This window comes from Amphiura filiformis, chromosome 9, assembly GCF_039555335.1.
Source record: "Amphiura filiformis chromosome 9, Afil_fr2py, whole genome shotgun sequence".
Lineage (NCBI taxonomy): Eukaryota > Metazoa > Echinodermata > Ophiuroidea > Amphilepidida > Amphiuridae > Amphiura > Amphiura filiformis.
The window spans coordinates 69,838,167-69,904,966 of NC_092636.1; the positions used below are offsets into that span (position 1 = coordinate 69,838,167).

At 37.3% G+C, this 66,800-nt stretch overlaps 3 protein-coding genes across 4 annotated transcripts in view; 2 read left to right on the forward strand and 1 right to left on the reverse strand.

Moving 5' to 3' along the window:
* Positions 1-6,103: 6,103 nt before the first annotated feature.
* On the reverse strand, positions 6,104-12,867 carry LOC140161398 (uncharacterized protein C1orf50 homolog). Its single transcript, XM_072184913.1, has 4 exons — positions 12,730-12,867; positions 8,625-8,740; positions 7,312-7,530; positions 6,104-6,629 (listed from the first exon to the last, which is right to left on the reverse strand). Exons 1-4 carry the CDS (start codon positions 12,758-12,760, stop codon positions 6,426-6,428), a joined length of 570 nt encoding a protein of 189 aa, XP_072041014.1. The 5' UTR covers positions 12,761-12,867; the 3' UTR covers positions 6,104-6,425.
* A 3,683-nt stretch (positions 12,868-16,550) lies between these two features.
* On the forward strand, positions 16,551-32,758 carry LOC140161399 (uncharacterized). The gene is made up of 12 exons (XM_072184914.1): positions 16,551-16,640; positions 16,894-17,066; positions 18,474-18,579; positions 19,174-19,274; positions 19,769-19,930; positions 21,975-22,071; positions 22,832-23,031; positions 23,746-24,186; positions 25,277-25,334; positions 26,461-26,678; positions 30,657-30,868; positions 31,963-32,758. Exons 1-12 carry the CDS (start codon positions 16,628-16,630, stop codon positions 32,156-32,158), a joined length of 1,977 nt encoding a protein of 658 aa, XP_072041015.1. The 5' UTR covers positions 16,551-16,627; the 3' UTR covers positions 32,159-32,758.
* Positions 32,759-51,107: 18,349 nt separating this feature from the next.
* The window catches only part of LOC140161400 (calmodulin-binding transcription activator 2-like), a 108,345-nt gene continuing 92,652 nt past the window's right edge, over positions 51,108-66,800 (forward strand). For both annotated transcript variants that reach the window (XM_072184916.1, XM_072184915.1), the window contains exon 1: positions 51,108-51,251. In XM_072184916.1, coding sequence (XP_072041017.1) covers positions 51,245-51,251 — 7 coding nt within the window. In that variant the 5' untranslated portion in view covers positions 51,108-51,244. The remainder of the gene's footprint in view (positions 51,252-66,800) is intronic.

Genomic DNA, 66,800 nt, shown 5'->3' on the forward strand with positions numbered 1-66,800 from the left:
ATTTGAAATTGATCAAAAAAGCCCCAAAATCATTTTAGTTTCAAACAGAAAATAGACAGCTTCTGAAAGCTATGATAATATTGCATCAAACGGAAGCAAACCCAGTATATGTACAAAAAAACGAAATACATACAAAAACAAGATTCAAAACGTTGCTATCTTAACACTTGGTTGGTAGCTGTCATCTGAATGTCTGTGCAGGCACTGTGCAGAACCAGGCAGAAGTTATTTATAGCTCGATGGTGTAGGCCAATCAGAAAATATGTATTTGGAGGTTGTCTCCAGACTGTTAAGTAATGAAGGAGTACAGGCTGACTGAGACTAAGGGGCTGTGCAATAATTATGAGCCGGGGTGGGGGGGTAAAATGTCCGAACGGCTTGCCGAAAATTGCTTACCCCCTCTCAGCCTGCCAAAAATTGCTTGCCCCCGTCTCTGCCTGCCAAAATATCTTTGCCCCCAGCCTTAAAACATGCCAAATTTCGTCAAATAGTCGCCCCCCTCAAATAAACGCCCCCACCACTTTTTTCAACCAAGATGTTTCAAGAATTCCGATATTTCCATGCTATCTTGTGTAGTAAGCTTACCAAGTTGCTCACATGGTTCATAATAGCATCAATAAATGGTGAAAATCTGCATCCGAAACCCGGAAGTGAACCAAAAGTCAGTGTCAAAAGGTAATTGTTCGTCATTTTAGCGTGTCTTTTAAGCTTACCTAATGATTTTAACGGGAATTGTCGTGCTAAAAATTACCTCTAATAAACGCCCCCCCCTCCCTTGGGGAAAATGTAACGCCCCCGGGGGCGTTTATTTGACGAAATACGGTATATATATGTTGCGTGCACAGCGAGCAGGAAAATTTGCATAGTTAAGCGTTTGTGTGCTGTTTTCCTAAGCCTTTTTAGAGCGTTTATTTAAAAGGCGCCCCAGAATTGGTGCCAAAAATCTCTTACACCCCCCTCGACTTGCCAAAAATTGCTTCCCCTCCTTTGGCTCGCCAAAAATTTCTTGCCTCCCTCCCCCCCAATTTTACCCTCCCGTCAGGGCTCATAATTATTGCACAGCCCTTAATACAAAGTTTTAAACAATCTTTTTTTTATATATTATTATTGCCAAATTGATATTTTTTCAATGTATGTTTGTTGATTGTTTGGTGAAGCAGCTATTTTGTACTGAAAATCTCAGTGTCCCTTTAAGCAATGGAAAGTGACACATTAGAGGTCCAGCCTAATATGTGCCCATCCACCACAAACTGGTCGTAAAGTCGGCATTTTCCATTTTGAGATCAAAAACAGTATATGGATTTCTATGTAAAATATATAAGAAATTTGACCTTTGATGAATCATAACTTCACTTCTAGATGTCCGATGAAGCTGGTTGATGTGTCATTTTAAAGCTGAAGGGGCATTCTTTCAAAATCTGCAATAAACAGAAAATGATCTAGATCCGACTTTACTACAACTTCGTGGTGGATGGTCACATATTTACCTGAAATAGACATTTGGCATGGGATTTTAACTGGATCTCAAACTGAACATGAAACTTGTGACAAAAAAGTGTCCTTTTCAGAAGTAACATTCATCACTGTACACTGTGAGATGGGACATTCACAGATTTTTAAAAGTTTGTATTTTTTCAGTATCGTTTTGGCATCATATGGAATTATAGGTAATATTGTCATTTCTAAGAGGTTAATAACTGTGCATTGGTTATTTGGAGGGCATTGTGAAAAATCTAAACATTTTGCCTTTAGAACCAATGAATATCCCCAAGGGCGTGGCTCGGAGGGATATTACAAAGTCCAGAGCAAAATATTGAGATTTTTCAGTATGCCAGACAAATTACCGATGCTAAGTTAATAAATCTCATTCTTAACCATCACTTTCATCCCTTCACTTTACAAAATAACACAAAATTTTCCTCAAAAGTTTGTAAAAAATACCCATGAATACACACTCACAGATTGCAGACTGATATCTAATTCTATTGCAATATACTATTGCTCCACATCACTTCCCACATATCAGCAACTCACATTCTGTTAAGCATATTCTTACATTTCAAATCTTTGTATTTGAGTATGATCAGGCAGGATTTAGGCCAACCAAATTTGTTATCAACGGAAAGCCTCCAAAGTTTAGGTGACAATTCGCTGTCGTAGTGCACGTTAGTAACCATTGGTTACTGCTCCAAGCCTGGGCTCATACACCTGTTCCAAATTTTGATATGCCATAGGCTTTGTGTTGTGATCATTTCGATCAGTGGTTCGTAACAAAGAAAGCGTGATCCAGTTGACATAGCAACGGTCATATTATAACGTGCACTACGACACCGAATATGTTGGCAAAGAATTTTTTTCAGTTTAAAAAAATGCTAAACCATACATTACACTTATGGGTTTAGGCATTAGTCTTTTGCCTAATTGGCCAGTTTGAAATATTTGGCCTTGGCAATACTTTATCAGGGCTGCCAACTCACACATTCATCAGCCAGTCTCACTGAGGCACTTCCTCACGCGAGTTGCCAAGGTAGCAAAATCTCACACAGGGCTGCCAACTCGCACATTTGCATGCAAAGATAGCAAAATCTCATATTTTTGTCTGTACCTACTCCCTCCCACCCCAACACACATTTTAAGATTCTCGAGTGCTGTGGCAAAAAAAATTATCCAAAATTTGACTAGGCAAACAATATTCCGGTAGGCCATCATCAATATCTCACGCCATGCAAATCCAAAAAGTTAGAAGCCCTGCCATTGCATAATCTTTACTTTGGATCTCAACTTTCCACCATGCATGTAAACACCAAGAAAGTGACAACAGCACAAGATATGTGATTCATTAAATATTTACATATTTTATTAGTTTTTTATTTACACAATTTTGTATTTATCAAAATATCAAAAAGGATGCACACATTCTACTTTCCAACTTCTTATAAAACAAGAAGCTGAAAACAATGAAGCATTAACCCTTTTATGAAGTAAATCAACTAAACTGCACTGAAAGTTTGTTCAGCTTAAAATTGCATGGCAAAACATGTATGACATCATTTATTGATACAGAATGGCATGCAGAACTTATGCGCTGCATGACTAGCACACACTATGTGATTAAATTTACACAAGCCAATTATAATCCGAACTAACTAAAGAATTCTGAACTTATTCTTATTTCCTATCAAACTAAACACAGTTGGCATGAAATGTATGATATGATCTATTACAAGAGTTTTGAGTTAATAAATGATTTGCTTAACATTCAGTACTTTATTTTACTAGTTTTTAAATTAAACACTTCTTGGTAGTTGTATCAAAACCAAATGAGAACAAAATTACAATATATGTATGTATTGTGTAATTTCACTTTGCTTTTTGATGTATTTTGGCTGAATTTGTAAAATAAAAAATAAATAAATAAAAATATGAGATGTCTTGTCAAACAAATGAGTCTGAATGGTATATCCACTTTTTTTTTTTAAACCAAAGCATTTTGAATAAATTAATTATGAATTTACATTGCCACGGTTTGCAAATAATCCCTCAATATAGAACATTTGGTTCCTGTGATAAGAGCAGTTTAGTTCCTTAAAGCCATACTGTATGACCTTTCACAATGAATTTGGTTATTTTTTAACCTGATTTTTGGCATACATTATGTCCCACCTTGCACCTGATTGAACTCAGCAGTCAGCATTGTTGGACAACAACGCAATTTTGAACAATGTCTTATTAAGACATTAAATCCCCATTCAACAACTCCTCCTATACCTTTGTACAGGAGCCAACCGTTATTAATCCGTGATGAATCCACACTTTTACTGTATAGCGTATATGCGAACGCGAGCGAGACTACGCGTTACGCGAGAGCGTGTAAAATTCGTCATGCCTGGAACTTTTGCGCGTATGCAAGCTTAGAAGTTGAAGTCAGTGTCTTTCAGGTAGCGGCTAAACTTTGCCATTTTATTCTGTAGCTTTATTGCTGGTATTAACAGAGAAATCATCGAAATTTTTGTAAGGCTTAGTAACAATGATTGGCTGACATTCCTCGTAAAATAATCGTGAATTATACGATCTTTAGCTTCTTTTTGTTGTTGAAAGGGATTCAATCTGAACCCAATAGTTCAGACAGGGACTGGAAACGACATATTGATGACTATATATAGGCCTAGAGTGTATTCAATAAACCCAAGCGGAACTTGAATCCCTAATAGAACACCACAATATAGCCAAATATTTTTGTTTACAATGTCCAGAAAACATTGCTGACAGTTATTACTAATATTATTTCATAGTTGGTAAAGAATAACAAAATTTAAATTCGATCAAAATTGTACATTATGGTTTTGATAAACTATAGAAAAAATGAATATTCCTGACATCTGACTTACATCACATTATATTAGCCAAACTTTGATACCTAATCAAAATAGCAAGTAGTGAAAGCAAAAATATCCTTTAATAACTTGACCCTGTGACCATGCACACCAACATTATACCAACTGCAGTAAATAAATTGAACGTTTACAAAGGCAGTGGAAATACCAGTCCATGTTTGGCATATCATCCTGTTTCTTTTCTTACGCAGAATAAATTGTATACCTAAACCAGTGAAATGCAGTGACATCAGGTTTTTCCGCTGCCTTTGGTTTCAAACATATTAATGAATTACACAGTGAAATCTACTGTTCATAGCTGACCCTGTCCCACCGTATCTGTAACAAAACCAGAATTTGGTGAAAATAATGTTGATGTTTTAAGGGCATATGAGAATCTTTAAAGCCCCTCCTCAAACATACATAGTACACCATCAATCTTTTGGGTTATTCCTATAGTGATATGCTGTAATAGATATATTGCACATACATCTACACTGATTCCTATTAATTACAAAATCTTTCTGGGCCTGGCAAATATACATTCGGTTGCTTCAAATTTTCAGAAAGTCAGCCTCAATAATTCCATTGTCTTGCTTGAACATATCAACTGTATTGGTACTTTGAATTAGAACTCAAAATACTTTGTTGATTATGGGGCCATTGGCATTGACTAATGACTATGGAGGCCATATTGAAAATATTCTATGAATTTGCGAAATCATGGGGCAAATTGCCCTTGGCCACCAGGTATTTTGAGCCCTGCTTCATAATTATTGCTTTTAAAAACTTAAATTACCACAACAGCTGACTATTTTTGTTTCTCAACTCCACACAAGGGATTCAATAGGGATGTCAACCAAATGTGGGAATAAAATAACCAAAAGTAAAGAAAGAGAAGTGTTATGCAATACAGACATTTTGAAAACAACCCACTGCAAAACATGGGATCAGTACAACAAAATGTGTACATCCATATCAAAAGGCAGTCCGAATAATCAGTCCCAGAACAAAATATTAATTTCTGACATGATCGTGTTCTGGGTCTGAACTGTTTCCATATGAAATCTTGATAGCAAATTGGACAAAAGAAGCACATGTATATAGTTCTACTTGACAGCTTTTTAATCCCTATTCATGTTACGTGGACCATCCTTCTGATACTTGAGTGTTTGGACAAGCGGAACGGTCTTTTGTCTACCTCTCTGTTTGTAAACAGACGAGGAGGTCAAAATTGTCATCCTCACCGAATAGAGAGTTCCCGTGTTTTCAAGCGGAACGGACTACAAGTGTTTATAACGTGATTCGCACCGCCGTATTCCTCATTCCTTTGATTTGGTCAATGACCCTATTGGTGCTACATTCTACAAAATAACATTTGCTAATTATTGCGCCGAGTGTTGGTATTCTGAAAATTGTAAACGGAGTTTAAGTTTCCCTCCAAGATGGCGGGTAACCCAAAACACGGGAACTCTCTATAGGCAAGTCAGCGTAATAGTATACAAATATTACATGCCTATGAGTGTGATATAGTACAAAATATATCATGAGGTCAAATTTTGACCTCATGAGTCAAAATATATCATGAGTCAAAATTTGACCAAATGATATATTTTTACTATTACACAAATATTGGCATGTAATATTTGTTTTATATCATGATATCACATGGTTTATTTTCATGCCATGTGATAGTTTTGCCATGTGATAGTAAAACTATCACACGGCTTAAGTCACTGTAATCATGATATAATACGGTACTAATCAAAAGGATGTAGTTGTTGACTGCTACATGTCTCTCTTATTGTGCAATGGCTAGGAATAAATACTAGACTCATCTGAAGGAGGTCACTTCAAATCATCTGAAGTCACATAGTTTAGGATTTTTTTCTGTATTCTTAAAACATGTGAATTGGAGATGATTTGAAGTGACCTCGAATTCAGATGAGTCTATGTAGCAGCTGACAATTGCATCCTTTTGATATGGATGTACACAAAATGTCACTTGTGCATAATGACCAATTACAATTATAATTACAATAAAATAAATTCTCATGATTCTTTTATACTCTCTCTGGTAAGTCCATCAAAATTAGGCCTGGTGTCATAGGTCAATGCAGTCTGTGCATTTAATAATTTATCAATAGCAGCAAAGTCATTTCTTCTTTTCTCTACTTCTTTGGCTGGTGTCCATGACATATCATGCTCTAGATGATATGCTCCTAGGAATTCATGTGGACATGATTTACCCCATTCCTGAAACAAAACAGGGAATAAAACATTAATTACTATCAGATAATTCTAAAACATTCCATGATGAAGCAAGATGAGACAAAACATCATTCATTCTTTTAACAGTCAACAAAATCGCATTACATGTACATTGCAGTGTTTCGCTTTTAAACAAATCCACTACTCGTACAAATTAACAAGTATACTATATAGTACAGAACTGTGCTGAAGTTACAGCAAATGTAATAATTTGGTTTCAGTATTAATCTGATCAATATTCCTCTTCTAAAATGTTTTGCCAAGTCCTAGTGTTAGTCCTTGTGTATACACATGCAATGCCAAGCGTGTGCATATGACCTAGTGCAAAATAACATGCACTGGACGGCTAGTAGTTCAGTTAATTTGTGAGGAATGTAGCAAAACATTTTAAGAAGCACCTCCCGATGGAATATTAAAAGTGACAACTGTCTAGGCAACCCACTGATGTACATTGCACCTGTATAGCTAAGGTTTGTTACATTTAAATAAATTAACCATCTAAATCTTCTGGTTAAGGATTGTGAATATTTTTTACTTTCATTTCTATGTTTTAATACCCTTCCCCCCTCCTAAAATTGACTGACTCAAGCACCCAGGGTGTTAATTAGTTGAATACAGTGCTTCAAATCTATGAAAGAGCACTGTTTCCATACTGAAGTATACTTACCAGTGGTGATAGTAGAGAGAAGTAGCGTTGACCCGAGGGTCTCAAATACAGATAGTACATTGTGCCTGGTTTCTTGACAACATTACAAGCAGCATGATGGAGGTCAGCATCACGTTTGGCATCTTCTAGTACTTTCTGGGCTTGCTGTTGGAGATAACGAATCTGGTCTGCTATAACCATTAGTTTGTTTCCTGCATTGGCTCTCACAAATTGGTCACCCTGAAGAAGAAGGTAGGAAAAATAGATTTTGATTTGAAGGTGGCTGCCTGGCTGGCCCAATCAATGTACTACTATATGGGCATTGTTATGTACACAGTTTTGCTTCTAATATGTAACCGCCCACATAAACCTCTCATCAAGTCAGCAAATTTTACTTTGAAAGTTTGAGTTTCAGTGCAAAATGTGGAAGGAAGTTGTATTGGTATGTGCATGAAGTGCAAAGTTCAACCAACCATAACCCCTCTTCTGGATATCATATGAAGTCAAATGATATACATTGTTGTACCTTATATCATATGAAGTCAAATGATATACATTGTTGTACCTTATTTACAGAAAAGGCACACACACTCCACAAAAACTTTCTAGAGTTTGAGCAACTACATTGTTACAGGCGACTGCACAAACATGTATTACCAATCATTTATAATGTTTTTGTGGAGAGTGTCGAACTGTCCGCCCACTGTGGCAGCACCAGGACTGGTTTTTTTGTGAGCTGGGGGCAAAATCAACAAATTGTGTACAAAATTGCCGCAAAAAGTGGGCATCTTTGTCATTTTTGCCTTCAAAGTGGGATTGGGCAAGAAAAATATTGGGGGGGGGGTTGCCCTTGCCGCTGCAGTGCCGCCACTGTGTCCACCTTTCATCTCTTTTAGAGATGCTTGTAGATGTAATTCTGTGGGTATGATTTTAAAGCTTTTGACACATAGATTTTAAATAAAATATAATAAAACTGACTGGGGCTGACGTAAAGAGAGGTTTGTGGTGGAATGTCACATCCAAAACACAAGAGCAATACATTATAACTCAAAATTTAGAAACACACAAATCTGACCACCCACTTGTCCATGCCCAGATGTTAGTTAAGAAAAGTTAAGTAATATAGTGCAGTTGGACCAAGCTAAACATTTGTATACTAGAGCGCAATAAGTGATTGAACAATGATGAAGGGATCTTGGGGAATTTATAGCCTTTGATGGGATAAGCCTGGACAAAAATATTTTTGAGTGCTTTATTTCCAACTTTGGCCTTATTGTCATTGTTCACAGAATTCTTCTGTATTAGACACACATTAACCATTGAATAATGTTTACCTTTTGTACCACCTTAGCAAGCTCCACCAGGTCTGTAGGATCTGCTGCAACATTTGTCCTATCTGAGTGAACCAAGGCAACCCCTGATGGATTTTTGTTGGTCTCTACAAGAGACACTGCAACAAACAACAATAAAAAAGAAAGAGAACATTAAGTAATAAGTATTAAAGGGGGGTAACCCTATTGGTTTTGGATATGGATTGTCTTTAAAATTACATAATAATATCAAATATCGCCTCCTTTATGCTGCTTTGTGAAAAAACGAGAGCATTTTCAGCGTAAATGTGAATAAATAGCCAAATTTGCAATCCAATACCTTGGTATACGTGAATTGCATTCTGGGCAGGCAATGACGAATGCTGACATGCTGTACAATGCCCGGCCCGTATTGAACGGAAAATGGTTTTTTTTCGTACCGTTTCAGAAAAAAGGAAACAAAATATATTTCCCCTTGCAATATGTACATTTCAAATGAATATTAAAAAGTTTGGGTAAAATGGAGAGGAAAAAAAATCCTTCCGTGACCGGGTTTTGAACCGGGTACCTCTCGGGTAAAAAACAAACGCGCTAGTCAATTGAGCTATTTAGCACACCACGCTTACTATTGCCGCTTTCATAACTATATACGGCGCACCGTCTCCTCAGCAGTTCGTGTGGTTCGCTTATTTCCCAGAATGTGTATGACACGAAACCAAAGTAGCTGTTGCGGTGACTGATAGTTCGCTCATAATTCCCTCCCAGAAATCCAAAGTATTTACCATTGTTTACAAACTGGTATACCTGTAAAAACCGCTGTGATTCATGATTTCTCCGGAAATACATCGACTTGGAGCGTCAAATTTCAGGATAGTAATGAGAAAAATAGTATCTATTATATGTGATACCAAAACCTCATCAACAATGAAAAAAATCGGGGGGATGATGCTGTCGATCGGGTTACGGACCTTTAAGTCATCCCAAAGATGATGAATTGGTGATCTTTTTTTTACATAAATTGCAATATAATGTACACCCATGTCTTCAAGCAATTAAAAAAAACCAACAGATTCTTAAGAAAAGGGACATATTTTCTTGATCAACTTATTTTCCAAAACTATTCTAAATTGTGTCAAAAAAGGGTGCTTTTTGGCCACAAACTTGTTTCAAATGGGATCACAGGTTTTCTACCTAGCTGAAATTGTCTGATGTTGCTCAGACTAATATTCTCCAATATATTGGGACGTCGATTAGGATCAGGGATTCAGGGTCTTAGCTAGCCACCCGTCTGGCCGTCATTTTACACGGGGAGTTTGCTCCTGGGACGGGCAAAATTAATGCCTTTGACAGATACTATATTTTAAATTGTATGTTTTGAGAAGCTTATTGACCTTTTAGTAGACCCACTTTGTAGAACAAGGTCATATCAGCACATTATTTGAACTCTTTGAACCCCTAATGGGCTATAGATGTCTGGTAAATGTTTTAAGGGGTACTACACCCCTGGCCAATTTTGTGCCTATTTTTGCATTTTTATCAAAAATTAGAGCGCATTGGTGACAAGTAAGATATGTATGTTATAGGGGCAAGGACTACAAGTACTGCACTGAAAATTCAACGACTCAAGGCAAGTAGTTATTGATTTATTGATCAAATACTGGTTTCCCTCAGTTTTGACTGTAACTCCACAACTGTTGTCTGTGCTGAAATAAAATTTCCAGTGCAGTAGTTGTAGCCCTTGCCCCTATAATATACATATTTTACTTGTCACCAATGCACTATGATTTTTGAGAAAAATGCAAAGATAGGCACAAAATTGGACAGGGGTGTAGTATTCCCTTAAAGGTCAAATTAGGACAGGCAATTTTATTCAAATGACGGGCAACCCTCAATTTCTAGCTAAGACCCTGAGTAGGATATATATCAGGTCTAAGAAGATATACACATGAAAATCCAGGTTTTTGGAAACCACACTACTGCACTTTTTAATCAGTGTTTCCTATGACTTCATCTTTCAAATATAAATCTAGAATGGTAACACCCTATACATTGTAAAGTACACAGTCTATACTGCAATCTTAATATGATTTAGCACATTTTCAGTCTAAGTCATTTATCGCAAAATAACAAGAAACACATTCCCAACACGTAACGCAGAAGTGAATACAAGATGGTGCCTTTTGGCGAAATTTGACCTCGCTGTACCATACCATAGAAAATCATCCAAACGACATGGAATGTGAATTTTTTTTAAATCAATCATGTGATGGCGTAGTGTCATGGGCATGTTCCACCCCCATCAATTGCAAAATGTAGAAAATCCCATAGGGAAATAATTTTCAAAAAACAGCTTGTGCCCCCCCAAATTAGCCCTGATGCCCCCCCATCATGGTCGGTGACCCCAATATGATGACCCATCCTTCGCCACTGCATAAAATATTTTAATCTCGATATTTTAAGGAATTGATGCATATCAAAAACAGTTGAGTAGATATAGTTAGTAAGTTCAGCAAGTTATTTTAAAAGAAGCTTTCTTCTCGGGTATTATTGCCGACCATCCTGACGCCCTGCATTTTTCTATACATTGATGTTATAGCCTTCGTGCGGAGTGGAGAAGGCTAGAGGAATTCAGCTATACCTTTACATTATAGACCCTAGAAAAGAGTCTGTGTTTACATGCTTTAATAGATAGCATGATAAGATATCTTGAGTCTTGAGCATGCGAGAGTCAGCTATAAGTATTTATTTATTTATTTAATCTTTCTTTAACCAGGGTAGCCCCTTCAGTAACTGGTACTGATTTCCAAGGGGGCCCTGAGTGACAATTCACAAAATGTATGAAAGGCAAACCTGAAACCTCAGTTAATACATTTGCTTGTCAGCCAAATTGGCCCAAACCGAGGGCAGGCCCATACACAATACATTTTACATAGTTAGAAAATTAAAAGAACAGATTTTTCAAGGTTACCTGCATAAATATGTTGTCTATACTTCACTTGACCCAAATATATTTTTGTGATTTATTTTTGTGATGAAATAATTGCACATGGAATTTTAGAGGGATTTTGATAGCAGTTCCACAAGCTGCCCAATCATGAGACTATGCTGTATTGTTTTTTATTGATGCATAAAAAACTTACATGAAAAGTTAGCTGAATATTTTTGATGATCAAGTCAACATTGTCAAGATATAACTTTGCTATGTAAAGGGCTATTTTCAGTTTTGGCTTTCTTACTCAAGGGCTTTAATTTGATATATAAAATGATGTGGTTTGATGGAAAATTGGAATTAACCTTTCATACCTATCAGCTAGCTGTGCAGAATCATATTAAAGGCCCATTCAGTGATTTGCTCATCCGGACGATCGTAAAAATCATCAAAATTCAGATTTTGGTACCTTTGTAATTGGCATAGATGTGCTAACATAGCCTGCTAGTGGTTCGGTCGAAAGCCGTGTATTTTAGACAAAATAAAGCATTTACATGAATCTGAACTTTTGATACTGACAGTACAAAAAGTCCGACTCGAGATCGAAAGAAGCTCACTCTCCACTGCACCAACACGCTGCTATGTATTGTTTCTACTACTTATTACATCAGTAGCTACTATTTTAAACAAAATACACAATTTTAACTGTTTTTCATATTTGAATTGACCGTTAGTTTGCCTCGGTGACCTTTAATTGCTTATTTTGTTTTCTACTACAAAAATTAAGCGCCTGTTTTAAATCAATTTAGACTCTACTTCCCCGTGTTAGAAACACTGGACTAGGAAGTTTTTCCAGTCGATTGGTGGCGCACTGTACTAAAATCTCGATTTTCTCGAGTCGATCTGAGTTGAAGTAGAAAACCTTTCTAAAGCTTCTGTATTTTGACTGATTTGTCATTGCCTTCAGGGAAAAGTGGTTTAATGAAATTCTGTAGACTTATTCTTTATTTCTAAGCAACTCTGACAAATTTCCATTTTTTTTAATGTTCCTGTGAAATCACTGAAAGGGCCTTTAAATCATTGTCATTCATGGGGAATCATGAGCTGTCATGTCATGCATGGCTGTACTGCTGATCATTTTTGCAAGCAAGAAATGTGCTATATATTTAAAATTGGGACCAATACATAAAGAATACAAACCTGTAGTGACGGGGCTCAAATTCATACTCATTTTGACGACACAGGATTCTAAATCACGAGCACGATAAATGTAGGTCCACACCGCAGCTTGAGTTGATTGGGAAAGACCGATGATCGCAATTTGTGATGTTTACGTAAATGTCAAGGTTAAAGGTTAAGCCGGTATTATGGACTGTTCTATTAAAAATAGGAATGACTTGAAGTTATACCAAGAACAATACTTGAAAGGTTTGCAGCAAGAAATCAAATGGACCATATGAGGATTAGAAATATTAATAAAATAACGATTTTCATTGCTTTTGAAGACACAACTTAATTTATATCACCATCCATAAGTCAATAAACTACAGAAAAAAAACTCAATTACATATTTACCCCTATAGCTATAATGTGTCAGTCCGGTTCTGTTCAGCAGGTGCCCAGTATCATGCGTTTGATTGCAAAGAATTGTTATTTTCCTTGTCGTGAAATCAATTTATACATCGTTTTATTTACTTTTTAAAGGGTTTTATGTAAACAAATAAAATCCATTTACATTTTGGTACCACTAGATTTCGACAGTTTTGACTGTAATGGATATCTGAGCTAATTTTACAAGTTTTGGTACCTCACGTGCAATAAAATGTGATCCACAGTGGACCCTGTAACTCACCCTGGCTGATATGAAAAAGTTGCACAACAAGTTGAAAATTGATTGTACGACGGGCTGCTCAAAAATGTCATAAAACAAACATTGGTTCACCATAGGAGAAGAAGAACAGAAGTCTTACTAATACTAGGTCCAAACAGGTCCAAATTAGCATCTGTTTAAGAAGTTGGCTGCTCCATTCCGTCCTTTGACGTCCTGTGACACATTTGCCAATTGATGAGGTTAGTAATTTTAATTTTAATGAGTTGAATATTGCATGATCATGATGAATGAATTTCATGAATGAGATTGCATTTTTTTTAGCCAAGTAGCATTACCATGCAATTGGTTGCCATGATGATCATTGATGATATGAGGACAATAGTTTTCAGACTTATTTGTTGCCCAGGCGATCTTTTCATTTAGACCACCCGAGCTGGACAAATGATCAGTTTTGCATCAAAGAGTTAAATGAATGACAATGTTTACTTTTGCATTGAAGTCAAGTTTTGTATTCAAAGTCAAGGTCAAAGCTAGGCATGTTCACAAAATTTTCAAGTAGATATTTCACATGGAAATAATTTTGTTTAAAAAGGTGATTATTTAACTTAAAAAATGAGGGGTCAACCATGTCTGTAGGTCAAAAACCAGCGAAGTTATGGGCAAATGTCTGTTTTTAAAAAACTGCACTTTTCTGCAGCCATCATTGACAATTTGCCTTACAATGACTTACTGTACAAAAAAAGCATGTAATGCATCATTTTTTACCACGATGATCCATTTTAAATAAAGGCGATTTTATTTTATGAAATCTAACTTTCACTGCATGCTGACTTCTGTATCAAGGATAAAGTACCAGCACTTTTTAGACTGCGTCGTCAAGTTTCTGGTGTCCAAATTTCAAATTTTGTATTTCCCTATGGGGATTACACAGTTAAGCCATTGACTGTGAGCTACTGTGGTCCAAACTTTTTGGATAGAATGTCGCCCTCTATAATAAGCAATGTGGACATGTCTATCAAAGCCAATTATTTTGTAATATTTGCTGCCTGAGGTGGACACCCTCAATATTTTTAAATCATGATTGTAATGTACTTTAGTAAACTAAGATACCCTGCAAAAATCAAGACTTTACTCTTGGGTGCTATACTACAAGCTGTATCAAAATGATTGGTATCCATCAGTTTTCATTGATATTAAATGGAATGGATGAGCCTGACACATCAAAATTCAACACAAGATCCATATAATTTGCAGATTAATTTTAAAACAAGTCATAAATTATACATTCTGGACATTCTGGACAAGGGCATCCAGTGTTGTATTTGGAAGAGTCAGGCCTTTCAATAAACATCAAAATTGATGGGTACCCAATCATTTTGATACACCCTGTATAGTGTAGTTTCGTCAAAATTGATGGTTTATTTGTACCCCAGGCAGGATATGGTGCATCGAAAAAAAAACTTGAAAAAAGGCAGGACTACTGACTGAACTTGCGTTAGTGACTATGTTGAGTGGGTGGTTTTCCCTATCAACGTGCATGGGTTCACATATTACAGGCAATGATCAAAGTCAAAGACACAAGATATATAATTTGTTATTGTCTTTTAATGAAGTAACCATTCTTGTTCTAGTAGAGAGGCTCATTGGTAAGAGTGTGTCAGTCCTGAGATCAGAGATCGACTGCCCACTAGATCTTCTAGACAGCCCCAACTCCCTGGGTGTTTCCAAACTAAGTTACTAAAGAATAATTATTATTCTCTCATTAATATGATATTGTTGGTAAACACATTATCATGATGTTTTGGGAAGTCTGACTACCTCTTTGCTCATATCATGAGGATCGAATCACGACTGGTTATTTAGACTGATCTTAAGTAATCATTCCTATGATAATGAAGTGGTTAGCACTACTGGCCTTCTTAGTTTGTTCACTTAGAATGTTGCTGCTACCTAGTGAGCTTATCAATTTTTCATGACTTATAATCTGTTAATGATTTGAGTCTTAATTTGGTAATTAGTACCGTATCATGATTCCTAAAACAATGGAATCATGATACCAATTAATAGCCAGCCCATTTCTGGTCTCTTACAACTACACTCTCTATATTGAGTACATTCAGTACAAAACAAATTAAAATGTTAAAGTTTGCTTGACTTTTTTTTGCTCGGATAGAGATGTTTCCACATATTTTTTGTGAGACCTGAGAGCACATCAGACATATCGAATTGCATTTTGAAAATGAGGAATGGCCTTTGAAATTCACGATTTTTAAATCATTTGTCATAAAATGTGTATTAAAATACACATTTTATGACAAATGATTAAAAATTGATATCGATTTTTCCCCCAAATATAAAAAATTGAGGTTTTGTTTTGCAGTAGAACATATTGAAAAAGCTGGGCCAGTAAATTTATTGCAGGGCCATTAGATTTGCCATTTCACTGGCAGTAGAAAACTCAAACATAAGTCTGTCCCTGGTATAGTAGGTATGATACGAGATATATCATGTCAATAAATGGGAGGGGGGGCTTAGCCAATGAAAACACAGGACAACGTACTACTTGATCATGGTATGATAAATACATGTATACATCGTAAACTCCAGCCCCTTTAATATCTGTGATTTTTTTGTTTCAGGAAACCTGACACATGCGGATCAAAACCATGCCATTACCTGGTGTAAAAGTAGTTTTTCAGGATGTCAATGTGAGGGTGAAGGACACTGTCATTTTGAAGAATGTAAGCGGTGAATCATTGCAAGGGGAGCTACTAGCCATCATGGGGCCGAGTGGTGAGTGAAATATTTATGAGATGATGTCATTCATTATGAATATTCATGAGATGACATCATTAGCTATCATTCATTATGATTTCAATGCGAGGGTGAAGACTGAAGAACACTGTTATTTTGAAGAATGTAAGCGGTGAATCATTGCAAGGGGAGCTACTAGCCATCATGGGGCCGAGTGGTGAGTGAAATATTCATGAGATGATGTCATTCATTATGAATATTCATGAGATGACATCATTAGCTATCATTCATTATGATTTCAATGCGAGGGTGAAGACTGAAGAACACTGTTATTTTGAAGAATACAAGTGGTGAATCATTGCAAGGGGAGCTACTAGCCATCATGGGGCCGAGTGGTGAGTGAAATATTCATGAGATGATGTCATTCATTATGATGTCAATGTGAGGGTGAAGGACACTGTTATTTTGAAGAATGTAAGCGGTGAATCATTGCAAGGGGAGCTACTAGCCATCATGGGGCCGAGTGGTGAGTGAATGTTAAACAATGAAAATATTATATGCCTCTATCATACTTAGTAGTCACAAGGAGCATAGTGTTATTTTTATGAAGAGGCACACCATTGAAAAAAATGTTATGATACATGCAGAATTATTATTTTGTTCAATATGTTGAAATGGTGGTAAAGCATGTGATTATTTCTGGAAAGACCACAAGGGGAGTAGGAACATTGACAGGAAGCATTCTCATGAATAATTGACTATTAACTGTTACTTTGTAGGTTCTGGAAAGACCACACTGCTTAATGTGTTGGCAGGCAGGGGAGTAGGAACATTGACTGGAAGCATTCTCATGAATAATGTTCCATTGACAAAGAAACTGAAGAGGAAGATTGCATTTGTGCTACAGGAAGATATCTTCTTTGAAAACCTAACTCTGAGAGAAACATTGGTGGTGAGTATTTATGAAAACCTAACTCTGAGAGAAACATTGGTGGTGAGTATTTATGAAAACCTAACTCTGAGAGAAACATTAGTGGTGAGTATTTATGAAAACCTAACTCTGAGAGAAACATTAGTGGTGAGTATTTATGAAAACCTAACTCTGAGAGAAACATTGGTGGTGAGTATTTATGAAAACCTAACTCTGAGAGAAACATTGGTGGTGAGTATTTATGAAAACCTAACTCTGAGAGAAACATTGGTGGTGAGTATTTATGAATGAAAACCTAACTCTGAGAGAAACATTGGTGGTGAGTATTTATGAAAACCTAACTCTGAGAGAAACATTGGTGGTGAGTATTTATGAAAACCTAACTCTGAGAGAAACATTAGTGGTGAGTATGAAAACCTAACTCTGAGAGAAACATTAGTGGTGAGTATTTATGAAAACCTAACTCTGAGAGAAACATTGGTGGTGAGTATTTGTGAAAACCGAACTCTGAGAGAAACATTAGTGGTGAGTATTTATGAAAACCTAACTCTGAGAGAAACATTGGTGGTGAGTATTTATGAAAACCTAACTCTGAGAGAAACATTAGTGGTGAGTATTTATGAAAACCTAACTCTGAGAGAAACATTGGTGGTGAGTATTTATGAATGAAAACCTAACTCTGAGAGAAACATTGGTGGTGAGTATTTATGAAAACCTAACTCTGAGAGAAACATTGGTGGTGAGTATTTATGAAAACCTAACTCTGAGAGAAACATTGGTGGTGAGTATTTATGAATGAAAACCTAACTCTGAGAGAAACATTGGTGGTGAGTATTTATGAAAACCTAACTCTGAGAGAAACATTGGTGGTGAGTATTTATGAAAACCTAACTCTGAGAGAAACATTGGTGGTGAGTATTATGAAAACCTAACTCTGAGAGAAACATTAGTGGTGAGTATTTATGAAAACCTAACTCTGAGAGAAACATTGGTGGTGAGTATTTATGAAAACCTAACTCTGAGAGAAACATTGGTGGTGAGTATTTATGAAAACCTAACTCTGAGAGAAACATTGGTGGTGAGTATTTATGAAAACCTAACTCTGAGAGAAACATTAGTGGTGAGTATTTATGAAAACCTAACTCTGAGAGAAACATTGGTGGTGAGTATTTATGAAAACCTAACTCTGAGAGAAACATTAGTGGTGAATATTTATGAAAACCTAACTCTGAGAGAAACATTAGTGGCGAGTATTTGAGTATCCCTGACCCAAGTGATAGGTGTATAAATTGTATGCAGATTTAAAGTTCTAGCAAAATCTGAAATAGTTTTAAAGCTGAAAAGTTGTGGATACCTTACAAAATGCCAAACTTGTGACAACAGTGGATATTGTGTTAATAAATAAAGATCTGTCTTTCACCTCTCTAGTTCACAGCTTGTCTCAGGCTTCCTTCAACGATGCCATATGCTGACAAACTTAAGAAAGTTGACGATATTGTTGAAACACTGGATTTAAGGAAGTGTCTTGATACAAGTAAGTCATATAATGGCAAATGCTTTCATCAATAAAAAGAGGTTATTTTTGAATGAATTCTGTGTCCAAATCTAATCTATAAAATGGCATTGTCAGCCTGTATCCCCTCCCTTCTCAAGGAAACTCATAAATTTCAATACTTCTGTTTTTAAGAAGTAATACATTTGGGAATTGCTGACCACTGCAGCCCAAGACACACCTTATAAACCATCTTGTAATATTCATGGATGCAGCTCAATATATATTCTACCTACATGTCATATTATAACCATCGCAACCAGGATCAGCTCTCCGAGTAACATTCAGGTCAACCAAGACAATCGGGCAACTAGTACTTTATTTGCGAGAATTTTAAGCTAGCGCAATGATTGTCGTAATAACATTTTTTGTAAATCTCAAAGACCACTCACACTTGAGTCAGCCTTATCAACTGGGCTAATCATCTAATTGTAATATGTATAAAATACAAAGATTTAGATACAAGTGTGCAATGTTAGAAATTAAAGCTTGTGGTGTATCCACATTGTCAGTAAAAATATTTGCAATGTTATCTGAAAAACCATTGCTAATACCATCTCTTGTGATTTCATTTAGAAATTGGCAGTGCCATGGACAGAGGTTTATCTGGAGGAGAAAAGAAAAGAACCAATATAGGCAGTGAACTGTTGAATGACCCTGCTATTCTTGTTCTTGATGCAAGTACATGACATGTATATAAAATTGCTTTGCTGTCTGCATAATGTTTTATTTAAGATTTATAGTTATGAAGTAAAACTTTGGAAAATAGATAGGCCTCACTGTCACACTTATCGGAAAAGTTTTTGATGTTGATCACCTAGTGACCCTTCTCCAGTAGCGTAGGGGTCAAGGCACATTGCTTGTCTCTCATTTGCTGCGTTGCTGTCATGATACAACCAATAGAAACATACAGGTTGGGAAGAAATGTGGAGTCCAGGCAAATTGTGGGATTAATATGAAAGTTGTTTTGGAATTTGGTAGGAAACTTTGCTTCCTCATGTAAGAAATTATTGGAAATTTGCTCTCTTGTAGCGAAAGTTGCCTTCCTGGGAAAATACACATTCATTCCAGTCTTGCACATATATAACTTGCAAAGGAGGACTGTATTAGGTGCATCCATTGGCAATTATTGTGTATTGTATTCTCACTGAATTTAAATTTCCATTTGCAGGAGCCAACTACAGGCTTAGACTCTACCACAGCTTGCAATCTGATAGATATGTTACAAAAGTATGCTGTCACCCACAACAAGACTGTGATAACATCTATTCACCAGCCTTCAAGTCAAATTTTTTACAAGTTTCATAAGTTGATGTTGCTTTCAGAGGGAGAGGTTAGTGTAGTGTTCTATAGTATAATTATATCAATTTTATGCTATGAAGTTCAAAAATAGTCATGAGAAACGAAGTATTTTTTTTAAATTAGGTCTTAAAGGAGTATCTTGTGGATCTAATCTAACATGTTCTTTTATAGTATATTTCAATCCGCGAAAAAAGCTTATTCCCAAAATTTCAGTTGATTCCAATTTTGCATTTGCGAGTTGTGCATGATTATTTGTTTCACATTCTCTTTGTTGTAATGTTGTTCTTTTGGCAGAACATAGATGCAAATTTGATGGTATTGTTACCAACATTTGAATATGAATCTGGAAAAAATGTGTGCACACAAACATTATGTAGCCAGAGGTTTCCGATGGTAAAAAAGTAAATTTCTCAACTTTCTTTAGAAAGTGAGGGGATGAGCTCTGGATCACGAAATGCAGATTTAAAAGTTTTCTGTGTTGGTCTCTCGTTGGAGTTTTAGGAAATAAGCATCACAAGTTTTTGTTTGTGCTCATATGGCCAATCTAATTTTGCATGACAACACTGTCACTTGCTGAAAGACTTGATTTTAAGTATTATGCTCCTGTCATACTTTCATGCCGCTGCGTCAAGCGGCATGACGTATCAGCCACAGTGGTGTACCGTGGCCGCCCCAACCCCGGGGGACTGAAGAAAATTCAATTGTGCCGCCCCTTCCTCCACAGCCCGAAAAGGTTGACCCATTTTTTATTTTTTTCTCGGTCGTTTGCAAAAGTGAAGAGCAAAAAGAAAAAAAAGGGTTTCAGGTGCTAGCGCCCTAAAAGCAGCACATTTTGATGTATAGTACCATTTTTTTACAATTTTTATATGCTTTATCAAATTTTTCCGCCGTTTTTTTTCTTACTACTTCTTTTTGCCGCCCCTTCGTTTTTGCCGCCCCTGTCTTCTTCTTCTGCCGCCCCTTCATTTTGGCCGCCCCCTGCTTTTACCCTGGGGGCTGGCGCCCCCAAAAGCCCCCCCCCCCCCAAAAAATACGCGCATGAGCCAATCACAAGTCTTGATTGTGTCTGTTTGTCTACAATGTGTGTGCGTCACACCACTCAGCGGCAAACGGCATGATAGTATGAAACCAGCATAAGGAATAGGGAGAAAAAAAATCATCCATAACCAGACTTTGGACCTGTGGGTTGCTTGTTCAGTGCTCTTATCAACTTGGTTATCAAGAAAGCCTATGTCATCAAAGTGTAAATTAGGTATACTTTACTTGCCCAAGATTCCAAATCATATTTCTCCTCTTTCTCTAGTAACAAGCAGAGAAATTATATTCTATTAATTCTAGTGAATTACTTTAACTGTAAATGCCAAAAATTGCACAATTAATTGAGGGGCCCAACTCCATCTAAACTGTTTTTGAGACATTAAGAAAAAACTTAATGTTTGGAAAAGTTTTACAGACAGAATGTTTTCATACTGTATTACATTAAAAAAATTGGAGTTGGGCCCTTCTTTCACTTAAGTATTCAATTTCATTTGCAGTGGCATGTTTACTGTTTTACACAGAAAATACAATTGTGCAAAATAAGCTTATTTCCATCTAAAATATTGGCTATTTACATTCAGCAAGACAGCCAAGCCAACTTCATCTTTTACTGATATTTTCTTCAATTGCTTTATTTACTTGCCTTTAAGCCTATAGTACTCTTAGGATCCAATGAAATTAGCTACTTATTGGCTTTCAGAATCTCAGAAACATTTCTTGAGGCACCATTTTGTTTGTTTACAAACTTTAATGCTTGGCACAGCATTGGTGAATTTTAGGAATTTTTTTATAATAAAGAAATTTGACCTTTTAAAATGTAAAACTTGCCACTCTAATTTATAGGCATCAGATTTAAATTTAACACCCATTCTTAATTATGAACATTTCACCAACAGGTTATAATGAATCATATCTATGTAAAGAAATTGCGACTAAATCAATTCAATTCAATTCAAAATCTGAACAATTGGTCAGCTTTTTGCCTACATTTCTGTAGATGTATTGCGATTGATTTGTTGCATTCTTTCCTTGTTTAGGTTGTTTACTTTGGTAGCTCTCATGATGTCATGGATTTTTTTTCAAGTATTAATCTACACTGCTACATACCACACTACAATGCAGCAGATTTCATATGTAAGTAACCTATATTGACGATGTACCTGGTGCGTAAATATTGTTCCTTGGCATAGATCCTACCAAAACAAGGTTCTCTGTGCAAACGTATGCACAAAAATGTAGTTTTCATATTAAGCTTTTCCATGAATAAATTAGAGGAGGGATGTGTCCCCTCAATCCCACTGCTTCCGCCACTGATGGTAAGAAACAATTTGATACATAGCGTTAATGTGTGCAAGAAAATGGCTAAGAGATGAAAATTAAAACTAAAATGTCCATCTACTAGGATGGAATCTACTAGAATTGCCCTGTACATCTTCCTTTTTCTCTCTCTAAGGTCACATTGCATACACGTATGCAGGTGTGGTTCGTATGAGAGTATGCCATCGAATGCGGTCAGCGGCAGCCCTGGTAGCCTCAGTGATGCTCAGGCCAGTGATAATTTTGATGTCGTCAAGCCAGCTCGCTGCAGGTCTGCCTCTCTTGCGTTTTCCCTCAACCATTCCTTGGACAATTGTTTTACCAAAGTTTGGGCTAAAGTAGGGTTTAAAATCGATAATTTTGTGTACTGGTGTTACGTTGGTGAGAAAGATGGGTAAAGGTTGAAAAAACTGCTGGAATAGTTTCATGCCAATTAAATGATAATAAAATGATAATCCCATATAGACTTTATCTTTTATTTTGTTTATTTTGCCATCATTTACCTTACATGTAGACCACTAACATTATACTGCAATAACTCCAATAATTCTATGAATCTGACCATTTTCTTTTCCAGTGGACAAAGCCAAAGGTACCAAAGAGGAGCTTGATATCCTGCACAAAGCAGCCAAGGAACAGAGGTGGACAACATTCAACAGACCTGTGCCGAGCATTGCTGGATCTGTGCCTCAAACATCTAGTGGTCAAATGAATGGCCATGCTTTGATGCCAGCAGATGACAAGACAATGAAAGAAAATCAAGCTGTTACATCTGAGGTTAGTGGAATATATTGTCTCTTTGTTTAATTTATATGTGTAACATCCAAATTTTATGAACATGCATGTGCGTACACCCCACTAAATCGAGGACCGAAACTGGGGATTTACAAATTAGCCTACCAACCAAGGTCCCTATTTTTAATGCACTTTGTAGCAAACGTATCTCTCATGTGCATGCATCCTTGGTTGCAGGGAAACATGCACCGCCACGCACGCACACACATACAAGTACATAAACTTTGGCAACGGCATCAGCCCTACCCTATAGAGTTCTTACTATATCCAGTGTAAGCACACACACATTTTGTATTTTTCACCTATTATTGTGGACATAACTAAGATTTCACTATCCAAGAAGTGCAGACTGACCCTACACCTCCCCAACTTGGGACATTGCTTAAAATGCTTTTAAATGCCGTTTTTTGATCTTGGCCTGTGCATCCGCAGATTACACAGATTTCTAAGGTGTGCAGTTTAGAGTGAAAAATCTTGTGTGTGTCCTTGTTTGCCAGCAAACATGTACGCACCCCAAGATGAATATCACACACAAAAACTAAACTATGCAAGTATCAAATAAAAACAAATTTTTATGTTATTGATCTACCAAGAATTGAGAGTCACAGGATCAAGAATTGAGGCACACACATGTAATTTAATAGTGACTTTTTGTGTAGTTCATAACATTAAGAATGTCCTATTATTGTATTCTAGAGCTTGTCAGATGGTAGCGGTACAAAGGAACTCGTTCAAGGTGAAGCTGCCAAAGATATAGCTACCACAGAGGAGAGTGCTCCAACAAAGGAATCAAAAGATGCATCAGTACAAGAAATGAATACCAACTTAAACCACCAGGAAGCAACCAACACTGATAAACAAGAAGAATCACCAGAACATATGAAAGCAGAAACAAATGGCTTCATACCAAACTCCTCAGAAGATGATGGGAATGATGACATTGTGCTAGGAGAGAGATGGGCATCTTCATGGCGGACACAATACACTACATTATGTCGCAGATCATTCAAGCAGAATTTCTCAGAAGTGCTGACTAAGATTGATCTGCTTCGACACATAGTTCTAGGCATCATATTTGGTATTTTGTACTTTCAGCTGGATCATACAGAGGAACGGTTACATGATATCAGGGGCATTGTAAGTATAGCTTCAACTTAACAAATACTCCCACTTCATGCCAAACAAATTTTCCAGTGTCAGTATGTGAAATGGCCAAGGAAGCAGATGATCGATCATATCTTTTAAAAATATTTTGGCAAAATGCATTTTTATGCCTCCACCGGAGGTATTATGTTTGCTGGTTGTCTGTAATTTCATCTGTCCATCCGATGTTGAGAGTGGTAAGGTGTATAGTGATGCAATTAGGTGGATATATATTAGACTTTATTTCAACACGGAAAGCCCAATTCAACCAAAGTTGTTCTTCCTTGGGGCCGTGCATAAACAAACATACATGTACAAAATAACAAACAATTACAAAAGCTTATTATCTAGGCTTAAACATATTACAATCACAAAATTATTAATTGTCAAAAGCCATTATGATACTCTTATGGTTACTTACCATGCTTACAGGCATGTCATCATGTTTTTTTAAGATTATTTTAAAAGTATATAATGTTGGAGAATTTTGGATATTATTTTGTAGTTCATTCCAGCTTACAGCACCTCTATAAGACAGACTGCGCTTTTTGTACTCTGTTCTTGGCAGGGGTATAGTTACATTACTTTGGCTTTGACGGAAATTATAACTGTTGTTTACATGACTGAAAATATGACCCAAATAAGGAGGTGCAAGATGATTTAAGATTTTGTAGGTTAAAATTAAACAATTTGAGTTTTGTCTGTCAATTAAAGGTTTCCAGTTAAGTTCAGCACGAACATCTCTGCTAGGTGTGTCCCATTTTGCACCACAGATAGTTCTTTGATAGGTGGCAATTGGTGGTCTTCGAATTCTAGGAGGTGTTCGTCACAAAATATTGCAATTAAGTAGCAATTAATTTGCATAATTTATGTATATCAAACAACATAACCTTGTGAACCGATTATCTGGAGATCTGTATGGGTTACAGTGATGGGGATTGGTGAGGAGTAGAACAGACAGCGACTCTTGACCTGATTAGATTTTCTGCCAAAATATGTAGGTTTTCATCACAAAATATGGTAATTAAGTAGCAAATTTTTAAGGCTATCATAATCTTAAATGACTCTTCATCTTTATTCACAGATCTTCTTTGGTACTGTATACTGGGGCTTTGATTCTGTATTCACAACAATCACCACATGTAAGTATAAGAGATTACTAAAGAGCCACTATGGTATATCCACCATAGAGGTTTGTCAGGCATGAGACCAAAATATTAGTGACAAAAGCCTGAAATGGAACAATATTGACATCTTTAATTTAGAGAATTACAAAGTCATTAACCATTTATAACACATGTTATCAGCACAACACATTACACATAACACAAACAAGCATACGCTATCAATTTTATGTCAAAATAATGTCAAAAGGAATATCAAAAAGACTTGGCAGTTTTAAGTTCAATGTATGTGCCCATCCACCACAAACTGGTCATAAAGTCAACATTTTCCATTTTGAGATACAATCAAAAACAGTAATTGGATTTCTATGTTGAATATACTAGGAATTTGACCCTTGATGAACTATAACTTCACTTCCAGATGTCCGATGAAGCTGGTTGAGGTGTCATTTTGAAGCTGAAAGTAAATTCTTTCAAAATCTGCAATAAACAGAAAATGATCTAGAGCCGACTTTACTTCCACTTCATGGTGGATGGTCACATATTTGATATCCCAAATCATTACTAGGTAAATTGATGTGACACATATGAATTATATTCAGTCTCCCTCCAATTACATTTGTTACATTGACTCGTCATCTTGAGCTAAAATGTGGCCCAATTGATTCAATTCAAGTTGAATTATTGTGACTCTGCTATTCATGTCTCCATTGTGAGGTATGATGTTTTTTAATTGTCCACCCCTCCACCTGTACCTCCATCCTAATGCTGTAGTCCCTGAAAATGCTGTAGCCAGATTGATTTCAGATATTCTAGAATAGGTAGGCCATGTTCAGAAACTCGAGCTACTTTTTGGGGGTCTAATTTGCATATGTTATTATGATAATTTTTTTTTCAAAAATATTTTTTCAAAAATAATAATAGTTTTTTTTTCAACAAAAATTTTTTTTATACAACAATGCGCATCAAGGCGGGAGGCATTGTGGTGGATGCACCACAAAATGTCTCATTTCTATTTCTTTCTTATTTGTCTCCAATCTCTTGTTGTCCCAACAAAGCATGATGTAGTCAACAAAGAGTGTGCATCAGGGATGTATCGCTTATCATTTTTATTTCTTTGTTATTTGTCTCCAATCTCTTGTAGTCCCAACAGAGCGTGATGTTGTCAACAAAGAGCGTGCATCAGGGATGTATCGCCTCTCAGCATACTATCTTGCTAAGCTGACCAGTGAGTTACCCTTGATGATCATCTTCCCGACTATTCATTTCAACATATACTATTGGTTAGGTGGACTCAATAATTTCATCGGAGCTTATTTAGCTGCATGGTGTATTCTTATACTTAATACTCTGGTTGGACAGGTGAGGACCAACTATACTTTGATCAGCTCGTAATTGGCAGGCCTTTTAACATCGCGGATTAATATCAAAAAAAAAATTTTTTTGACAATTTTCTTGTGACATCTCGCCAGAAGCATCACGAATTACTAGGATTAATTTAAGTCCTATACTTTGCTTAATTTCTTTAACACACAAAAGCCAGGTCAACTAATAGTGCTCTTACGTGGGTCTATTGTTCGGCATAGTGGTAAAAGCCTAACATTTCCTCCCTATTACGAGCTGATTAAACTATAAGATCAATAACAAAATTATTATAAAATTACATATTATTAAAATATTATTAGAATACATAAGGCAGTAACAATTTCACTACATGTTATACAGTTTTAATCTTTATCCTCCTAGTATTATATTATGTGTTTCAATTTATTTTCCAAATACTCACAACTTTGTAAATTTAAAGGGAATCTGTACCATAAACTAATCAATGGCTATATAGTTGCAGCAATAATAAAAATGACAAACAGTAAAAGTCCCAAGCTTATATACGTCCAAATAAAGGAGAAATTCTTAATTCCTTACGACGATTAGCGGTGAGTTTGCGATCCATGGTGGCTGCCATATTGATACCCGATGTATTTTTATTACGCTGTAACGGTACCCCGATTTTGAAACCAGCAAAATCCGTGCCACCAGCCTTGTCCTCGTGAACTTTGGTGACACGGCGAATACTACCAAAGTTCAGATTCAACATTCGCTCAAAAGAAAAACGCGATAATTTCTACCCATAAAACTACAGAAGAACATACAAAAAGCGTATTTTAAGTAATATTTATGATCAACAATGTCTTTTGAGAACGAAAAGTAAAAACAGCACTAAAACCAAAATTAAGCTGTAGAGGTCGCGAATGCCATACAGCAACACACGCTCGCCGTGGGTCTGTGTGAAAGGTTACACTACCGTTTGTGGCAGAAAGGATTCACAAGCAGCTATCATGGCGGCTCCCTTGAATCGCAGAAACGAAGGGTTAAAAGTGCTTTTTCTTTGTTAGGAATATTCCGAAATTCATTTAGAGCTTCTGGTATGTTTAATTTAGGGGTATATACAGTGTGGGCCAAAAACAACTTTACCCAATTTAAAAGGTTCATATCTCAAAATTAAAAAGTCGGCTGCAAATTGTTTTCACATATTCGTAAAGAACACTTTCATTAGAGTATTTGGTGAAAAAACTATCCAAAAATGTATTAAAATAAAAACGTGACGCTATTTTTAAATCAAAGAGTCAAAATTAACTTTGTCCACGCTGAAGGCCTACTAGCTGTCGCGTCGCATCTCTTGCAATGGCGAGTTCGATAAAGAATGAGAACCACTCAGTATACGCACAAATTTGTTCAGCAATTTTATATAACACATGAACACAATCAAATAAATCAAACATGAACAATTTAAATATCAAGCTATGATATTTCGTCATGATATGCAGCTTTCACGCTGCAAAGAAAACACAATTCTCCTCAAATATGCGCAAAGCAATTGTAACCTCAGACCTGATTTTTTTGTCATTACGAAATGTTATCTACAAGAAAGTTTGAAGTTATTGAACTTATTGCGTACGTGGTATGTTCGGCAAATTGTTGTTGCGTCGACAACTGACTCTGGGGTTAGCTGCAAGTCCCTTTGAACCGCTGTAATATTTGCAGCTGAACGACCAGTTCTTGGACGTCCGCTCTGTGCTTTGCATCTATTCATCACACTTCCGAGGTTATGACAGTTGTTCGTGTGTAGAGCGATGGTAGGTTTCGGTGTGATCTTACGTTCGGGAAACGAATCCGAAATTGACGCTGCACTACCAAAGAGCTTTCTGTTCTTAATAAAGTATACCTCTGCCATAAAAGTCATCTCTTGTGTTGTGAATTGCCTTAACTTGGCACCTTACAAACCTATTTAGAAATAAGCCACGCAGTCACAAAACGCATACGAAGGCCTATTTAAAATTCAAAAATTGCGCCAGATAAAACCTTTGTAATTGTGTAACTTTTATGCTAATTGTTGGTCAATGACAGGAGTGAAGTTCGAGTACATGACAAGTAAATGGGGGTTAAAATCGATTGTATTTCTTTCATGCATATAAAACAATCATCACTTTTCAAAGATAAGCCAAACGTGTTAACTAATTACATGTATGCCTAACGCATATGTATGCCTTACTCTTAGCAATCGGACAAATCCCATTGAATTACGTGTGGACAAAGTGATTTTTGACCCTCTGACGCAAAACTAGCACCATTTTGTTAATTCCGCGTCTTTTGCTTTCATTTCTTCATCACATACTCTTAGAAAGATATACGTTTAGAATATGTAACATTATCATAAATAGCTCTTCTATAATTCAAGCAACCACCCTCTGAAATTGGGTAAAGTTGTTTTTGGCCCACACTGTACAGTAACTATATTAGCCATTGATTAGTTTATGGTACAGATTTCCTTTAAATTTGATATAGTGCTTAGGTTTAAAGGCATTGAATAATGATATTACAGTACTCTCATGGCTGGGGTCTTAGTATGGTGGGTAGCATGTGTGAAGCAATCACGCATGGGTTTGACCCCAGGTCAGATGTAATGAAATACAACTTACCCCTAATACAAGTCACATTATTATTTTCAAAAATTTAAACCTTCAGAATTTGAGAATATTCATAGATATACTTCAGAATTTGTGTGGTAGGTATATAGTACAGAGTACACAAAAGAATTAAGGTACCAGTTATGTTCACCCCTGTATATCCTAAACAAAGACAGGTATGTCCTAATTGTAACCTGCAGTCATAGCTGCATCTTTTAGCTCGTATTTAAGACCTCATTTGTTGAAATTGTTCAAGAAATAAAGACACGTTAATCTAAAAATTCAAGGAAGACGCCAATTCAAAAGTTACAATTTGCTCCATTGCATGCCCTATTGATTTGTTCACAAAGCATTCTCAAACAAGAGAACTAGCACCATGCTTTCCATAATTGATTAACACATTAAAACCAGCGTCATGCTTTCATTGATTAGAAGATATAAAAGTGCAACTTTTGATTTTGTTCCTTCCCAAGGTTTTGGATCTCCGTTTCTTTAATTCTCAACCAATTTCAACAAATGATGTCTTAAATCAGAGCTTAAAAGATACAGATACTGGCTGCTGGTTTAAATTTTGACACGTTTGTCTTTGTTTAGGATATACAGGAGTGAACATAACTGGTACATTAATTCTTTTGCGCATTGTATGTATCAGTATCTCTCCGTTGAGGTCTGCCTATGATTTGAATCATATTGCCCATTCAAATTTAATCTGAAAAACATTAACAAGGCTTCAGTAACTGACCTGAGATTTCAGTGAGTTCAAATATGTCTTGATATGGCTTTACTTTTGAAGTTAATCTGGTGTATGGCAAAATACTGTATTAGCTGAAATTGTCATTCATTTTGTGGTTTGACATTTCCAGGTTCATAAATGCTATCTGCCCCGAATTAAACACCCAGCAAATGTGTTTTTTAATGAAACTTACTCACTTGTGGGGAGTAGATAAGTTTAAGTCACCGCTTATAGGTTCGAATTGCAACCAGCCTAATCACGATGCTCCCATGGCCAAGTGGTTAAGGCACAGGTCTTGTAAACCCTGAGGTCCTGGGTTCGATTCACAGACGGGATCACTTTTTCTTCTTGTTTCCTTTATTATTTGTGATGGCGAATCTGGTGAAAAATTATGTTTATTATATATAATTCCCATCGATTATGTTTTCACATCGTGGGCACGTGGGGAACGCACATGTTGTTTGTTTACATCTAAGACCCCAATTTCGATCAAGTGACGTCACAGGAAAAAGGTCAGTACAGTAATAATCCTGAGGTACTCTATTAATGTATTACACATGTGCAATCTGAACTACCTTTTTGAGCATATTACAAGTGATACCACTGACACAAATCTTGTATTCTTCTCCCACACCATCACAGTCTTTAGGTCTTGCCATCAGTGCCTACTCTCCTGACATGAGCACAGCCATTACCTTCTTAGCCATCTATATGCTCAGTGCTATGATGCTTGGTGGATTCTATGTAGAAATCTTGCCATTTTGGTTGGAATGGACACAGTACCTATCATTCCTGTTCTATACCTACAATCTCTTTTTGAGAGTTGAATTCAACATCAGAGGAGATCCAGTCAAGTAAGTCAAATCAGTTAAGCCCAAGGGCACTAAGAACTATTTTGATTGGTTACAAAGAGGACCATAACATATATTGGGCCAATTAGAGACATGGTTAGAACAGTCAGTCGGGCTTTAGAGGATTAAGCTAAAAATTGCTAAGATATCTAAAAGCTCAATTTTATTAAGGTGATTATATCAGGTAATTAACCAATTAGGGGCAATGTAAGTAAAGTTGCAGTGCCCATGGGGTTAAAAAAATTAATTTAGGAAATGTAATCTTTGTGACTTGTCCATTCAAAGACCCAGCAACAGTGGCAGTGAAAAGCTCTTTGACAAAATGATGAAAATAAAAGAATGGAAGAGAGATGTGAAGACTGAAGAGTTTCAAGGATTTGTTGGCAAGGGTCTTTCCTCTAAGCATCATCAGGGCCCCCAAGGCTGACTCATGGGCCCATGCTAGTGTAATTGTGTGTCAGGCTCAAAAATACCAGAGAGTAAATTCTTGTGGCTCTGTGCGGGCACAGTCTTTAGAATGCCTTCAAAGTGTTTCTATTACCTCATGTTAATTTGATAATGCCTGTGGCTTCAAAACACAGTGATTCTTATGGCTGTAGAAAGAAGCTGTTTGTACTGTCCATGGTGTCTATTATGACCCCAAGGCTAGCTAAGCTTATGCTAATTTTGCTTCATTTTCCTGAAGGTCAGTGCTGGCTGCATTGCCCTTTAATACCACTTCAATATGGAATATGGGTCTCAGTGGGCCAATTCAACCAATATTATTACTCAATAAACAGACTTGAGAATTTTCAGTTTTAAAACCGAATTCAGGTTTTTTAGTCAACATTTCTGCAACTTTATTTAATTTCAGCCTATTTTGGGTACTTTTTGCTCATTTTCATTTTTTTAAAGTTTTATTTAAGAAAGTGAGGTTTCATTCCTGAATACAAAAGTGAAGCTCGGGCAAACTGGCATTATGATAAAAGGAGGAAAAAAGTCAGAACCATTTGGTACTCAATCAGTGTAAAGTGTTCGAATACTTCCAAGTCAGCCTCAAATGTATCAAAGCTCAAGCTTACTATTGATAACATATTTCCATTCTATCTGTGAAACAGGTGTGCCAAGGAAGAGAGTATATTTGAGGAATGTATAACAGGGAATGCAACAGAAGTAGATGGTGAAACAGCACTGGATTCCATGGATGTACTGGATATACCTGTCTGGGCCAATCTTGTTGCATTAGGTGGATTCCTTCTGGTGTTTCGTCTCTTGGGGTACTATGTATTGAAAATCAAGTATAAGCCTAAATGATTTAATTAGAGCAAGTTTAAATTTTAGAAGATATTGATTTTAAAATTTAATTACCATTAAACAAAATTAGAACAAAAATACAAACATACTCAAATGTGTATACTTAACACCAGTCATCACAATTTTGAACCACAATATTGTGTCCTGAACTTCTCAGTTATGTAGACAAATCCAAACAATTTCTACTCACTTAGACAGTTTCGTCACCCTTCATCGCAATTTAGCGTCTCCTGGCTGGCCACTCTTTCTGATCCATAGTGCCATACGTATCCTAAATCATATTTAAATCAATATTCTCTAAATCACATATATGATCCGCTGTTAAGAACTGTGCACCCTAGGGATGTGAAGTTTCACAGGAAAAAGGGGCGGATCATCGCATTACTGAAGAAGTCATCCGGCCTGGGTGACGAAACTGTCTAAGTGAGTTGGATTTGTCTACATAACTGAGAACTTTAATTTACTTTACAATCCTGATGAATTTGTTTCAAGACAATTGTGTCCTAGTTAATATTAGTATAAAAATTATCAAAATATTGACAATTGAAGGTGGGTTTTCTGAAGCCTGTCACTTAAATACTGTGTTTTCAAATTTTTTATTTAATTGCAGTTTCAAATCTTGGGCTGGTAAAAAATAAAACCTCTGTGCTAGAATTTTTCTTCTGATTTTCTCAATTTTAATAGAATAAAGTGCAGGATGATAAAAATTGGTCAATCCAATCAGTGGGGGTGGTACTCAGTGCCACAACTGTCTTATTTTCAGCCATTTGGTATACAAAAATAAATAAATAAAATGACCCGGTTTTCTAGGCCAATGTTTGTATATGTATGGCTATATTTTTTAAATTGTCCAAAATTTACCTGAAAAGTTTGCCTAACTGTAGCCACAATTTTCAGCATTTGAAAAAAACTTATAGCGATGGGTCTAAATTTCTTGGAAATTGGTATATGAATAGATCCACATTCTTAGCAGCAATCCTACCCAAACCCACACCACTATCTTTGACATTGTGCAACTGAGATGCTGTTCCACATTGTTCCACATTGTTCCACATTGTTCATATTTTGTTTAATAGAATCATGTAAAGTATATTTTGATTCAGGGTGCAATGCAATAATATTTTTCCAGACCAAACAAATTATATTTTTAATAATGTATACTTTGATATGCAGTAAAATAGCAGATGTGATTTTGAAATCACATCTGCAAGGTTAACTTTTATTAGCAAGTATTTTTCTAATCATAATTGATTACAATATTGAAAGTATGTGAGGTAATAAAAATATTTTTTCCCGGCAATTTATTTGAACGGATATGATAGTTTACCAGTCATTTTAGCAAGTATATAAAAAAATGAAAACAATTTGTCAAAATTTGGTTTCAACTCATGAAAAAAGTGCACTAATTGTGTATATTATATGTACACTGACAGTGCGCACATCATGTGACCTCATAGAGGAGATTGTACAGTGGTAAATGTTGGCAGGTTTATATTTATAGGTGATAAATATTTTGGTCTCATAGGGAGCAATGTGCAGCTGCTTGTAACACAAATAATCAACTGGCAATGTTCAGATTGTAAAAATCAAGAAAATTACTATATATCCTGCTATACAATAGTGTAGAAAACTTTCAACAATTCAAAAATCAATTATCTATTATTTGTCTTGTAAGTCTTATTCACCATATTGGTATGACTGTATTTTGATTTGTCTTCCTAAGAAACAATAAATAGAGTTGATGTTACATTTTGTCTTGCACCAATTTTTCATTAAGTGTATTGTATAAGTTACAATAATGTTTACGACATTTGCTTAGAAATTTAATTCCTATCAACATGCAAATTGCAATGCAAGGATTTGTTTTAAATCTCATCAACTCATGAATATTCAAATTAATGACGTTATCTCATGAATATTCAAATTAATGATGATATCTCATGAATGACATCTCATGAATATTCTAATTAATGACATCTCATGAATATTCAAATTACTGACATTTCATGAATATTCACATTATTGACCCATCTCATGAATATTCAAATTAATGTCATCTCATGAATATTTAAATTATTGCCATCTCATAACATCATTAACTTGAATATTTATGATGTCATTAATGATGTCATCAAATATATATACTTATTAATGACATCATCAAATGAATATTTATTAATGTCATCTCATGACTATCCAAATTAATAATGTCACCTCATGAATATGCAAAATAATGTCATCATGATTAACTCATGAATATTTATTAATGATGTCATCTCGTGAATATTCAAATAATGACATCTCATGAATATGCAAATTCATGAGGTCTCATAAACATTCAAATTAATGACGTTTTATCTTATGAATATTTATTAATGACGTCATCTCATGAATATTCATTAATGACGTCATCTCATGAATATTGACACGGATATTCAAAATAATGACATATTTTTGAAATGAAATATAATTTGCAACTTGGGTAAATTAGAGCCCTCTATAGTTTGATCGTTCCTCCAAATAATTAAAATATAAATGCCAAACATTGATCAATTTTAAGTTTGTTGAAATGTCCAAAAAGTCAGAAAATGTGGCCAGGCAGTGTTTCTAAATACGAACATGTGTTTCTTAAATAAGAACGCTGTCTATTTGTTGAACTTTAATGGCGACCAACAATGATCACGGTCTGTAAAACAAAATACATAAAAGAGGTGATCAATATCCTCCATCTCCCCCAAGTCTTTGACACCTAATGTTCATTCAAGTGTCCTGAACATTGGTATAGTGTGAAAAATGTTCTGTGGCACATATTATTCATAAGTGTTCTGTGGCACATCCTGTGGCACATAATGTTCATACATTAAAGTGTGGCAAAGACTAATAATGAAACAATAACATTTGTTATGAAAGTTTTGTTTTTGAAAACTACGAAGAACAACACTGTCAAATTTTTGTTGTTTTGAAACTACGAAGAACAACACTGTCTAAACAACAAAGAACATGGTCAACTGGTCAAAGGATGTTGGTGGAACAGGATCACATGTCATAGTCAGAGTGCCAGGCAGGTTTGTGGGTACTCCGACCAGAACGCCTGGGGGAAGCAGCTGGGACGACTGCTGGCGAAGGGTCAGCGTCGGGGGGACGGGAATGTCCTGTATCTTGCGGATGAGCCATAGGTTCAGGGTTGGCATCAAGGACGGGCAGTTGGTGACGATGACAAGAGGGGTCCTCCTGGGCCATGGTGGATGGTTGACCAGGGGCTGTATCCACTGTTAATGGGGGTGATAGGAGTGGAGGGTGTGATGGTGGATTAACAGTTGTCATGGTTGAACCTGGGGGATTTTTGTTGGTGGCAGCAGTTGGTTTGGATGCGTTGCATAGTTGTGGGGTTACAGGTTGTGGAACTATCGGACGGCTTACTCCAATGTCGGTATCAACTGTCAATCGGGGAGAGGGTATCTGGACAGGGAGGTATTTGCGGAGGAACTTCCTGAGCCATCAACACGTACTACATACTGGTCAAACTGGCGGACCTCGACAATCAAACCTGTTTTGTCCCATTTCAGGGGGTGTGGACCTGTCTGGTTTTGAATGCGAACACGGTCACCAACAGCAAGGGGCAGGAGTCGTTTGGTGTGCTCGCTCCAGCGCTCAGCCCCTCTCATGTGACGGTTGGGGAGAGCTTCTTCACGAGCTGCTAGTGTTTCCCGCCATGTATCATGGGGTTTGTATTTACCAGGTGGTATGGGTATGAAGTCTCGAATGGGACGGCCAAAAATACACATGGCTGGGGAGAGTTTAGTATCTCTGTCTGGGGTATTGCGATACTGGAGAATGGCACGTTGTAATGCATCAGTATCAAGATCACCATTGTGGCTGGTGTTGTTCATAAGAAGACGTTTCACAGTCTTGACCCCGACCTCAGCACGGCAGTTGCTATGGGGGAAAGCTACTGAGGAAAGGCGATGATGTACGCCCCAGTCTTGAAGAAATCGACGTGTAGCTACCGCTGTGAATTCAGGGCCCCCATCAGATGCCAGCTCATCGGGGATACCAAAAGTGGCAAAAGTGCGTCTGAGGCAAGTAATAAGTCCTTCTGCACCATTAGAAGACCTCTCAACAACCGGCCAGTTGGAATAACGGTCTACCACTACTAAGTAGTTGCAACCTTTGTAGTGGAAGAAATCGGCGCAAACACATTGAAATGGGTAATCAGGGGGTACTAGTGGGGTAGGTGGTGCACTTGGGTTCGAGGGAGTGATGCGATTGCAATGATTGCACCTGGCACGAATTGCGGCAATTGCAGGGGTAATGCCTGGCCAAAAGATTGATGCCTCCGCTCGTGAAGTCATGGAGGTGACTCCTTGGTGTGCGGCATGCAGATTTGCTAGCACTTCATCTCTGAGGGGTGGTGGGATAACCACCCGATCCTTGTAGAGCACAACACCGTCAACTGTATATAAACCATCTCGGAATTTGAAGTATTCACGTAGGGGTTCAGGGAGTTCATGTCGAATTCTGGTATGCCAGATTCTATGAGGTCAACAAGGGTTTGCATGTTGGCATCACTAGCTGTGGCAGTACGCACTCTGTCCCATGTGACAGATTTGAGGTTGAGGGTGTGCAGGGAGTACACAGAAGAAGATAAGATCTGTTCTTCAATGGCATTGATATGTGTTGCAGGGGTGCGTAGGCCAAGCAAGAGGGTTTGCGAGTCTGCTAAGAAGGTGGGCATGGAATCAATGGTTGCTATGTCATCAGGAAGATTTAGCTTCACAGGGTCTCCGGTTGGGTGACGGGAAAGGCAATCTGTGGCACGATGGCGAATGCCTGGTATGTGGACCATTCGGAAGCGATAACGCAGGGTCTTCTCTTTGAGATTCTTCAGGCGAGGGTTGGGTATATCCTCCAGGGAACGGTCATTGAATATCTTCAGGAGGGGTTTGTGATCAACAGCAAGTATAAGGTCCTCACATCCCAGTACAAAGTATCTGGCTTTGTCTAGGGCATCAACGACTGCAAGGGCCTCACCCTCTATTGGAGCGTAACGGGATTCATGGGGGTGTGTGAATCTGCTGCCAACAAGGGTGATCTTCCACCCTGTCTTACAACAGAATGGTTCAGTGTTATGGCAACTGCAGTGTTTTTGGAGCAGCCAAAAACCAATGCCATTCTTGGACCAGTCTGTGGCCAAGCAGGTGGGCTTGCTGGTATCAAAGATTCGAACACCTTCTTCTATCTCACCAATAATGACAGCTTTGGATTCCTCGAAAGCATTCTGGAGGGGCTCATCCCATTTGAATGTTGCATTGGATTGCATGAGTTGACGAAACGGGAGCATCTTATCAGCCATGCTAAAGGCATATGATACCTGATTGACAAGTCCAAACCACGAGCGTATGTCAGTGATATTTGTGGGTGTTGGGAAGTCAAGTATGGCGTGAAGGAACCTCTTGCAGGGGCGGACATTTGTGGGGGTTATCTCAAAACCAGCGAAGTCCACAGTGTCAGCACCTAGAACAAATTTGTCAGGGTTAAGGGTGATTCCATTCCGCCCACAGGTGTCAAGCCACTCAACAGCTTGGAAGAAGCTGTCAGCTAATGTGTCAGCCCAAAGCAGGACATCGTCGACACATTTGGTCTTGTTAGGGATGTCTGACACAATAGCATCATAGCGCCTGGTGTATCCATCACCTGAGGCGATGTAACCTTGGGGGGCTGTTTTGTAACGGTACCTGCCCCAGGGTGTAATAAAGGTGGTCAGGTGTCGATCCTCTTTGCAGATGGGTACGCTATGATAGCCGTTCCATGCATCAAAGATAGTTTTCTTCTTGCCATTTGGGACTGACCTAGCCTGGTGAAAAGGTGATTGGGTGTGGTGTGTTTCACGTGTGGCATGGGCATTAAGGGCCTGGAAGTCGACTGTGCGTCGAGGTTTGCCATTTTTCTTGGCACACACAACCATTCTATGGCACCAGGTGACAGGCTCACCAATAGGGACAGGTTCAAGCACACCCAACTGCACATCATGGTCTATGCCAGCTTTGACAGCATCTCTCAGTGGAGGGGGACAGGAACTGGTGTGTGGTGTGCGACTGGTTCAGCCTGGGGATCTACCATGAGTTTGATGGGAGGGGTGTCCATAAGGGGCAGTGTCTGGTGCTCACAGATGTTGAATGCACTTGACTTGTAGTAGTCAAGGAGATACTGTTGCAGCTGCATACGGTTATCATCAGTGGCAGGGAATGGCAGACTTGTGGGGGGAGGAGGCGGCTTTTGGCGCCGCGGGCAGTCACAGGCTATGGTGGGGTCCTCCTGCAGTGCTGCAGTGGCATCTGGCTGTTGTGCAGTGTGAGTCGCCCCCATCTTGGGAAAGGTTTCGGGGATAATCGCTAGGGCAATGCAGGCTTCCTTGCTAAGGAAGAACTTGTCAGAGGTGTCTGTGACATAAGTCATCTGTCGTGTTTCAAATACTGCGCCTTGATCATCCTTGCCTGATATTCGGAGTACAGTGGCCCCAAGGATCTTGATACCTCCATAGTTGGCGGTGTGCATCTGCATGGATACAGGGAGGAGGTCACATTCACGTAACCCAAGGCGGTGAATGACCTTTATTCCAGCAAGGCAGCTCTGGCAACCTGTATCAGCCATGGCAGGGATCTGGCAGGTCATGCTGGGAGTGGATAGGTCAAAGCCAAGGTCTGTGTAATCTTTGGGAACGACTTTGATGGTCACATCTATATAGGGTTGGGGTGAGGACCTCTTCTTGTGCCAAGTGTCGGACAGATTGTCGTAAACATGGTGGTCAAGGGGGACCGTTTTGTGTCTGGTCACAGGGCGTCCTGAGTCAGTGACAGTGCATAAAGCATCAAATACAGCACTTTCTTTGTCCTGCGAAGGACCTGGGGGTGTTCGTCTTGAAAGTTTTGGATTGTCTTTGCTTCGGCAGACACCCTCCATGTGGTTTTCACGATGACAAAGTTCACATGTGTGTCCAAATGCTGGGCATTCATTCTTGCGTATGCGGGCAGGGGAACTTTTGCCATGACCCTTTTTGCCGCAGTATGAGCAGGGGTCATATTTATCCTTAAAGTTTGCTTTTGTGGCCTTCCTATACGTGCTGGTGGCTGCTGCGTCAACTGCATGTGAGTCGAGTAACGTGGAAGCTGATCGTTTTCCGGACTCCTTGGCGTCAACAAATTGAAACACCTCTTCCAATGTCATGTCTTGATTCTCACTACCTAGGAGGTCGAGTTGAATGTCAGGATCAGCAATGCCTCGTGTCAGAACATCTCTGAGAATTGCATCTGTGTAGTTGACGTCAGTGTTGCAGCCTGGGCACTTAATAACAAATTTACAAATGCCTGCTTGTCCCTGGAGTCGAGCCCCGAAGCTGCGGACTGCTTCGTCACGATCCTGTCGCATGTTATGGAGATGTGCCCTTGCGACCATTGTGTTCTCCTCACGTACGGCGAGTATCTTTATCGCTGCTAGAACCTCAGCTTCCGTTTTGTTTGTAAGGGTTCCTCCTGCTGCTCTTGTGAGGTCTTTGCGTAACGGTTCTGAGCAGCATTCAAGCAATTGTACCACCCGATCTTTGCCCGTGACTTTGGTAGCTTCAACATAGTCTGTCCAGCGAGATGTAAAGTAAGCCCATTCCTCACTTGAGCCAGCAGCGGCAATCGTGGGTCGTTTAACCTTTTCCACCTTGGCTGTTTGTCCAGAGGTGTGGATAGCGCTGTGGGTAGTGATGAGTGCAGCAACGATGGCAGCATCAAGATCGGCAGTGGTGTAGTCACAGCCAGGGATTGGACATGTTACGACAGGCATTGTTGCTGTAGTTGGCTAGTCTTTGGTTATAATCACCGTGATCATAAATAAGAACGCTGTCTATTTGTTGAACTTTAATGGCGACCAACAATGATCACGGTCTGTAAAACAAAATACATAAAAGAGGTGATCAATATCCTCTATTTCTCTTGCTCGGAATTTATTAATCTGTCCAAGATTATCTTGACCTAACCAAGATTATCTTGACCTGTCCACATTACTTGATATAATCAACAGACTTTGAACGAAAGAAATACAATAGATAATGGAACAAAAGAACAGGGCTAGACGTATATCTGCTGATAACGGCATTGATTAAGTAGCTATCTACTGCTGATAACGGCATTGATGAAGTAGCTATCTACGGCTGATAACGGTATTGATAAAGTAGCTCTATCTACTGCTTATAACGGTTTTGATGAAGTAGATATATACTGCTGATAATGGTATTGATGAAGTAACTATCCACTGCTGATAACGGTATTGATAAAGTAGCTATCTATTGCTGATAACGGTATTGATGAAGCTGCTATCTACTGCTGATGATGTAGTCATCTACTGTTTATATTGAATTGATGATGCAGCTATCTGCTGATAACAGTGTTGATGAAGCAGCTATCTATAATACTGTCGATAATGGTATTGATGAAGTAGCTATCTACTGTTGATATCGGTATTGATGAAGTAGCTATCTAGATCTACTGTTGAAATTGGTATTGATGAAGTTGTTATCTACTGCTGCTAACAATATTAATGAAGTAGCTATCTATTGCTGATAACGGTTTTGATGAAGTAGCTATCTACTGCTTATATCAGTTTGGATGAAGTAGCTATTTACTGCTGATAGATAACGGTATTGGTGCTGTAGCTATCTACTGCTGATAACGGTATTGATGAAGTACAGGGTGTCCCAGAAAAAATTACCGAGCAATTAAAATTGAACGTAAGTCGAGAAATAGACATCAGAACCAAAAAATTTAAAATGTAGGGCATAGCTTATTTTCTTGTGCATATACTAAAATTTTATTTGATTCTGTTGACTGGTTGCGAAGAAATGAACGATTACATAATGTGTGCATCAATTCAGTTCATTCCAAGTTTGATCAACAGACGCTTTTTTCATGCTCGCTCACCGCTGCCTAAAGTGTGTGTATCTCACTAAATTTAGTCCATACTATCTATTTTATAATCGGACGGTGTTATATCATTCATGCTTTCACTGAAGATGAATAACAGTTTGTCCGTAAAACTTTGATTTCTGTAATTGGAAGCTTTCCAACTTCAATTCTTCATGTCGTGCAAATATGTTATATTTTAACTTTCCAAAGAACATTTGAGGCAAGAATAACAATGATCAAGTGCTTACAGCCTTACGTGTGATTTTTAATACCATGCAACATCATTACTGTTAAAGTTTTAAATGATTTAACTTTGTATTAGGCCTACAATTTGGAAATATTCCAAAAACATTAATGTGTGTGAGAAATTTTTAAGCCAGCTGGAAATCTCTATACAACACTTCTGCAACATTAAGAAAAAATATACATTTACAAGTACCGAGCATCATCTTACATGCAAGCTTTCATTTTCAATATCGTGCAGGTTTTCAAATTTGAACAAAACCTAATTAAATGTTTTGCAAGAAACAGATTGTTTAAAAAGAACGAGGATTTCACAGAAGAAATTATGAAGCCCATTGACAGTTAACAACTAGTGTGCATTATGTTGAATGATCTTTCTTTCAAACTTGGAATGAAGTGAATTGACACATGCGTTATGTAATCGCACATTTCTTCGCGATCAGTCAACTGATTCCAGCAAAATTGGCGTATGAGATGCAGAATAAGACACGCTGATGTTTAGTTGTTTGGATTATGATGTATATTTCTCGACTTACGTTCAAATTTGTTCGCCCGGTATTGATGAAGTAACTAAACATCTCAAAAAAAGTAACTAACCCCCCTTAAATAATGGCCATTATTTAAAATGGGGCTATTGTATTGCAAATCTGTAAAATTCTTTGGAAGCAGAATTTATTTCTGCACATTTTGACACCTTATTTGATACGATAGCCCAAAAACAATAAAACACCGGTCAATTTAATGTAGTGAGGTCCAGATTTGAAAGTTGCACTTCTGTACAAAATTTTACAATACAAAAACACTCAGATATAATTACACAGATTTCCTTCCATTGCACTGAATGCAAAATCAATAGAATTTACTGCAACATTCAAATATTGGGCTACAAATGAGGTGTCAAAATGTGCAGAAATAAATTCTGATTCCAACGCATTTTACAGATTTGTAATACACAATCACCTGTTTTTTGAATAATGGTCATTATTTAAGGGGGGTTAGTTATTTTTTTTGAGATGTTTATCTACTTCTGATAACGGTATTGATGAAGTAACTATCTACTACTGATAACGGTATTGATGGAGTAGCTATATACTGCTGATAACAGTATTGATGAAGTAGCTATGTTCTGCTGATAATGGTACTGATGAAGTTGCTATCTACTTCTGATAACGGTATTATTGATGAAGTAACTATCTACTGCTGATAACGGTACTGATGGAGTAGCTATCTACTGCTGATAACAGTATTGGTGTAGGTTAAATGTACACAAAGACCAGATGGAAAATGCATGTCTTGTGCTTTCACCGGTGGGATCATCAGTTGATTGCCACCTGTCTTGGGGAGTTTTGGCCTTCTTATAATCAAGACTCCCTCGAGGTGGGGGCCGACAGTGAAAACATCACCTCCCGCTGGTGAGCTACTAATAAAACTAAAACTATGCTTCTAGCATCTGCTGCTAAATAAATAATCTGCTTCACAGAAATTGTAGCTCGGTAGCTATTTATAGCCTTGGTTAACGTTCAAGGCTTCAGGCTGTTTTTCTCAATTTTTTTTTTCGGGGGGCAAAGTGAATTTCAGGGGAGGGGCAAAATCATAAGCGTCTATAAGCGCCCATACCCCAATAATCGCCCATACCCCAATAAGCGCCCATACCTCAATAAGCGCCCATACCCCAATAAGCGCCCATACCCCAATAAGCGCCCATACACCAATGAGCGCCCACATACCCCAATAAGCACCCACATACCCCAATAAGCGACCACATACCCCAATAATAGCTAAAGGGTCATTACAGCTGGGTGTCCCAGAATGATTTATACCGTGTTTGAACAAAATATCAAAAATATATAGTCAACAGTGTATCTAATTTTAATAAGTGAAATACAATGCCACACATGCCTCCTACTTATTCTGTGACTTTCATGGAAATAGCTCGATTCGTTTTGGCGTGACAATGCTATTACTTTGCATGTGTGCAATTTATAGTGCAAATGCATCATAACACATGGATCCTTTATCACCATCGTCCAGCCGCACTGTACAATATATTGGAGAAATGCTACATTCTTTGATAGGAAATATACCAAATATGGCACAGATGTAGAACTTAAAATGCTAAATAATTCTTGATATGCGATTAAAGGCTTAATGTACAATTTCCTTCAAATTTTAAATTTGTCATTATTATACTCAAAATGCTGAAATAATACTAGTAATAATTATCGGGAATGGTTTCTGTCCATTTTGAGCTGAAATAACGAGGTAAAGTGAAAGAAACACTGCTTGTTATTTTGGCTGTTTAACACGTAGTTCTATGGGAGGACATAAAGTCATAATTTCTTGAATTATGACTTTATGTCGAACTTTGCTCTGTTTACCTACAAACACAACAAATTTGGCTGATTCCATTTAGGTGCAAGTTGTGACATGTGTAAACATTACAAATATGCCAAAAAATCAGGTTTGAAAAAAATTAACCAAATTCATATTATAAGATCGTACATTATGACTTTAAGTGAAAACTTTCAATATGACATTAGCTATTTAGGTTGAAAAACATACTTTTTATGTGATTTTTACCACAATTTTTACCCAAAAATGTCATTATTACAGAGGATATAACTTCTTCAAGGACCCTCCGCAGTAAATTAATCTTCGTTACGTAGCTGTAGTTTGCCCATTACAGCAATAAGTTGAAATTAAATCAATCCAAAACTGAATTCTTTATTGCCGCCTCTCAACATAATATGAACAGATTACAGGACACTGAAATCCACATTGGATCTGACATCATTCGTTCCTCTAACACAGTAAAAAACCTGGGTGTTATTTTTGACTCTACCATGAACATGTCTTCTCATATCACATCATTATGTCGCTCTATAAATTTCTCTCTTTGGAACATATATCTCGTATAAGAAGATTCATCAACAGGGACACAACCAGCCATGCCATGCGAGCCCTTGTTCTGTCCAGATTAGACTATGCCAACTCACTCTTAATTGGATGCAACTCTAGCAACATCACCCGCCTTCAGAGATTGCAGAACAGGGCTGCTCGCATAATCTTTCAAGTTGCTCGCCGCCATTCTACAACTCCTCTTCTCGCTAGTCTTCATTGGCTCCCAGTTAAAGATAGAATCGCCTTCAAGATTAAGACACTTTTGTACATTTTCAAGTCACTTAATGATCAGGCTCCTTCATACCTCACAGACTGCATTACCATATATCAATCAGGTAGACAAGGTCTACGATCTGCTGCAGACACTTCTCGTCTTGTCATCCGTCGGAATCACCGGGTGGTTGGTGGTGGGGCTTTCAGCATTGCTGGTCCCAAACTTTGGAACAACTTGCCATCATCCATACGGTCATGTCCCACTGTCAGCAGTTTCAAGAGCCATCTAAAGACTCATTTGTTCACCTCATAAGATTTGTTGTTGTTGTTTTCCTCTTTTCTTTTTGTGTAAAGTGCTATGTTCATATTCCTTGAATTTGTAATAGCGCTATATAAGTGCTGGTATTATTATACTGTGGACATAAATGCATGCTGTGACACTAAGGACGAAACTTCTCTATACTTTTATGAAAAAACCATCTCTGCCGGCATTTCAAATGATGAAACTCACACACCTCAATAATTGTCTTCAAAACTGCCGCCAAAGAAAGAATAGTTTAAGGTCACTCAAGCGTATCAAATCCTTTATTCCATACAATGATTGCTTCGTAAACAATATCATAAATAAACGATATATAGATATTGACTATTTAGTAGAAGTAAGAACAGGACACAGCAAATACATGCATAACATTACTTTGTGCTGAACGGTTAGTAATTTTACAGATTTTCAAAATAGGTTGCTTTGTCAAAATTTGGATTTACCATTTTTACGCAATCCTCTCTAACTTCTACTAGAAACGTCCAATTTTTAAAATCTAAAAAATCTGAGAAAGCTAAATATATGTAGAACTTAAAATTTAAAACAATATGACCAATAGAAATGCCGTTCATACCTAAAAAAAGTCCATCTTTCTCGGTATATATCATTCTGGGACACCCTGTATAAATACAATCTAAAACCGTTGGGGTTCGATAATGAACCCCACAAAACTAACCGAGTATATGGAAAATGCCATACGGCTGGGCGGTTTCACAAGTTGTCGGCTCTATCATGCCACTATTGGGCGTTTATCACACCAGTGAATGTGTTCCGAGGCCTTATCTTTTCATGTCATTAATCTTCTTTTTTTTTCTGCCTCCGCCAGGAGGTAGTATGATTTGAAATTTACACCTAAAATGCCGCACATTGCGCGGCATATAGGCCGATTGTACAAATTTATATTCTGACAAGTACTCTAATTTCCGCCCAATATCGAAAGCCCAATATATATCCCCACCACTTTGCGCCATACATAAATTCGCCTATCGCCATTTCCGAATGTTCAAAAAGGTAATCACGCTTCCTCAGCATGTGCAATAAATTAGCATTAAAATTAATCTTATTCTATAGGGATTCTAGAAACACCTAGCACGTGGCGCCAATGGTGCGAGTCTATCAAGCTCATGAATTATGCATTAGAATTTTTTCAAACTCATATGTTGTATAATTGAAGACCGAATTAAAAAGACTAGCTTGCGTATGCCGTCCTGCGCAGGTCAGCAACCAATCACGGCGCGCCTTTGTCATGACGTCAGACGCAAACTAGTATTTTTAATTCGGTATTTAATTATGGGTTGTAGCCTCATCATGGAATAAAGATAGAGCACATCAGCAATATCGTAGAAATAAAGTCGGACAACCGTTATGCTGTGTGTGGCAATGGGAAAACACATTAAACAAGGTTTAATTTCATGATTACATGAAACCTGATTATCAATGCAAAAACTTTGGCTGGAGAAGTTGAAGCTGACGTTCATGGCGACACTTTGGATGTGATAATTTGACATCATGGATTGTTTTGTGCAAAATTTGAGGTATTTTTGTGTCATTTAATACGCGGTGAGTCAGCAGGCCGACTGGCATGCATGCTAGGCTCGACTAGGCCGCAATCATCGTGCATGCGTGTCTACATCATAATAATAGGTTGAAATGATGGGATTGAAAAGACCGGCTAGCTATTTGATTTCTCTGCATACGAGATGTATGTGCTGTGCCGTGTTCAACTATGATGCGCCTAGCCGCGCCTATAGCCGCGCCTATGGCCGGCTTCATTGCTGTTCAAATCATGTACTAAAGTATTGCAATTTTATTGCGTTGATATAATTCGGAATAATTCGTTTTAAAGTATTTGCTTCCCATGCGTGGTTGGTCATGTTGGTGGTATGTATGTCAGTTTTTTACATTCTACTGAGTACTGTTGCAATATTTTTGTATGCATACCCATGACCGTTTCAAGACTATGACTGAGAAATTTGCTTTTTGTTTGTTAAGATAAAAATAAAAATAAAATGCAAGAATCATCTTTCCCCACACAATACTTCTTAGGCCGTATAAAATTAATGTTTTGGTTCTCGTCCAGAGGATTTTCATGCATTGATGAGGGAGGGAGGTTTTTTTTTTTTTTTTTTTTTTTTCAATGTAAAATTTAGCATTGTCAGTAGTTTTCGGTCTTCTCCAACAGTGCTCGAGGAAACGATGAGGCCCTTTTTTTTTTCAAATGTGAGATTCTAATGGATAAAACCCCCTAGAGTAACACAAAAGACTTGTAAGTGATGCTTGTTCTCTAATAAACTTATTTATATGTATGAAGATTTTATATTTCATTCCATAGTCTAAAAAAATTGAAAAATCTAAAAAAAACCAAAAAAGCTGACAAATCCCAGAAATTGAGGAGGAGGGACGAGAACCAAAATATTAATTTTACACGGCCTTACAAACAAGGTGTTGATATTGGCCCTTTCGCAATTCGATGCAAAACAAAGCACAAATGAAGGAAAGAAAACAAAACAATAATGTTTTTGATTTTTTATTCAATTACACATACAAAAAAGTAATGGCCAATGAAAAGACCCCCTAAATATAATAATATTAATATTATTTTAGTCCTGAATACAAAATGTAATAAACAAGCATAAAAGAATCTGATACGAAAATCTGTTACTCTGAAACGTTACAATTGTAATTTTCAGTCAAAAAATCCACAAGAAATGACTCTTGATACAACTTAGGCCTATATTTTAAAAACCAGAAACGGTTGCCTGCATCTGGAACTCTTCATATCTGAAAGTTTGAAGGTCTTATTTCATACATCAGAATTATCTGCAAGATGGCTTTAGGTGACCGTGGCCCTATTGGCTAATGCACAAATTTAGATTTTCTTTCTATTTATAAAATAATACTATGTTAAAGCTTATGCCCTGTAGATTACATTCGGTTCTTGAGATATGGCCTGTCAAAATGGCGCGTGAAACCAAAACAAAAAATTGGCAACAACTTTCTTTTTATTTTCTATATTTTTGCAGTTTCCAGTTGCCAGATGATTTTCTAATTACATGCATGAATTATGCAAAGTAAAGATTTCAGATAATCAGATACAATTAAAAGAGCTATGGCACTGAGGCATGGTAGGCCTACATGGGTAGAACACACACTATACTACAAAATTACGGTTGCGTTTTGGCAAATTTCAATTTGCATAATTAATCAGGGCCACTTATTAGAAAAGTTGATTAGGGCCCAAATTAATTATGCAAATGGAAATTTGCCAAATGCATCCATGGGTTTTATATCTTATTTTGTAGCCGATCTGAACATTTTACTTTGTATAACTCTTGCATATATAATTAGAAAATAAGGCCTACCTGACAACATTGCATAACAAAAATAAAAGAAAGCCATTTTGACAGGCCATATTTTGGTAACCGAATATCCGATTAAAATAAAATTTTCAGTCTTGTAATCAGGAGAGAATGGGCTCACATATTTCAATCAGACAAAATCTATATCCAATAGCGTTACCTTAAAGCTAGCATTATAAGTGTCTCCTTAACTAATAACAAAAGTTGCCCATTTGTATCTTGGAGGCATTGTCTTTTTTAAAGACATTTCTTGTTTCATTTAATATTTGATGTAGCCAAACCTCATCTGTGGACAGAGTGAAAAACGGGTACATTTCTTTAAAAGGGCATATCTTCAAAAGTTATGAGCCGATTGAAATAATTGTTTCGGTTTATTCAAGCTAACGGGTAAAGGCTTCTCACATACCAACATATACCGTACATGATCAACTTTTCTGAAATAGGAGAAAAAGAGGGCGCAATGAGAGGCCTCTGTTTTTGGGACACCCTGTACAGTGGCGGCAACAGGAATTTTTTTCGGGGTGATGGGGAAGGGCAACGTGAATTTCAGGGGGGAGAAATCAACCAATTTTGCGCAAAATTGATGCAAAAATCAACAAATTTTGCGCAAAATTGCCGCCAGGATGAGGCATGGGGGTGACCACGAATAATATTTGGGGAGAGAGGGAGAATCATTTTTCCTCTTGCGCACCGCGTAGTGCCACCACTGACTATCTACTGCTGATAACGGTATTGATGAAGTAGCTATCTACTGCTGATAACGGTATTGACGAAGTAGCTATTTACTGTTGATAACGGTATTTATGAAGTATAGCTATCTAGCCTGATAACGCCTATTGATGAAGTAGCTATCTACTGTTAAGTCTACTGCTGATAACGGTATTGATGAAGAAGCTATCTACTGTTGATAACGGTATTGATGAAGTATAGTTATCTACTGCTGATAACAGTATTGATAAAGTAGCTATCTACTGTTGATAACGGTACTGATGAAGTAGCTATCTACTGCTGATAACGGTAGGCCCTATTGATGAAATAGCTATCTACTGTTGATAACGGTATTGATGAAGTATAGTTATCTACACTGCAAAAACAAGTGTTTATAATTTAAACACCATATTGTGTTTATCAGAGCAACACTTAATAAACACATAATTCATGTTAATGGTCTAACACTAATGTTAATGGTTCTAACACTAATGTTCATAAATTAACACTTGGTGTTATATTACAAACATTAGTGTTTGTAATATAACACCAAGTGTTAATTTATGAACATTAGTGTTAGACCATTAACATGAATTATGTGTTTATTAAGTGTTGCTCTGATAAACACAATATGGTGTTTAAATATAAACACTTGTTTTTGCAGTGTACTGCTGATAACAGTATTGATGAAGTAGCTATCTACTGTTGATAACGATACTGATGAAGTACCGGGTAGCTATCTACTGCTGATAACGGTATTGATGAAATAGCTATCTACTGTTGATAACGGTACTGAAGAAGTAGCTCTAGACCTACTGCTGATATAAACGGTATTGATGAAGTAGCTATCTACTGTTGATAACGGTATTGATGAAGTATAGTAGCTTATAGTTATCTACTGCTGATAACAGTATTGATGAAGTAGCTATACCTTTATACCTTTAAAGCACTTTACCTTTGGATGATTTCAATCATCTTGGATTGTATATCTTGGATTTATCTTTTTACCTTTAAAGTCCTGGCAAAAGAGTTATTTTTGTGATTTCAGCCATTTTAAAAACGTTGTAAAAAAACGGAAGCAAATATAGCAATTTAAATGACCCTGGATATTTAATATTTGCATAAATGAACATTAAATAAACAAAAACGATACATCTCATGCCTTCTTTGGCTTTATTCCCACAATTATCGCTCTGTAAATATGCAAATTTATGACAAAATCAGGATTTTCCTAAAAATGGGGTAAAATTGGCCAATCTTTAAAAGGCTGTATCTTCGCAACGGATTGCCCGATTGAGTTGATGATAGGGCCCTATATAACTTTATTTTCAATGAGGTTCACCTTTAAAATCATTTTGCAGAAGGAACAATCATGACAGAAAAAGTAATTCCAGGGGTGGGTTTGAAATTTTCATGTGACCACCCTACTATAGGGAGGGGTCATTATCTACACCAGGGGGAACGGAGAATTTTAGAGAGGAATGTGATTTTTTAAATTTTAATTTCAGAGGGAACGCGAAATGTCTTGACTATATGAAAAGGGGGGGGGGAAAAAATGTTGGGTTGGAAAAAAGTGCTTGGCGCGTTTATACGTTTCTTTCCATGAATTCTAGTATAATTATAATATAATCATAGTGCACAAAAGTGATACAATATAAGATATATAATAAAAAATGCAATGACAACTAAGAATTCATTTAACATGAAATGAGATTTGTTTTGAATTGTCTCAAAGACATGTATACGCAAACCAGAATTAGTGTTGTATTTTGGAACAATCAATGTGTTAGAAAAATGATTTCTGGTTACATGAGAATGAGTATTAATATGAAATTCAAACGATTATATATAAATATGTAGGACTAAGAATGTAAGAATAAACTTAATTATCTGATGCCTGCTGATGCACGCATCTGATACACTGCCCTCTATCGTTTAGTGTGTTTTTATGTTTTATAAGTTTTGTCGTCGAAATGTAGTTTTAACTACAAAACTAGAAGAACACTAGAGACTAATTTCACAGACACAAAATTAAATACCTATACGGAAACTCAACAACTCGAAAGTAAACAGTTTTACATATATTTGATACATTTTATTTGAGTTTAGAGAATTTTAGCATTTCTATTTATTGTTTCGTGGATCTCAACACTGGCTGGTTTTCATTTTTGTGGGCTACTATATTGTGGTTTCTATCGGGTACAAAAATAAACCGAGGACCACATCAATTTGTTATTATATTTCACGGTCACGGATGGTGTGGGTGAAGATGAAGTGACAGCATTCCAAGTAATTACGGAACACTTAAACATGTCTATACCGCCGATCTTAAGACTTTTTTGAGGAATCTGGGAGTCACTTGCAGTGGGAAACCCTCGAGGACTCTGCAGATATGTCTGGTTCGTACATTTATTTCATGATTCTTGTGCATTTTGTGCGAATAGTTTTGTGTCAACATGTCAAATTGATGTCAATCCCGGGATGTCAATAAAATACTTCTTACCATGCATGTTTAAAGGTACTAGTCCTGACAGCAAGACTTTATCATAAACATAATGACATCTACGGACCTGAAGTCTTGCAGCGGTACATAGGGATGCACTGTACGTTTAAGAAATCCAAACTTCAAGTATCAAGAAATTGTCAGTTTTACCTCAGAGATGCTGTAGACCCTCTCTACACAGTGTAGGTAACCTAGGCAAACCTTAGTTAACACATTTACTAGTCAGCGAATTCGCCGAGACCGGGGCCCCAACACAATGCATATTTACATAGAAATTTGAATTTTTTTCGAGAATAGGTGGGTGAAGGAAACCTACATAAATATGTTTTCTATACTTCACTTGACCCAAATATATGATTTTTTATGGTGATAATCAAGTCGCACATGGAATTTTAGAGGGATTTTGATAGCAGTTCCATTAAAAAAAGCTGCCATCGCCATGAGACTAAGATCTAGAAACACCCCGAAATGCCGTTTTGGGGAATTTTGCTAGCTGAATCTTTTTGATGAAAGTCAATCTTTGACAAGATGTAACTTTGCTACGGAAAGTGCTATGAAAAAAAAAGGTTTTCAGTTTCGCTTAGTTTACTCAAGGGCTTTAATTTGATATATAAAACGATGCAATTTGATGGCAAATTTGAATTCACCTAGGATACCTACACAGTGACAGTGTAGAAACATCCATGCATCACAAGTAGAATGCTGCTCAATATGATAAATCCAAATCATGAAAATCAAGACATTTTGCAGAGCAATATTTTGACCACTTTTGCACTATAACTTAGTAAATTACTCCCATGAAGATTGCAGGTTTTGCCAACTCAGGGAATTTTGAACCCACCCAAAAGATGAGATCATGTAGATCAATTACCTCAACTTTGCTTTGTGAGTATAGACTATACAGTCATGACAGTGGGATTAAAATCATCCACGCACGCCCAAACCCTGGTAAAATGGGATTAAAATCATCAGTGCATGCCCAAACTGTCCTTGAGAGAGTTCCTCAGCTACATCCTTAGAGCCCAAAATGAGCCCACATATTGTGATGTTTCTTGTGGAATAGATATTAATAGAGTGCACAGTAACTCTAGGTATGACGAGTTACAGTATTCACTGGAACTATATACGGTACTAGTTCCAGTAACTGCAACTCAGTATACAGAGTTACTTACTGAGTTTGGATTTCCTATGTACCGCTGCAAGACTTCAGCCTTCAGGTCCGTAGATGCATGTTATGTTTATGATAAAGTAATGCTTCCGTCAATTGCAAGCCCGGCTACCAGGGACCCGGGCACAGCGGGATGTAGCGGGGGAGATTACCAAAGGCAATTGTAATAATCCCCGCTATGCCCCGGTATTGTCCCGGTACCGGGCACAAATTGTGGGTGAAACCCCGGTACTGTCCCCGCCCATGCCAGCCGGGTTTCAAAGTGCTGTATTAATTTTCAATGTTTTTAATCAGCAAATCCAAAATTTAAGTATTTTCATGGCCCCGCTAGGTGCTACCGGGACGACTGATTGTACATCCCGGGTACAGTCCCGGGTACCGGGACGTACTTTCTGGTAATTTCAGGGTGACAGTCCCGGGTATTGTGTCTACAGTTCCCGGGTCCCTGGTAGCCGGGCTTGCAATTGACGGAAGCATAAAGACTGAAGTCTTCGTGTGTCTTGCTGACAGGACTATAATCAAATTAAGTACCGTATTTCTTGGCCAAACTAACTGGAACATGCGCGTTGCATGGTTGCGTTCATGTAGTAGGCCTACTACTAGCATGCTAGTCCGAATAATCAGACGCAGAACAAAATATTTATTTCTGACATGATCGACATCGTGTTCTGGTCTGAACTGTTTCCATTCGAAATCTTGATGGCAAATTGGACAAAAGAAGCACATGGTTCTACTTCACAGTTTTTTATTCCCCTATTCATGTTGCGTGAATCACTCTAGGCCTATGTGGACCATCCTTTTGATACTTGAGTATTTGGACAAGCGGAACAGTTTTGACAGGCCTTTTGTCTACCTCTCTGTTTGTAAACAAACAAAGCGTTCACAGTGTTCCAATTTGGCCAAATACTTAATTTGATTATAGTTACGGTATATTCTGTCGGTCGGACATCCTGGCATGAACCGGCTGACAATAGCACTGGAGTGAAAACAACATTTGCATTCACTCAACTCTGGAGTGTATCATCAGGGCCAGAGCCAAAATTCCCGTTTTTTCCTTTTTTTGCCGATTCATAATCTTTGGTTAGTAGCCTATTAAACCAGAGGAGAAATTCACTCCTGTGACAATTTCTAAATTTTAGGTTGAGTGATGACCATTTTTGGCTCTGGCCCCATAAGCTTCAAGCTATCACACTGTTGTGCCAGGTTTGACTCTCTGCAAATAAAAATATGCGATAAATTGTTTTCACTCCAATGCATGAATGGATGTGACGTGGCCTCAACCGAGAGAATTTTTTAGAATCGGCGTGGATCGGCCGCCATGATTGTTTTTGTTTTCCGGTGGTGCTACATGTAACCCGACCGTGTTTCCGGTGATGCGCCGCACCGCTGATGCAGCATCACCGTGAATTCCGTATCGAATAATAAGAATGGGCCTTATAGTCAAAGACATGATAATTTAACTTAAATCAAGAAACATTGTCACACCGTCTCTGTTTGTAAACAAACGAAGCGTTCACAGTGTTCCAATTTGGCCAAATACTTAATTTGATTATAGTTACGGTATATTCTGTCGGTCGGACATCCTGGCATGAACCGGCTGACAATAGCACTGGAGTGAAAACAACATTTGCATTCACTCAACTCTGGAGTGTATCACAAGCTATCACACTGTTGTGCCAGGTTCGACTCTCTGCAAATAAAATATGCGATAAATTGTTTTCACTCCAATACATGAATGGATGTGACGTGGCCCCAACCGAGAGAATTTTTTAGAATCCGAGAGAATTTTTTAGAATCGGCGTGGATCGGCCGCCATGATTGTTTTTGTTTTCCGGTGGAGCTACAAAATGTACATGTAACCCGACCGTGCAGTGTTCGATTTGGAGGGGTTTTACATGCACAAATGCATACATGTAACTTTGGCTCTGTGCATGTAGAATCTTGCCTGTGCATGCAAAATTTTGTGTTATTCAGCCCTTTTTGAGGAAAAAGAGTTGTGCATGTAAATTTTATTTTCTAAATCGAACCCTGCGACCGCGTTTCCGGTGATGCGCCGCACCGCTGATGCAGCATCACCGTGAATTCCCTATTGAATAACAAGAATGGGCCTTATAGTCAAAGACATGATAATTATCTAAAAATCGAGAAACATTGTCACACCGTTCTGGCGATAAAAGCAGCAAAATCCATGGACGGTGTGACAACAACATGCATGACATGAGAATTTTTTACGCTATATAGAGGGCAGTAAATAGGTTACCGGTACTCGTTACTCGTTAGGCTAACTTATGAATTAGCCTAACGAGTAGCCTAATAGATTAGATTTTAAAGATAAAATATAATTTGAAGATGACATTAGTTAATTTAAAAACCTTTTCGTCTATTATTTGTGTTTCAATGCTTCATGTGCTCACATGAGCTCAGAATACCATGTGCAAGTGATCATAATGGTGCAACTTCACTTGTTGTAAAAAGTGTGTGTGGGTTGACCACTTTACAGTAAATAGTTAATACTTTGCTTTAATTGTTGTGTATAATTTGTTTGTATTAGACATATTAAGAAGGAACTTATTATTAATTTGTAAGTTGATCTTGTTCTATATCTCCATGTTTGTATATATTAATTTTTCATATTCTTAATAATGTTATTTGTAAACTTATGTGTATGTTATCAGGGCTTCCAGGGAGAGCAGTACTTTTGTATTGATGGAATTTTCCTGAATAAATAACGAATTTATAAATAAATAAATAAATAAAAGTAAAACAAAATTCAGATTCAGTTGGAATGGAATAAGTAAAAAAGAGACAAAACATGTTATGGGGATTGTCTGATGAATAGTTTTCTTTTAAAATATTCACTTCATGATAGAAAATTCAGATGGGAAGAAAAAAAACTTAGACCGGGGTTGGACTTTGAACAGAAGACATAGGTGGTCTCCCAGCACTGACCAAGCTCGGCTTTGTTTAGCTTTGATGATGTGACCGTGAATTTGTTAACCATGCCATTACAATCTTCAACATGCTTGCCGTATTTTACCAGGATCAATCCTGAACGAAGGTGGTGCAATCCTATCCTTATTTGAATTGATTTATCATTACAAACATTTTGATACCTCTTTTGGCAAAATCGGATCACTTTGATGTTTTTGACCCCCATAGAGCCAAGAAGGTGATTTTTGACTTTTTCTGTTATAACTCAAGAATGTTACATGCCTAATAGGTCAAACTATACATTTTCGGAATCCTTGTGACCAATTAAGGAATACATTGGAATGGTTTTTAACACAATTCAAGCAATTTTGAAATTTGACCCCATGTAAAGTTCGATTACCTTTTCCGCCAAAAGCTCAGGGCCTCCGCCCACCGCTAGAAGGGGGTATGGGGTGTGACACCCCAATTCATGATTTTGTCTGCTAAAATTGACTGTTGTTGGCAAAACCAATTGATCGTCGACAAGTTACAATATAAAAATTTAATGCAGGCCTATTATTAACTTCCATATTAGAATTTCAAGTAAAAGATGTAAATTTGCTATGAATTTCCCAAGGGCTATAAAGGGTTGCCATCAGCACAAAGCTTTATAATGTACATGTAGCTAGACACCCGTCCAACCATCATTGGGACGGCCTGTCAAGAGAATAGACGGACTACAAAATACTAAAGCTGTCCGTGAGGCCGTCCAAAAAAAGCCTTTTGCGATTAATATACTTAATCATATCTACAAAAAGGTTACAAGCCACTGGAGCCTCTAAATGTCTATAAAAAAGACACTTTACATGTATGCGTTTTCACTACAACCTTTGATGGGCATCATTTTGTTTTTAAAACTTGTTTGCTTCCTGGTTTGGTGAATAGCCAGATTTCGGCCGTTGGCCGTGTTCTTCCAGAATCCCAGACTGGGTTGGACGGCCTACTTTCAAATCCTGGCTAATGCCCAGGGTCGTTGCTAGAGGGGGGTGTATGGGGGCGTGACACCCCCGATGCAAAATTTTTGTCGGCAAAAATTGATTGTTGTTGTCAAAACCATGTGATTGTCGGCAAAGCTGTGTGATTGTCGGCAAATTGCAAGAGTCATAAAAGATTTATGTGTTACGAAATTGGAAATTGTGCTGTTGTTACGTAATAGACCTATTGTTAATGTTATAGTAATTACTAATTGAAAAACTTTGTCGGAAATTTTGACCGCTACCCACCCCCCCTTTTTAGATTCTTGAGCGCAGTCCACCGTCCTGGCAAAAAAAATTGGGTCTACAATTCACAAAATATTTCCATCGGCAAAACATGCTGTACACGCCCGAATCATATTGTTCTAGCGACGCCCCTGCTAATGCCCCTGCATCAGCACACTGTGGAGGGGTATGGGCTCCCCCCTCTTTACAATATTCTTTGTTTTTAAAGAGGTTCACTTCAAAAATGCACTAACTCAACCCTTCTGATTTTTGTACCTCGAATTTGTAAATAATTAACTGCAAAAAATACATTTTCTTTGTATTCATCAACACCCATACATGTAGTAGTGAAAGCATTTACATTTATGCTGTATATTTCCTGTTTAAATTATAATGGATGGTGCAAATTATTTGTACCTCCTGGGGTGCACTCTATGTGGCCCCGGTATGTGGCAGGGAGGGAGATAAATTTATGTTTTAATTTAAAAGGGAGAGGATTATGGGCAGTTTGAAAGTTAACATTGCTTGCCTTGTCATGTGAATGAATGTCTTTCACAGTACGGTACACATACACATTGTGTGTCAACTTTTATGTGCTAAAAAGGTATATAGAAAATGGTAACAATGGTTCAAATACATGCATTGATACCTTATTCAGTAAATATTAGTAAATAGGGCCCAAATATGTAATCATAGAGTAAGTTACAGTCATGCCAAGATGATTTTGCCGAGATTCAGCTACACTTCATTTTCTTGTTCATTTTGCTAAAATTACACTGGGGGGGGGGGGCACTTAAAGCCATAATATGTGATTTGCTCCACAGTGACACGTTCAATTTTTCTTGAATTTCTACCTTTTGCATGATTGTAATTCCCAATGGTGTACTAAAATACCGCATGAAAGACTAAGCCTGAAGTACCAGTTCTAATAATATTAAAATTTAAGTTTTTATATTAAATCCGGAAGTCTTCGGTTTTATTCCAAGTTTACCAATCAAGATGGCTAACATGTTTCGCGCATGTGAGCTCATGTATCATTGAGTCAGTGATGTATAAACTGTGTACACATATTGCTATTCGTTCTACATCTTATATATTTCCCAGCAAGCTTCGGCAAGCTTTGTAGGCGCAGGAAAGCTCTGGAATGAAATAGCAATTTTCTTTGTTTGGCTGGAAATTAAAAGGAGATAAAGTGATCAGTGAAAACAAACATTTTTAGTCCGAATCTATTTTTTATGCAAATCTCATATTATTACTTGATAAAAAAAATTGATTGGCGTAACCCGACCTACCCTAAAATTAGACCCGACCGTAATTTTTTTAAATGTTACGCCAATCAAACAATATTTTTTAGGCCTAATGTGCATCCCAAACTTATTCAGTGTCAATGATATTTGGCATATTTGCAACTTAGGCAGTAATATGTGTATGGCAGAAAATATGTGACTTACACCTTTAATTTTATATACCGGTACTATGTATGCCAGCCAGGCTGGTTTAATGCGTTGGTGGATGGGAATAGAGTGTGATAGATGTGGTGTAATGGTGACTACATTAAACACCTTGTAATAGGAGTTGATTCAACATCTATCCAGGTAACACTGGGCATATTGCATGCATGTATCCAGGCCAACAAACATTATTGCCAGTGCAGAGGTTTTAGCACCCAAATTGGCCTATCATGTAATAGGAGTTGATTCAAGATCTATCTAGGTAAAACTGAACCTACACTGTATTGCAATACTTTGTAACACCAGTTCTTAATACCTTTACCTGCTAAATGTTGTGACCATTGAAAAACTTTACTTGGGTAACGATTGCTGTCTAGTTTTGAAAGACGACTCCACAATCTAGCCACTGACTGCATTTGACGCTCAAAAGGGGAAACCCATCCCAAGTCACCAAGCATGGCGTCATTTGGAACATATTTCCCAACACCAAGGAAAAATCGGCAAGCGCGGTAGAACACAGAATTAATCGAGGAAAACTCATCAATACCCCAGACCCCACTGCCGTAGTCTAAAATTGGACCAACGAAAAGTCATAAAGCTTGGTGAAAGAATTGAAATTGATACCACCCAGGGCTTTGACTTTACTGATGACCATTCCCAGAGCTCTGGATGCAGAAGCAGCTAGATTTCGGGTAGACACATGAAAATCAAGATATTCGCAAACCAAATGCCTAAATATTTATAACCACTTACTGTAGAGATGTTAGTATCACAGCATGTAAATTGTACATTAGATTTATCACGGCTTTATATGTGATGCACAATAAAATAGGCTATGCGCTACATTTTAAATGTTTGGATTCTGATGTACACATGTATTTCTCTGAAAAAATAAATAACTTTAATTTGGACGCAAATTAAACCCGAAAATCTCTGCCTTAGTCCACAAGTAGATTTTCATGCTCTGAAAGACCATTAGATATTTATAACAGTATACATTGAATGCTGGGATTATAAGTTTATAAAGATAAAATGCATTTTTATAACTAGTTATCTTGATGCTTGATTACACATTTGATATTGTTTCAGTTATGATCTGCTAGCATAATCATTGCACTTGCATATTGAGCTGATCTCGCAAGAGGGATATATGTTTATTCAAATGTTGTACAACTTTTTACCGTTTCCGGAATATCAAATCTTATTTTGGTTTGGATACATTTGCAACCAAGTGTGACATTTTAATGTATTTATAATTATGCAAAGTTTGACGAAGCTACCATTTACAGAACCAAAGTTATAAGATTGGAGGTAGAACTTTTTGAATGATCCTTGTGTATATATATATATCCATTTAACTGTCAAGCAGAATTCCTTTCAGAAGAAGTGTACGCTGGTTATGAGCAGATCGTGTCAGTAGCCAATCAGTACCACTGTATAATTAGATGCGTATACTGCGCAAAAGGATTTGTTCTGTTTACTTGAGATGAATTGTGTATATTATGATCAATTTGTCAACAGGATTGGTAATTCTAAATAGAGATTTAGAGAATACTATGACCCATTTACACAGAGAAGTCTACTTCAATTGCAACATCAAATTCAGATTGGGACATATTTAGCATTATCCGCAGTGGTTTGTATTTTATATGTAGGCCCACAAATTCAAGCTGGGAGTTTGGAGCTGTGGTGTACTCCCAATCTCCTCTCCTCTGGTTGATCTGAACCTGACCACCCGGCACAGAAAAATCACCAAACTCACTCACCATGACATGCCAAAAATACATTCATCTCTGATCGTGAGTTTACAACATATTCAAGTTGCGGCACAGAGTATAATTTCAGGTTGTCAACCCCATGTACAAAGTACAATGATATTACAATGAAACCAATGTTATTTGGATGTTACTAATGTAGCTGTAATCACAAGTACCTCCTATTGTTTTGTTGTGGCTTTATAAATACTGATAATGTCAACTGATAAAGGGGACTGAGCTCTCTGAAAGTGTGGATTGGTCAGTGGTTGCGCACATGGTTGCGGTGTTCAAAAGAAAGGTATTCATCTTTATTTAGGGTGGGGCTACTATTTTGCGCCCGGCACTCAAACTCAGCTAGCTACAACCCTGAGCTTAATTACTAAGAAATTTACAACCCCAAAATCATGATCGGCGAAAATGTTAGTGAAGCTTGCAACCACAAAAATATCTGCATATGTGAAAATATTGTTTTTACAGTAAAATGTGTACACTTACTCAGCTTCGAAACAAATTGGAATTCGACTCTTATGTCGTTCCTTACTACTTCTTGTGTTAAAAGTCATTTACACAGCAAAATTGTGATTTGAAGTCAACTTTGAATTCAACAAAAGTTGCTTTGTGTCATCTATAGAAGATGAGTTCAAAACACGATGACCCGGTTTACATACAAATGAAGTTGTCAAATTCAAACTCGGCCTTAGGTTCTCTGTAAATGGGGCCTGTGATTAATTACAAAAAAGATTTGCAAAAAACAAACAAAAATTGATAATGAAATATTATATTTTGGGTAAAAATATTTTCTTGGGTCTTTTGAATTATGCATTGGTTTGCCTCAAGTTCGGTAGTGACGTCAACTGCTTTTTTGCGATTGCGTCGCAAGCGTGCTGGCAACCGCCCTTGTATGCATGTATATGTACTTACTTTGCAATTAACTTTATGCTTGTGATTCGATACTGCAGCCAGCGAAATATGCACATACACCACTACTGAACTTGAGGTGATCCAAATTATAGTGGTTCTGAAAAGAAACCTCACAAAATATTCCGCTGTACAGTAAACATCAAATGTTACATTTTAAAGAATTCAGCAAAAGTATTGACATAGAATTCCATATGTGTAAAGAAGATTCAGAATGCTATTTTTGGTCACTAATCAGATGAAATATGAATGTTTCAAGAACCCGATGAGCATTGATAGCGTCAGTGCCAGTTAGGTTGTATTATGGCTTTTACACAAGCCCCACTAGAAGTGCGTGGGTGGATGGTGCAAAGTGACGCTCAATTATACAACATAGTGTGTGTTTGTTGCTTGGATATAGAAAGGCAAAAAAGAACACTTTATACAAAAATAAGCATAATGCTAGACTGATAGGAAATCTGACGTTAAGGGATCAGCAGTAATACTACATGTTATGATTAGAGATACAACTGTGCATTGGTTGTTTGGAGGGTACTGTATTGTTAAAAATCTTTCAGCATTTTGCCTTTGGAACTGATAAATATTCCAAGGGCCAAATCAAAATGTTTGGATTTTTTAACAATACATGAAATTGATATAACGCAAAATTACACCTAAATCTTAAGGGGCAGACAGGGTCTAGTCTCCACGGCAGCCAGTTTGGTTCCGCTCCCTCCACACAAACAGTCTGTCAATGGCCACTTATAACGCCGTTTCTGATTGGCTACACGCATGTAGCTGTAGAGCTGTACATACGGGAACTTGATTGACCTCAGTCAGTGTGGCGAGATGGCGGGTCAAAATTGCTCATGAATAATTAAGTAGCCGTCTAGCCGATCGACGAATTGAAAGCTTTGTTTGACGCCAAGCCGGATGACGTCGTCAGAAAACCGTTAGCCAATCAAAAAGGAACAGTTCGTCATCATTGGCAGACTGTTTGTGTGGAGGGAGCGTAACCAAACTGGCTGCGAAGGAGACTAGACAGGGTCATTCAAAGTGGGACATTTTAGGCAGAAATGAGGGTATTTGAAATTATACTAAGGTGATGTTTTCCATTGGGTGAGTTCGGATTTCAGCTGGAATGGCCTGGCATTTTTCCTTGGAAAAAGGCAAATGAGACAGGTTGCATGAACAATAAAGCAGGGCAAACTCACTAAAAAGTGCAAATGTGGTATACAATGTAAGATACGATTATGATGCAGATGTCATGTCACGGCTGTTCGTTTCAACGCGAAAGTAGAAACTAGGTTTATCGCGCGTAGTCTTTTTACGCAGTCGTTTAAGAGGTAAAAGATCGCATCGTAAATGTAGGCGCACAGATGCGCTAAGTACACTAACGCAAAAACTCTTATAAAACACGTTTTTTTACAGATACAGACAAACTAAAGGTAGTAACTCTAAAAAGAGATTACAAATTCATCATACAATATATTTTCATTCGCTTTAGCTTGAATAATTTTATGAAGGCTACTCAAAATGTGCAAGTACAACATGAACGATTTTACTCAAATCTGCACATACCTCCGATTATACCAAAACACTCATTTATTTTCAATAAATTGTGAAAGATATAGTTAATTTCAATATTACAGAATACATATATACCGATTGACATAATTTATTACGTTGAAATTACTTGTGCAAGATTTATGTCATCCGAATTACAGCCTTCTCAACTTGTACTAAAAAACGCATGTAAAAACTTCATCGCGCCGGTGCGCATTCAATTTTAAAATATTTATGGTCACCCACGGATCACGTAGATATGGTGGTCATAGGTTTCACAGAAGTTAGAAATTAGAAGTTAGAAATAAGAGTAGGCCAGCGCACGAATTAATCAGTGAAAAAAATTGAATAAATACGTTTTTAAACGTCATATTTTACCCATGTTTTCTTTAAAATAACGACAATTAGGGCCTAAGTGTATAAATATCATGATAGGGAAGGGATTTCTTACAATTAAAAAGTTGCATACAAATCCTTGTAGGCTAAAGGAGTACCTATAGGCCCCCAGGCCTATCCATACAGAATATTACATCTCAAGTTATACTCCCGGTTATACTTCTAAAAATCTATATATCAAAAATGCTACTGGATTTTCGCCCCCCCGATTCCGTCCACAACGATTTGTTTTAGGCTCATGCAATGCATGGTATTCCGGTATATATATAGGCCTAAGCCTATATTGCTTAAAAGTTCCGTGTTTTACGGACGTCAAAAAATTTATAGGCCCGCTGTCGCTATTTTATAAAAAAAAATATTGTTTCTCCGTTTAACATACCTAATGCTCTGTAAAAGCAATAAAAAGCCATATATATGCATTTAAAAAAACCCAAAAAAACAATCATTATATACAAGCAGAAACATATTTCTGTAAGCCTATAACGGAGAAACGGCCAAAATGGTACCCGGTAAGATTTAAAAAAATTGCTGTTGGTAGAGAGATTTTAATTTATTCATCGTAGTGTCAGTGTGTGTCAATCATTATTTTCTCATTGAAACTATTGAGATTTGCTAATCCCCAGTAAATTGAGCTAACCACAAACATAATTTTTTTCTCATCCAAAAAAACATGAGAAAATTTACATTCTTTTCATTTTGGCCGTTTCTCATCAAAATGTCATCCAAAACCTCCTGTAGGCTTAGTCATGCATGCAGGCGCTTGAGCAATTTATCCGTCGAGTTATGGGAAGATAATTGGAAGCGAAACGGGAACCTGGAAAAGGAAAAGAGAAGGAAGAAATATAGGACAGGAAAAGAGAAGAGCAGGAAAAGATGAGGATAATAAAATATGAAGAATAGAAATTAGAGTAGTGTTCCACCTACATGTATATAATAATAGTCTGAAATCGGCCTATTATTTTTTTTAATGAGCTCACATCGCTAACCATGCTAACCATTTTCAAAAATTTGAACACCTGCATAAGCGTCAGGCCCAAATATATTCCGTGTTAAATTTGAAATAAATTCACAAATTTAGCCACTGACATGATGACCGAGGTAAAATTAGGCCTTATAGGGCCTATTATGGACAATATTCTTTTTGGCGGACAAAATTTGAGAAAACCCAAAATTTACCTTACAAAGGCCTCATACCAGATGACCACAAAATCAGGCCATGCTCAATACGGTGGCTTTGTAGGCTGGTATAACGGCCCACAGTGGCGTAGCCAGGATTTTGGAACCGAGGGGGCACAACCGTGTAAATGTACCGACGGAAATATTTTTTCCCGACGGAAGTTGTGATTTGTTGACCCAAAATTTTTTTGCATGGTTTGAAAAAGTGAAGAGCAAAAAAGAAAGGGGATTATATGCGGTACCGACATAAAAATACATCATTTTTTTCCCAACAACGCCTTCCGTCTACCGACGGCCTTACATGTACCGACGACCACAACGAGCGGGGGGCCCCCCCTGCTCCCCCCCACTGGCTACGCCACTGACGGCCCACACAATGCAAAGTTTCCGGGGCTAGCATGTTAAACATATTTTATTCTCACTAGACCCTATATTGTTTAGCGATTAAACACTTTTCTAAACACAATTTTGCCACCACTTTGTAAACATGTTTTTAAAAAAAGCTAAACATCATGTGTCAAATTCTCAACATTGGTCAGTGATGGTGTTTAATTTCTAAACATCTGACATCCATATTCTAAACATAACGTTTCTAAACACATTCTTGCCACCACTTTCTAAACACTGTTTTTACAGTGTACATTTTTGTATAGGACCTGAAAGATTAACCATAGGCCTTAATATTGAATAGTGATCATCCGGCTTTGAATTTCACTTTTATGTAATTTCCCCTGGCTCTAGAGGTTAGACCCTGCCTGGATGTTAGGCCCTGTCTGGGACAAAATTGACTAAAATTTTGCCTTTGGGCCTGTTTCAAACCAAGATTAACTTTATATGATTGTACCAACCCCAATAAACATGATAAACATCATGATAAAAAGACAAATTTGTGCGCATCATGATGGGCATTTCAGTTTGCAGCTCTGGAGTGAGACCTTTACCATATGTTTACCGACCGCAATAGGTTCTTTTTTGTACATCATAATAATGTGTATATTTTCAGGCATGAGAATTTTCAGTTCTAAAACTGAATTCAGGTTTCTTTAGTCAAACTTTCAAGCAACTTCATTTAATTTCAGCCTGTTTTTTGGTACTTTTTCCCAATTTCACGCGCATTTTCAGTTTTTGTGCAGTCACATGCCTGTGTTTTACTTTATTCCGTTTTTACATACTTCATTACAAAAAAAATCATTGAAAACATAATGTAGGCTTATGATAAAAACCTTTCACCCAACCCGCCCGTTGCAGATATTATCGCTGCTTGCGAAATTTGCCCTCCCCGCTCGTTTAGGCCGAGGCCTATACTTTATTAAAAAAGGATGAGAAAATCCAATAGGCTATTTATATGATGCGAGTCAACTGTCATTTTGCTCTTTAGGCCTCTCTAGGCCAATAGTAGACTTTGGTTTGCATGAGCACTTGAGGTGCCGGGGTAGGGGTAGAAAAAGGGTAGGTATAGGCCTACATTGATCATGTACATAGGCCCTATATGCCGCCGGTTGTGTTGCATTTTTCACCTCTTACTATTATTTTTATTATGTTACTATGTGGATGCTTGTGGTTTGTTCGTACAAATCCAATGATTATATTGACCATGTGTCGATAATTCTGATATTCTTATTATGAGAATGCATGGGTCATTAATTATGCTTATTTTAAGACAACTATGGCTGGTCCATATTTTTGGAGTTTATTTTATGCAATACTTGCACAGGCCTAATAGATATGTGTACATGTATATGGGTCAATACTGAAGGCATCCCCCTTTTTAGAGCTAGCAAGTACCATCCTTCCCTCCCCGGGTTGAGGTGACTTTTAGCATAGACGTTAATGCTTTTAAGTAGGCCTAATGGTTATTCAAGGCATGCAAGGTGGGGGAAGTTATCGCTCATTCTACAAAATCCGGTGCCAATCCACTAAAAAAATTGAAAAAATAAAAGTTGTTCAAAAAAACCTGCTTTTTGTGTTTTTTAAAAGTAAATGTATCACTACTTTCAGATGTAAAAATTGCCAACACCACTTGCATATTTTTCTTTCAGGATGTCATGATGTTTTTTAACATTAAAACTCAATGTAATGTTAGCTACGTTACCGACTATAAAATGGGCTGTTTTTACTCAATCCAAGGTCATAAAAAGCAAATTAAAGATCACTTGAGTGAAATGTAAAACAGATTTCACCATTTCATAGAAGTTTTGAAGATGCATACAGCATAAATGAGTGTGTAACGTAGCTCACAGTAACGTAGTTCACTGGTTTTTAATGTTTTTAATGTGATTTGCGAACGTTAGAACGTTATGTCGGTTAATTCTAATATAAATGGGGTTCACCACTGGTAGCTTTCACATATTATTAGGAAGTACATGTAATACAAGTGCATACTATAGAATTCTGGTAACGTAGCTCACCAATCTTAACATGGTCGGTCGAAATTTCAATGTTTACAACATTTCTATGCCAAAAATGCTACAGCATCATGATTTTTACTGTGATTTTTAAAAACCTATGAGTGTTTCCTTTCAAAAACCGCAAATTACATTGATACCTCTGTTTTACTTCTTTCCAATAACGTGTGTTAAAAAGGGGTAACGTAGCTCACAGCGTTTTGGTGGAAAGTGCAATTTATTTTAGAATTACACAAAGACATTTTAATCACTAAAAAATTATGTTGATAAACAATATGATGGTGCGTTATCTAATTAAAAAACAACAAATTTGTAAAGAAATCGCATTTATTCAAAGAAAATATTTAGGGTTAGATGTGACACTTGAGCTGTGGAAACGCATTTTTAGCGATTTTTGAAGCCTTTGCAAGGGTTAATCAGGCTGAAGAAAGCATTTAAAGTATGGAAAACTATATATGTC

Coding starts and splice junctions, on each gene's coding strand:
- LOC140161398 (XM_072184913.1), bottom strand. CDS start 12,760: ATGAGTATGAATTTGAGCCCCGTCACTACAG. Junction 7,531..8,624: donor TTGCTAAGGTGGTACAAAAG/GTAAACATTATT, acceptor CTTCTTCTTCAG/GGTGACCAATTTGTGAGAGC. Junction 6,630..7,311: donor TCTCTCTACTATCACCACTG/GTAAGTATACTT, acceptor GTTTTGTTTCAG/GAATGGGGTAAATCATGTCC.
- LOC140161399 (XM_072184914.1), top strand. Junction 18,580..19,173: donor AAGGAAGTGTCTTGATACAA/GTAAGTCATATA, acceptor GATTTCATTTAG/AAATTGGCAGTGCCATGGAC. Junction 25,335..26,460: donor ATTCACAACAATCACCACAT/GTAAGTATAAGA, acceptor AATCTCTTGTAG/TCCCAACAGAGCGTGATGTT.